This window comes from Condylostylus longicornis, unplaced genomic scaffold (genome assembly GCF_029603195.1).
Source record: "Condylostylus longicornis isolate FDR11 unplaced genomic scaffold, ASM2960319v2 ptg000049l, whole genome shotgun sequence".
Classification (NCBI taxonomy): domain Eukaryota; kingdom Metazoa; phylum Arthropoda; class Insecta; order Diptera; family Dolichopodidae; genus Condylostylus; species Condylostylus longicornis.
The window spans coordinates 5,481,674-5,553,762 of record NW_026578018.1 but is presented as its reverse complement, the minus strand read 5'-3'; positions in this window follow the sequence as shown (position 1 = coordinate 5,553,762).

The window sequence follows — 72,089 nt, the reverse complement described above, 5'->3', positions numbered from 1 at the left end:
ATTTCAGGCAATTTCTGGCAAAGTTTATTAAAATAAATCTTGTTTTTTAATTTGCTTAAATTTAAATTTTGAGGACTAGATAAGCTCGTTTTTAAGAATATTTTAATTTTCTAATAATTTTATGTAAGACATTAATTAAAATGTAAAAAAGATTGACAATAACTACAGCTTTCTGAAATATTCTTACTTAGTAAAAAGTTATGCATATTACGGCCATATCTGAGATTTAGGCAGATTCTTCAAGGGAACTGGGTGGTTCGGATAGGCCGTTTAATGATGTTCTGGTGATCACGGGGTACAGCAGAATGGCAAAATTTTGCTAATAAAATTTTACAACAATCAAATAAAATGAAATATCATAGTTTATCAATTTATTTTTAAGAATATAAATATGCAATACAGCAATTTATATTTGGCTAAACGACATAACTTTGACTACAGTTGTAATTATGCGAACATTAAACAAGTTTAATTTTAAATCTCATTAAATCTCATCTACGCATTTCATCCAATTCAAATTGTCTTAATTTACACTCCATCCTTGGCAAATCTTCTTTTAAATGTTGATGGTATTAATATACATTCCATTTGTTAAAATTAGTAGAGTAATAGAACTTATACATAAGAAAGAATTAAATTTCAAATTAAATAGAAGAAAAAACAAAAAATAATACCTGTGCTAAATTTAATTACGATACAAGTATGGAGAAAAACATAAAAAATCATTAAAAAATAAATAATCATTTTAAAAGATTTGTCTTGATTTGTCTTGAGTTGAAAGAGCTTCTTAGTTAATTTAATTTATAGTTTCTCTTTTATTTTACTAATTGCATACACGAAAAAACAAAAAAAAAAATTAAAATATTATAAAAAATAGGAAGACAATTAGGAAGAAATGGTTATAGAAAAAATGTTACAAAATTCTAAAATAATTTAAATATAAAAAAAAAATGAAGCAGTTAAAATAATCTACTATCATAGATCAATCATTAAGTCAGTTTTAGTTACTAGCTTAATAATTTTATATGTATGCATTCACATTGGTATGTATAAATAAAATAACACATTACATATGTATATGTAGAAGTCTAATTTACTCGTTTATTGCTCTTTTTTACTGAATACATAATATGCATATGCACATGCATAATATTTTATATACCTATATTTTTTTAACCGGCTTAACTATGGTATATTTTAAAATTATAACTAACAGGTTATGGATAGTTAGAAAAAAATTTTTTATTTATGTTCACTAAATATAAATACTTGTACCATACAAAGTGATTCAGCAACAAGTTAGAAGCCATATGAGATCGGGTAGAGAATAGAAAATGGATAAAATTTTTCTTCGGAACATTAGGTTAAATCGCAACCGTTTCCGAGAAATTTCCTAAAATTCCTGTAGATCGAAAACGGCTGCGAATTAACACTATATCCTAAACAAAAATTGTACTCATTTTCAACCCTCTACTCGATGGTATATGGATCCTAACTTTTTGCTGAACCACCCAGTAGATACATGTGCATACTTATATATTAAAAATATTAAAACATAAAATTTATAGATTTGAATAATATGAATAGAACAAGTTTTAATATGTGATGAATCTTTAAACCTAAAGTAAAATAGATTATATTTTTAAAATAGATTGTATATTCTATATTAGAATAGAAGTTTTGAAATGAAAACTATTAAAATAGTTAATGTTGGTGTTAAAATTATAGTTATTATAATCAATCAAAAAGTAAAATTTAGTACTTGTTAAAGTAAATTATTTTTGCGCTTGTTGAATATCTCATTATTCTATATACATTATGTCCAAGTATATATTAAAATGCTCTTGTTTTCCTGTTATTATTATAAATTATTTCCAATTTATTATGATTTATTTGTTATGCTCTCTTTTATTATTATAGATCAAAGTTTAAAATATTTTTTTAACATAAAATTGAATTGATTTGAAGAATTTGATATTATGTGAAGAAGTTTACAATTTGAAATCACTTTGGAATTTATATTTCAAGAGAATGCAATGGAGAAGAATGAAATTTTAAGGAGTAAGAGAACTATTTTTAAGGTGCTTTCTTCTTAAATTATGAGCTAATTATATAATATATTATGTTATATGAACAATATTTGACTTGACTATGTTCTTCTGCAATAATCCTTATAATTACTACATGTACATTTTTTATATTTTCATTTATGTATTATTATACATTTTTTCTAGTACATTCGTAAATTTAAAATAGAGCCTTTGATTAGTAGCAAATAAAATAACATTACAATTTAACAGATTTACTTCTAACTCATTCATGCTAAGTACATTAAGTACACTGGATGAGTGCGTGTCCCATCGAATTCTGAAGAATATTTTGATGACAGTATTTAAAATTAAAAATCATATGATGTTAAGTTTTTTAACAAATAGATTACTTGAGATATAGATTCTACTTTTAGAATAAAACATTGGGCATCTAATATATATTGCGGAAGTTTAAATTTTTATAACAATTGTTTTACAATATTATTATATAAAATTTTTTGTAAATTTTAGTAAATATCCTTAAGTACCTGTAATTATACACTTCCAATAGCTTTATTATTCTTATATTATGATTCTAGTTTTTATTTTAGAAATCCTGTTATATGAATACCCAATATTAATAGAAATAGGAAGTAAGTAAATCTCTTTGTGTTTCATTAATTGTATATGAAATATTTTGTTTATTATAATGCAAATTGTATTCCATATATATTATAACTATAACTTATTACTATAGTTAAAATCATAGTAAATATTTTAGAATGAAAGAAAATAACATAAAAATTTTTTTTGATAGATTTCTGATTAAAGAAAAGTGCATAATTTTTATTTTCTTTGTTTTACATACTAGGGTTTTCTCCCATATTTTTTAACTTTGATTTAAAAATGTATGTACATATTTCTAAATGTATGTTTTTCACTATCTTATATACATATATGTAAGTATACCAACCATTGTAATAGTTAATCTTGTTTTTGTCCATCTTAGATCAAAAAAAAAATTTTTTTCATAGTTTTCATTTTTTTTAGTTTATTTTTTTTTTTCTTTTACATATTTTATATTCGGCTTGATTTTTGGTTTTTATTCCATTTTCATTTTTCAATATGCATATTATAAGTTTTAATCTAGCTTTTACTATTTCGCATATATAAAATTTACATATACAACCAGGTGGTTGATATTCGTAGCGGGAGACATAAAAAACTTTTACTTAGAAAATCAGATAATAAAGTATAAATTCCAAAAATAAAGAAGAAAAAAAGAGAAAAAAAAAAGAAATTGCACTCTAAGTAATTTTTTTTGTGCCTATTTTATATACATACATCAATACTAATTCAGTGTTGAAAACCTCAATGTCGATACACATATAATTTGAACATGAGCACATGGAAAATATTCCAATAAAATAACAACAACAAAATAAATACCTTTTTACCGACCGAATTGTATACAATAAGATACGTGATGGCATCAAATTTCGGACATCGAGTTTTCAGTTGAAACGCACTTCTCCACACTTCTCCACTACTTTCAGTATTTAAGCAGTATGCTTAATGTCAGTCTCTCGGTAGGATGTCAGGCATTCGGGCTGTGTGTGTACGCGTGTATCTCAAGTTGGTTGAACCGATTTTAATGAAATTTTATAAATGACTTTATTTTAGTTATGTCACGAATTAACTGAAAGCTTATTAGTATCCTTGAAATTGAAAAGAAATTTTTTAAATTATGAAAATTTTCTTTAACACTTTCACTAAACTAGACAATAATCATTGCGGTCGGTTAGGTGCTGATCGCATCAGATTCTTTTTCATAACAAATCTCAGATTTATATATAAGTGTTTATGTATATATTTAGAGAACAAAGTCGCTAGCCAGAACTTTGAATAACAATAATATTTTTAAAATGCAAAACTTTTTCTTCCGTATTTCAATATATTATGTTTACATATGCATATATATTCTTATACATATTGTACAATTAAATGTATGTAATAAAGAAAATGTAAAAAAAGAATTAGTTTAAATTTGTATAAAAACTATATAAAACAGTAACAGGGAGCAAACACATCAAAACAATAACAGTAGCCAAATAATAAAATTTCAAAAAGAAATTTTTATTTTCTTGTTTTTTTTTATTTGTTATATAGGTATACGGAAATTTTCAATTCTCAGTGAACCAACAAAATACAAATATAGAAGTGCAAATGGAAAACACAAAAAAAAAAATAATAACAATGCAACACAAACATGATGTTATAAAAAGTATTTAAAGTATAACAAGAAAAAATTAGAAATTCCTTTCGGGAAATTTGTTGTACTTTTATAATCAAAATGTGCTATGAAAATAAAATAATATATGTATATAATAAAAAAATTCTATAATATTTAAAAAGTAAATGAATATCCGCTATACTTCTACTATAAAGGGCAAAAAAATAGACAAGAAATCAGAAAATCAAAATATGTGGTAACAAGACAGAATATTACAATATTACTAACATGTAAGTATTATGTTAGTTGCTATATACTCGTATACCATATTCATTTTATTATATTATATAGAATTTGCATTTCGACATTCGCGCGTATGCAAAAATACAAAAAAAATCTTCGATGTTTTTGTTTATTTGTTTTTATTTTAATTCTTCATTGAATAAGAAAATTGTTCTGTTTCTCTATATAATAAAAAAAATAAAAAATTGCTAAAATTACAGTCAAACCAAAATGTCGTCACTAACAATTTGCGTGTAGGAAATTTTTAAAACCAAAATTTTCAATTAAAAATATTGACTAATTTGGCGAAAAATTAAGTAGTAAGTAAGAATCAGAAAATAGACACCTTTTTTTTTTTAAAAACAGTAATTTGGAAATAGAAAGCTGGAGATCATTGAGAATACAATGTTTATCATCCGCCAATTTATTACTCGAAAATTGACGTAATTGTGGTATAACCAAGCGCAGTTCTTGCTTGTTCGGTACACGCTGTTGCCTAAAAGTTTTCTCCCCCACCTTCCGCTTTCAATGAATTTTGCACTTTCTGCATATAATAGAGAACACTTTGTAGACTAAGTAATGGAAAAATCGGAAATAATTTTTGATTTTTGAAATTTAGTTATTTTTCTTTAAAGCTTTCTCGACCTTGTTTTCCAGTGCTCATTTTTTCGCGTGTTAGCAGATTTGCTGCTGATTATAACACTTAAAATTTTATTTTTCTTAATTTTATGCTTTCATTTATAACATTTATTGTTACGATATTTTAGTTAAATTCGATTCACAGAATGTTTTATTAAAGTAAAATTAATAATCTGTTGTTCCTTTGGTCTTTCGTATAATTCAACAACTAGCACAATAAAAAAATTATTAGATAATTTTATTAACAATTGAATTTTAAATATCACGTCGAAATAATCATAATGATAAATTGCCGAATATCTACTGTAAATGCATATAATATATTTGAATATAAAATATAAGGTAAAAGTTTTAATATTAATTTTTTTTTTTGTTTTGTTTTTTAAATTGCAAGGGAATGTAGTTCAACAGTTTGGAGAAATCGTTGTACTTTTTCCTGTATTTCTGATTTATTTCTTTAATGCTTTCTTTATTTTTCTTTTCAAATAAATTTCCTAAGACCATTGTTTTTAAGTAATACCAAAAATATAGACAAAACAAAAGGAATCAGAATAGTGGCCTTAAAAAAATTTATGACTGGTGATTTCTGACATTAAACCAATTTCTTTTTTGTTATACTAAATCTACTGACATTTCCTTTTAGTGAAAACACACAAAGTGCATAGAGATGTATGTATCTATTTTATATTCTGATTATAGGACGCATTTGAAGAAAAAATAAGAAAAAATAAAGAAAAAAAAATTTTATTGAAAGAAAAATTTAAGTGATTTTCATTTTAAAAATAATAATTGAAATTTTCTTTTATTCAACTGAATGCACTTTTCATATTTTTACTTAAAAAATTCATATCTGTATTGCACTATAGAAATTATTTACGTGTGTATCTGGAATATTGATTTTATTTTTGTGATCATGTTAAAAATGCTTTTTATTTACTTATCAATTGAAAAATATTTTTCTAAAGTGCTTTCAAGGAATTTTGATTTAAATTATTGTATTATGATTTATAATAGATTTTGAAATGGAATTCGGAATATTAAAATAAATGCATTAGAAATTGATCAATATGGATATGATGAAAATTTGTAATGAATTAAAATGTATGTAATAATGTATGTAATTCGAAATAGTTTTAAGATATATGAGATTTCAGAATGTGGGCTAGGTAAATTTTATTATATGCTAATATTGATTGCAGTATACTCATTGATATATTATCTATATGTATGTACTGTATGCGGCGCAAATATAAATTTTTGAAATTCCTTAATAGATATTACAAGAAATTTTAAGTAATAATTTTTTTTTATCTATACAAATTTCGTTTTGAGCAAGAATAAATATACATATAATTAAATATGTAAATAATTTAGGATATTATTTAATATTAATATCTATAATATGTCTAATATTAAAATATAATATGAGTAGCTAAATAATGAGTTGTAAAAATTAAATTCGAACCCAATTACGTAATGACACTAATTAATAATAAAAATACGAACGTAACTGGATATTTCTCACTCTAATTCTGAATTTTGAAAACATAAACATTTTGTATACAATAAAAAAAATATGCTTATATATTATATACAATTTTTCTATTTTAGTAATTCGTACTTACTTATTATGTTATTCAGTGATTGCAAAAATTAATTGTTCCAGTATTTTAAAATATTATAATAGGGGACTCACCTGTAATAAAGAAATGAAAATATTTTAATATGCATAAAAATGAAAATTAAAAAGTAAATTTATGTAATTTTTTTCAAATTCATAAATTAATTTATTCAAAATGAAAAATTATGAGTTTTTCAAACTCTTATGTTCTTCTTATATTTTCTATAAAAATTTTCTATAGAAAAGCTGTAAAGTATAACTGTAAAAAATTCTAAACAAGTGCCTGCGAATTATCGGCAACATACACTGGACTAAACGGATAACAAATACGGAACTTTGGGAGATTACGAGTCAGGGGAGATTACGAAAAATCGCCAAAGAATTAGTAACAGCTTGAAAAACATTGTCAGACATAAAAACAATGGCGCAAAACAGAGTTCGATATAAAAGCTTTGTGGAAACTCTATGTTTTTACAGTAATTGCATTAATTTATTGTTCAAATTAAATTAGAAAGGATTCTTTAAAGTGTAAGTGAAATATTTCAGGTTTTTAATTCAAGTATTTTCAAATTAATTCCATAGAAATTGTTATGAATTGAGTGCAATACTATTTAAAACTAATTATACTTAGTTTTCTAGATTACAAAACAGATTAAGATAGTAGATATAAGAAGTAGAAAGTCGCAAAAATTCTTTTAAAAAAATTTGCGCTACTAAAAAATATTAAAAGAAAAAAACCAGTTAATTTTACAATTAGAAATGATGATTGAAGAGAAATCTAACAGTAAAATATAAAGAAATCTAAAAGAATTACACGTAAAAGAGAAAAAGTTAAAAAAAAAATATGCAACATTAGAAAGAATATGTATGGAATAATTATACGCGAAAAACTTATAATTTTTGCCTCTTATAACTCTTATAATAAAATCTAAAAGCAATAATCATCATGTCATTCTATCTAATTGGATCTAGTGTATCAATATAATATATATGTATATGAAAAAGTCTTCATAAACTAATCCATAAACTAAAAATAAGAAGATATAATAGAAAAACTAAACTTATACAGCTAGAAAATATGAAAAGAATATTATGTACATACAATGTATGTCCGAATATGTGTATAAAATTCTACATACCAAGTATAAATCGCGTCTATATAATAAAAGCATATTATACGTATAATATGATTATAGAATGAAAGCTAATCGACAACTAATCTAATAAGTATTAAAGAATTGAAAGAAACGGGAGAAGAAAAAAGCGCGATGCATTTTTTTTAATGGATTTTCTTTGAAAATGAGGAAAGGAACATCAATAATTCCTTATTTATGTAACATTTTTATAAATTTCTGCTTTCATTAAAAAATTTTTGCACTACCGCGTTTGGTTTTTCCTTCTATAAAGTACTTTTTTTAATGTAATGATATACTGAAAATAATTTTTCATTTATAATACTTATCAAATTTGTGAAATTTTTAAAAATTTAAATTTTATTTAATTTTTATTATGAAATATAATATTTAAAATGGTAAAAATAAAATTTTCTTCTGCAACCGTCGTTATCTGTCCTTATTTATGTCGTTATCTGTTGATAAAATATGTTACAGCTGCAGCTTTATACATACCGTACGCTGTTTGGATATATTAGATGTATGTTTTTTCCACATGTTTTAGTAGATGTAGCATTAAACATTTGCAATTAAAAATTATGTGGCGATTATAAATTCTCAGTTCTAGTAAAATAAATTTCAAAAATACTTTTCTATGGTAAATGGTTTAGAAATGCAATACTAACTGATTGAAATCAGAAAGAGAGGTATCAACTATGCTTTGTCTACGGGAGTCAACTTTTCCAATTGATTTGCTAGTAAAAAATTCCTTCTTATTAATTCAAAATTTATACTGCATAAAAGCATAATTCCTACATTTAAAATTTTTCATTTATCTTAAAATATCTTAGGATTGAATAGATCAAATGAAATTTTCCATCATTTAAAATTTTCTTCTTTAATATAATTTTCTTATTTTTTAATTGATTTAACTGTTATTTTCATTAAAATAAAAACTCTATATAATAGTTTGTGAGAATGAAACAAAAACAACATGAAATTAAGAAGAAACGCGAAGCATAAAATGTGGTGTTCTGTATAGTAAAAAAGTAATGAAGAAGTAAGTAACGTTCCTTCTTCATACAACAAAAAAAAAAATAACAATGAAAATTTAAGAGCAAAAGAAACATAAGACATAAAAACATTAAATTAACTAACATATTGTGTGTATCTTAGTTAAAAGTACACATAAATTGCAATATTTAATAACATCTCTTTTCATTTATGCCAAAATGATCATAATATATAAATGTTAACTGATACATACGTATATACATATATATATGTGTAATCGACCGTGACAGCAATATTGCTCTTTTTCCATATGGGTACATTCTCCTTTAAAATATTTGTAGTGAATTTTCTTACAGCATTATTACATTAACGCTAATAACAGCAATAAATGATTGTAAAATATGAATATGAGAAATGTGTATATGATGAATATCAACTGTATTTGCAGCAATAAGAATAAAAATAATGGAAAAGTTAACGTGATTTTGCTCTACTTTAAGATAGAAAATAGAAAATTTGCGATATTTACGTCAAATTTACGTCCATGGAAATTAATGGATTTTCTTTTTTAAAAATTAATCATATGCATATAGTTCTATGTTTTTATTTTTTGAATTATCATGAATAGAATCAATCATATTTTAATGGAATTTAATAAGTCTTTTTTCAATTCTTAAGTAGAAAATTTTAAACATCAGTTTTTTGTTTTGCCTCTTATATACATTCATAACTATCTACTCTGTCTAGGGCAGAATAGGAGCTGACATAGATTTATCCCAGTTTATAAATCTGCGTTATATACGATTTGTACCGACGAACAATCTGCTAGAGACACAGTAAAATATACTGGAGTTTCAGGATATATGACCAGGATGTTTATACAAAAATAATATGTATTTAAGTTTTAGGTTGAAAATTATCTAAATTTAAAATATTTATCATACTATTTCAAATGTTAATGCTATAATGTAAATTATAATTTATCCAAACTTTTATAAGCTTACATATGTTATATATGAGAGTCATAAACGAAGTGGAGTTTCGTTCAGTCTTACGAATACTGATTGCTAATATTTGCAATGGTTTGTAATTATTTTTTAAAGTATCTTACATAGTCATTAATAATAAAAATAAATGATACTTTTAGAAACATTTACAATTATATTCTTAATGGCATTACGCAAAAGAACTCAATTCCGTTTCAATTGACAGAGCATATTATACAGACTTACTTATATTATATAGGTACATACATATATGAAGACATATTTTTAATACCAGTTTTACAGTTTACTTTAAAAATATTTTTTAAAGAATTTCGCATATTTTCGGTTCCCCTTTCACTCTGTATATTGAAAATCTGCCGTTAAAAATCTGAAATGTGTAGTTGTCGTTAATTATATTTGTTATTTTTTACTTTCGCTTTGTTTAAAATTAAATTGTCATTTTATTCTTAATGGATTCATTCACAATTTTCATTTAAATTCACAATATGATTGAAAAAAAAATTTCATTATAAATTTGTGTGTAATTAAAAGAGAAAATAACAGATGAAAAATTTTCGGCAAATTTAACGTAGATCTAAGGCTGATCAAAATCTCCATATCTTTTTATATATATGCATTTTAAAAATATTCTTGAAACATAAATTGTACCCAACAAGAAATTTTCGCCCACATTTTGGGTCTAGCGACTTTATTTAGTTAAAAAAAGTTTTCCAAATTGTTAAGTATATGCTATAATTGAGGGTTTTCTATATGTGTCGAAAGTGGAGCAATGCATTTTAGGAATTGTGTTATACATATTGTACCATCTTGTATACATTTAGGAAAATATCTAAAATGATGTTAATCAAGTTTTATTACTGGCGTACAAATGACAAAATTCCTGTTAAGACAGTATTATATTTCATTGTATAATAGCCATACAAATATGTTTGTTTCGAGAAAGTATTCTACAAATACAAGTGCAAAATTCTTCAATTTTATAGATTTAATATAATGTTGTTAAAAATCTTATGTATAATTTCTGGGTCAATAGATTTGAAACTCTTAATTTAATAGTTAAAATACAAATTTAAGTACAAAATAATGCTATATAATTGTTAATAGATTACATATTTGCAAAAATAAAAAGGTTCCCTATATACATTAAATTAGTTACAGCAAATAGAATTATCGTTCAATATGAGAAAGAAAGCAAAAAAAACTGGGTAACAACAAATGTAGGACAATGAAACTGTTAAATAAAAAATTTATATTGTTAAAAAGTAAATTGAAAAAAAAACTGAGAAAAAGTGTAAAAAATTTTACTTTTACCCAAAATATAAACCCTATAATACTATGTATATGCATATACATAGTAATATAATGGTAATTGGCACATAAAATGATCATCGCAATTCGCAAATCAAAAAGAAAATATCAAATCGTTGAATAAATTTTAACTACATAAAATGTACACATGTGTATAAAATTTGCATTAAATTTGAGTTTCTACGATTTTTTCTCCTATATATTTTCTAAAATTTAATTTTAATGTTTTCACGGTTTTCAATTGTATTCGAAGACAGTAGATAATAGAGACAAACGATTTGAAAGCAAAAAAAAAAAGCAATAAATTTTCTGTCTATGGAAATCTTTATTCGATGGCGCGTTTTAAAGTGTAAATATGTTTACAAATATAGAAAATAAAAATTTGCTATTTTTTTTTGCTACACAACTAATCAAGGTCAATACAAAATCTTTAAAAATAAAGAAAAAAAAAAAAGAATCAAATTTTTTTTTTCCTTTATCAAAATTTCTTAATCAAAAACCCATAAAATTAATTCAAGTCGTGGTTAATTTTTAAAACTCTATATACCACTTTTTTTCACATTATTTAAGTTTTTCATTTTTTCTATATACAATTTCCATCTGACTATTTTTGCGCAGCTAAAACCAATACAATAGACCGCCCGAATTGACTTTTTATCATCACCTTTACAAAAAGTTTCTTTAAGCATTATTGCATTAAATTAACATTTTAAAATTTTATTCTTTAAAGGTTTTCGATAGAATCAAAGTCACGTCATTTAACTTGAATAAACAAATTAAGTTTAAAAAAGGACGATAAAAAAAAATATTTACTTTAATTTTTTTTTTTTATAGTATGTATGATATGTGTATTTATTAATAGGCTTCATTTAGTTATCATTAATTTTTGATTATATTTCAGTTTACAGGTTATATGAAACACGAAATTGCATATGGAAGCAGAAAAAATAAGTAAATACAGTGGATAAATATCGGTTATTGTTATAAAATATAGATTTCTGTATATATAAAAAAAATATACGTACATATAATATGTATTGTTGGTCAAATCAATGGTTTATAAAGTAGTACATTTCATTTTAAACAATTAAGCGAAATACTAACATGTTGTTTGAACATTACAGGCCCAACAATAAGAAATTATATCGTATCCAACACTCTTAAACAAAAATAAATTAAATAATTGTTTTGGCTGGTTCTTCGACATGAAACAGAGCAATCGATAAATTGCCTCCTGGTAAGTCACTCATGGAATGTACTTCTATTATTTTGAGAAACTGCCGGTCACTATACAGCAAAATCAAGAAAAATTTTGACATTAAAATGAAACTTTTTATGAATTTTTAGATTGCTCTTAAAATGGTACTTAAAGTTTTTTTTATCGCCAACGACAAAAAAGTGGTAGCGGTAGCGGGAGCCCATTTAATAACTTTTTTTTGTGGCTGTTGTTGACCGTTATGTGTCAGACCCTTTTGACTGACTAGGCAGTGAGAGTGTTGATTTATATATTGAATATATATTATTATAACAAGATACATATTGTATCTTGTTGCATACATTCAGGAAGAGTTTTAAAATTCAAAATAAAGTAAAAAAAACGCTAAATTAAATTAAATTTTACGATTTTGTAAAATTATAATTTGAGGAGGATAAGGGCTTAATTTAAAATTTTGTTCTAAAAAAATAAATTTAATTTATTCTATAATTTACATTATTATTCTATTTTTAAATTTGCTTGTAAAAATTTTGTTTTATTTTAGATTTTACTTTGACATACGGATGGTCAGAATAAAACTAATAATAACATTTTGTTCCGTGAATTTTTTGTGAATGTAATAAGATTATTTTAATAATATAAATAGAAATTTATATTATATATACTAGGCATATTTCACATTCACATTCACATATATTTATATACATATATGGCAGAGAGAATAAAGTTTGAGGTCTTATTTTAGAATTTAACTTGCACTGCAAAAATTATCTGATAACAGACTTAATTTTATTATTATAAAGTAACTTTCATTTTTTTTATGTTTTGCTATGTAAAACAAAAAATGAATAAATTGTGCGTCAGGACATAGAAAAACAGAAAAAAACAAGAAAAATTTGTTATTAACTAAAAAAAAATTCTTTACTTATTTTTTTATAATGACAATGGCCATATGGATTCTTTTGTTTAACTATAATATGTAAATCTTCTATTATATGCACCTATCTAAAAAGTGCGGCGGTTTAATTTCCTTTTTAGAAATTTTTCAATAAAACACAATGATAAAGAATTTATAGAAAGAAATAAAATTTGTTTTAACAAGCATTGAACCAACAATTTTCTTTTTTTTATATTTTATTTTAAATTCCTATTGTTTAGTTAGTAGAATTACCTATACATTTTTTTAAGTAAAAGTAAATTAAATGAATATTCAAAAAAAAAAGAATAAAAAAATTTTTTTAACAAAATGTTTTTAAATTAAAATAGAAATAATGAAATTATCCATTGAAAACTTAAGTAGCGTCATATAGATATTAAAATGTTTTGTCTGAAAATTTAAAGAATTTCCACTAACAGAAAGTGACTAATAGAATCATTATAATGGAAATTTAAAATATACATAGTAGCAAACTGAAAATGGAAAAGGTATTCATCGCACCTATGCAGTAAGTCGCAAGTGTTCATTCTAAAATTTTTAAGGTAATATTTTGTGTAAAATATTTACGTTATAAGAAAAGTTTCCATATATGTTGAAATTATACTATCTTAGTTTGGGTTGAGGCCAAAATTTTAGACGAAAATTACAATATCCCATATAGAAATTTTTGTATATTATTTTGTGTATCTGTTAGACAGAAATATTAAAGATTTTAAGCCATCTTATGGTATAAATTATAAATAACTACTTCTCTTAACAAAAAATATTTTACACACTTAAAAGAATCATTATACTTTAATTCTTTTAATTGGATATGTTAGTCAGTCAATAAACTTTGAGGTAAAGCAATTCAACTCAAAGCATGAGTTCAAAGGATGAAAACGTAATGGTATTTAGAAAATTTCAACCATGCTTATCCTGATGCCGATTATACATATGTGTACGCCTAAATGAGTAAATGAATACTAACCGATTATGTACGCCTAAGAATATGCCTAAATATTTTATTTTCAGCTTCTTTTTGTTTTTGTTATTATAGCATAAATTGTTATAGAAGAGTTTGCATATTTAAGTACACTTCTATAGTAAAAGACTATTACTAAGTAAAAAATATTGGCTACACAAAATATTCTAATGACTACAAAGTAAGTACCTAATTTTTGCTTTTTTTTTATGCATAAATGAAAGTTCATAATCGGAATACTTTAAATCTTTTTGCTTTTTTTCAACGGGTTTAAAGAATTTTTATTGTTTAATTACAAAGATGGTATATAAGATTAAAATTAAAATGATATTTTGTGTTTTTCTTCTATTTTGGTTTTAAATTTTTTGTTCTATGTTTTGCAACTACTTAAAAAAAAAGAATGTTTTTTTTAACTATTGGTAGTTATAATAAATTTGGAATATTTTAACGTAATCATTGATTTAAGTAAGCTAAGCGCAAGTTTAATAATGAATTTAAGAAATTTTAAAGTATGTTAAACTGTTTAAGCTAGTCTCTATGACTCGGTAAAGTGAAAGTAAGTAGTTAGTTAAGCAAATAAATTTTTAAATGAATATTTTTAAAAATCTTAATAAGTTATTGAATATTGTTATATTAATCATTTGAATTACATACAAAAAATGTAACAAACAGAAAATATTTGGATATCTATAATATTATTATCCTATTTCTTATCTAGTTTAAGACCAATTTTAATATTCGACATAGTTTTTTGAAATCCATTCAGGTGTGTTATATTTTTTGACAATATTTATAAAACTAAAGATCTTAATAGGAATTGAATGGTTTTCAGATAACTTTAAACTATTTAATTTCTATTAAAGCAATTTTAAATAAAATAATTTAATGCGAATTCTAGTTTCAAAAATTAAGTGTCCAATTTATTGCTAAAATGAAATATTTAACAACACTATAAAATTTTGTTGGAAAAATTAAAAACGAAAGATTTAAGTGAGAAACTTTAAACGCAATTTTGTATAAATATAAGCAGAGTTATGTTTGTTTAATGCAAATTCGTTTAACAAAATCCATAAATAAATTTACATAAAAAAAATTTATTAATTTGTAATGGCGCCAGCTGCCACGATTTGTTTTTTTTTCTCTTATTTTTGATGATTATTAAAAAGGCGTCCAGATACATATTTAATACGGGTGTATATATAAAATTAATACGTCAAACGTCAAAATGAAATTTGTGAAAAAAAAATGATAACATAAAATTAATGAAGACATTAAAAATAATTATAATTGTGTTAATGATATTTTCTGTTTATACGCAGTAGGCAAAAAAAGTATAAATTTTTAGGTGCGGAATATTTTGCTAAATTTAATTCCGTATTGAATGATTCTACATAATATGAAAATAAATATTTGATATATAATATTTTTTATTAAATAAATCATTCCTTTAGCATAATATTATGGTTAATTTTTGCTTTTTATACAATAAAACAAAATATAAAAATTATAAAGTCATTCTGTATCTGACTCAATGATTTTAATAGGTTATTATTTTTTAAGAGTTAAAAAAAAAATGAAAATCATTTTTCAAAACTATAGATAGAAATAAAATTTAGTTATATTTTATTTTTTGTACCATAGTTCGAAAAAAATTATTAAAAAAAGAGGAAAAGAGAACATCGAAAATTATTAGAATTGTGCGCTATGTATGTTCGCATACATATAATAAATAAATGTACATGTAAATTTAGAATAAAGACATTTTAATTGCAATTAAATGAAGCGCAAAAATTTATATAGAATAAGAAAGCAAACTTACAATATCAAACTTAATATAATATAAGAATATTTTAACTATCATGAAGGCCATGTTTTAAAATTAATTTCCAACTGAGCATTAAACTGATTTTCAACATTATTTGATCTTGTAATTTTTCTTTCTCTTTTACAAGTTTAAAATTTTTAATATTTTATTAGAAAAAATTTAAGGAAAAGATGAAAACATGTTGCTATTTTTATATTTTTCTATTTTTTGTTGTGAATTCTCACAGCAGGATATTAATTTTTTTTTTTCTATTTTTTTTTTGAAAGTTTGTTGTTTTTAATATTTAAGTTAATAAAACCAAAATATATATTTGTAAAATGTATATTAATATATTTATATACGAAAAAATTAAATGAAGTTTTTTTTTTATGATCTGATTAAAAATGTTAAATTTAAAACAAAAATAACAAACAATAAGAAAAAAGTGTAAATAAAGTTATATTGTGTGCAAAATAAAAATAAAATATAAAAACAAATTTTAGCATCACAAAATCCTGCAATTTAATTAACTTTCAAAATGATATTTTATTATGAGTGGGAATGTTATAACATTTAAAATATGTGTAGGTAAATAAGAATCTATTAAATTTAAAGATTATCATGTTATTAACCTGCGAATCGCAATAATTCATTTGAATAAAATTTAAGCAAATTTTAAATTTTTTTTTTGTAAACTAATAGAGAATTAAATGCCATAGAAGGAAGTAAAAACATTTAATACCAATTTTTAATTTAATATAGAGCTTAATTCAATAGAAAAGCAATTTCTTTACATAAAATTGATTTTTTATGGATGATTGCAAATTTATTGCATTTTGAAGATGTTTATTGAAAGAAAAATGAACTTTAGCAGTTGATTGTTTTGACAAAATGGATCAGAACAAACTATAATGCTAACAAAATGTAATAACATGCCATACACAAGTTAAACTAAGAAGTTAAATGGCTTCTAAATTCATGTGATATATTAAAATAGTATTTAGTTCTATATGGTCTCAAAGGGTTACTTATAAATTTTTTAAACGAATTTAACAAAATAATATTTTGAATATAAGTTTCTCACTTGAGTCTTTTGTTTTTTTACATAAATAATAAATAAAATACTGTGAAACTGATATTTTATAAAATATTTTGTGCAAAAATAAATTTATTATTTAAAAGAAAAATGCTACTTTTCAATAAATTTTAATTTCTTCTCAACATATTTTCCATGTGACTCTTTTTTGTTTTAAATTTTTAATTCCTTGTTCTTATCTAACAAGAAACACAAAAAATTGTTTTTTTTTTTTAGAAAACAAAATTGTCTAACATGCAATAAACCCACACTCTAACCAGATAACAACTACTATTATAAATCAATACATACATATTTATACTTATATTCATGAAATGTATAAAAAATATATAATAATTTTTTGAGCTTAAATTAAATTGTTTTATTCAAGAATAAGATTAAAATATATGTAAATCTACACATATACACAAAAAATAAAAATTAGAAGCATCAAACAATTTGTACCGCAATATCGTAAAATGAAGAAATAAGAAAAGAAGAAGCAAACACTGAGATTTGTAAGATCAACTTGTGCATAATATTCTAGAAAAATAAAATAAAAAAGCAACAAATGTTTGATCTTTAAAAAATGTTTATAACAAAGTACCTACATGATATAGATAGATATTTACTTCCTGGACGCCTTTAATTTTTATTTAAAAAAAAAATACTACGTGTAACCATATGTAAGCATATCCAGGGAAATTTATTATGTTTAAGTATGTATTTTATGTTGATTCAATATAGCTCCTTCTTATAATTCAAATAATACGAAGAGCACATTGTAAAAAGAATGGATGGATAATAAATAAGAAAAAAAGCATTTCGTGCACTTTTACGAAAATTCCAAAAATCACCACATGATATTATAAAAGTCAACTTATATTATATTATTTAAATTACAAACGCCAATAGAATCAAAATATATATGGAAGTGTATTTTACCCAAAAATGCACTATCTCTTCTTATATACATAGTATAAAAGAACATTTTACATGTCTGTACTACAAATCTGCACAAGAATTTAGAATTTGTTCTTACTTTTTTTCTATATTTTTACTTTTGCTTGAATTTTATTGAGCATCTTAAATTTTATACTTAAATAGAAAAAAAAAGTTCTCTATTTTTGACTCTTCTTTTACGATCACGATCACTACAATAAAAAACACACATTTCAAAGATCATCGAAAACAATTTCTAATTTTTTTTTTGTTTATAAGATTTATTATTTCTCAAGCGATTTTAATGATCTCTTCCACACGTCTTCTAACATTTTTTCAACCAACTTTCTTATACTTATTCTTGTATAATATGTTAAAGTACGTTTATATATCTATGATTGCTTCAGAACCTCTTCTGTAATATAATAAGAGAGTGCCATAATCAAATCAAATCTAATTTTTGTTTTACTTCTTTATATTACGAAACTGTTTAAAAAAAGGAAAAATACCAGCAAAATTTTTCTAACATTTTTCTTGTATACTACACATTAAAGATTTTAAAAAAGGAAACGTTTGTGTCAAAGTAAATTTCTATAATTTTCAAACTTTTGATATCTTAAATTCATATTATTAAATTAAGAAAATCAAGCAGAATAAAATGAAAACAAAAGAAAAAGAAAATTGATTCTATGAAAACGTATATATTTATCTCATCTTGATGTTGAAAGTTGAGTTGTCACATCAACTGAAAATAATGTTAACGATGACCACAAAGAAGCATGAAAAAAATAGAATTTTATGAGAAAACGGTAATAATTTATTTGGATTGGTCGTACATTTTTTTCTTTTCTCTTTTCCTATGAATATCCAAGGAAAAATATACAAGGTTATTTTAAATTTTATCTTATCTATACAGCATAAAATCATGTGGCAAAAATAAATAGGTTCGCCCTCATCATTTTCCTATCTTTAATATTATATTATAGATTAAGGACATAAAAGTTAGTTAGCATTAACTTTCCTTTAAAATTCAAAACGCCATAACACATAAATAAATTTAGGTCTCACAACACGTTTTATGAAATTAAGAATTATAAATAAAATTAAACATGAAATGATTATTAAATTGTACTTTTAATTTTAACATTACAATCAATTATTTATTTATTTAAAGAAAGACTTTAGCAGCAGTTAGATATATGTATGCAGGGTATGCGAGACCCAATGGAACAAAATACACTTAAAGAGATTTACTAGACGAACAAAAAACACCTAATGATATTTTACATTTTGCACCTTCCTTTTCGAATTATGGGGCCACAAATTTCGAATATGTGAAAACCGATTTTTGTATTTTTTTTATAGCTCGGAATTTAAAAAGTTTAAAAGGTGTTTTTTGTCCGTTTGAAGTTATTTTATCACCATATTTTTTATTTTCGTAACTCCATTGAGTGCCGTACACCCTGTATATATAGATACGATAGAGCTCTGATACATGCCAAAGTATTTTAATGTGAGTTTTTTTTTAATTTCTAGTTTACGACATTAGAAAATATTTCCACGACATTAAAAATATTTTTACGATATTAAAAAAAGGTTTACGATATTAGAGCTTATGTTTACGGTATTAGATTTTTTTTATTTTGGGATATGATTGTTTTTTATTTTGTTTTTATTAATTTAGTAAAGTGATAAACGAATATTGAAATTAATTTGACAATGTAAGCCCCCATTGTATATGCTATTAATAAAACGATAACAATTTTTTATTTAAAAAACATATGAAGATAAAATTACACGTAATAATTTTTCAAGTAAATATAATTATTGAATTATTGAGGTTTATTACATATTTGAGTGTAATTTAAAAATTTGAAAAGTTATCTCAGTTTTCATTGATTGCATATTATGATTTAATTATTTGTTTTGTAATAAAAATTTTCTAGCATATTCTGTATGAACGTAAGATATAAAATATTTGTTTTAATTCAATTATAAGAAAATATGATTGACTTTAATTTAAAATTAATATTTTATTATAATATGTAATTGATCATTAAACTGTAGGGTTTTTGCTAAAAATTGCCGAAAAATGTTGCATATTTCATTAATTGAAGTTACGTATGTAAATTTAATTCAATTTCAGTCTTGACCGAAATTTATGTATATTTTACCAATTTTATATACATTCCGGTGTAAGTATGTTAAATGCAATCATCAGTTAAGCAAAAATATTTTCAATTGATTGATGTCTAACAATATTTGTTGCAAAATTTCAAATATGAACCGGATTTTATAGTTATGTATTATAAAAAATATCTTATAATATGTAATTAGTAAGTTTAAATGTAATACTCGAAATACAAATTTATTACTATAATAAAAATTTTGTAACATTTTACACAAAAATGTCGTGACACTGTATTTTGTTCTCATTATGTATTCATAATGCAGAAATTTTGTATAACAAAATTGAAAATTCTTTAATAAAAACTATAAATACGATATTATTGTTTCATACAAGCAAATTTTTTTGTAAAAATATATTTTCAAAAAATATATTTAAAATAAAAATAAAAATTAATTAAGAATTTATTATTAATTTATTCAATTTAAAATTATTACTAGCACTATAATGCGCTAGTAGAGAACACAATAATTTATCATTAAAAATCAGAATGAATTTTTACATTTTATTGTTAAAATAATAATAAAAAAAAATAATACAATTTTTTTTCATTTTTACTATTAATGAATTTTAATCCTGAATAAAATGTTCATAGACCAATAAAATGATAGTTAAGTATTAAATAGAAAAAACTTACAAAAGAATAAAAAAAAAATAGCGTACATAAAATCGTGAAATATAATTTTTATTATTATTATTTTTTGTTGTGTATAATTTCTTTAGAAATCTTACATGTGTTACGTGCTTTAAAAATATATATTTTTCCTTTATATTTTTTTATTGTTACAGCAAATTATTTAAAAAAAATTATATGTTTTTTTTTCTATTTTTACTAAAAGGCTCTCAGGTCAAATACATAGTTACGTGTACGAAATGTGTACAAGCGCATATAATAGGGAATAGCGGAGGAGGGTAATAGAAATAATTCTTTTAAAAATAATGGTAACAAACTATCGCGGATCTTTTAACAATTTGAATATGAAACTACACACATATACATACAAAGTTATAATACATATATACAAGAAGTTTGAAAATTAGTTAAGTAAAATAAAAGAAATAGAAAAATTTTTGCGAAAATTTATTGAATCCCTTATTAAAAAATTGAAAAATTTAAAAAAAAAAAAAAACAGAGAAAATAGTTCTAAAGTTCAACTTGTTAATCGTGATTATCACTGAATTTCATAATGCTTTTTTTTGTTTTTTTTTTTTTTAATGCAGCAAATAACTTTTGTGTTCTTTCTTTTTATTTTCTTTCATACGTGATGACCATTTAATGAAGAAAGTGAGGGCGGTTTAAATTTTCATTATAAAGATTTAAAAAAAAAAAGGAAAAACTGGTAAAAAATAGAAAATTTATAAATTAGTTGGGAAATGGTGTTGTCGAGGATTAAATATTTTATAAAGGAATCAAAAATAGTACTCAAAAGCTTTTAAGTTTTTAATTTTACGAATTACCGACAGAGCTGTGTACTGACAATATTTTGATCCATAAAAATTTACTGCTTATATTTCTAATAGAATTTAATATCCCTGTATTAAAGAAGTACGAATAAATTATTCCCATAAAAATTTCTGAAATACAGAAATTTCACTAAATACAAGTAGAAGTTTCTTATATATTTCAACAGCAATAAGATATTTAACCAATTGAAGTATTTCAAAATTGAACCTAAAATTGACTGCATGATATCGATTAAAGCCAAATTTCGACTTTCTCCCATGCATCTGGTTATATAAAATATAAATTATAAAAGTCATTTAATGAGCAAACATTATAAATGGAGCGCTATTTTAACCCTACGGATTTAATTTTTATTTAGTAAAACTGAAATTGCGCATGGAAGGTAACATAAAATTTTATATCGTGTACGAAAAACGTTAAACTTGCAAAAAACTAGAATAAAATAAAAAATCGTGTTTACGTGTCATCAGTAATTATTGTAACAGCCTTTTTTTTTTCTATTTTAATTTTTCTAACTTAAAATACTGAAAACACGAAATAAAAATGAAAATTTTAAGATTTATCTACAATGTGTAGTTCGAAGTTAATTCGATAGCATTTCAACGTACAAGTACGTGCAACTTTTGTTTTATTGAATTACTTCTTTTTTTATTTTACTCATTAGAAATATTTAATTGAATAAAATGTAATATTGAAAAATATCAAATTTTATAAATCATTTGTTCCTCACATACTTTTTTGAAAATAAAATTTTATATACTCGTTTCCTATACTAAACATGCTATAAAATTTAAAATATATTAATTATATTATTTGCAACAAGAAAAAATTATTTAATTTAACTAAGTAGGTTATATTATGTTAGAGTACATTAGGTGTACATTTATTTTAATAAATAAGAGAATGAATTGGAATTTAATTCATATAATTGGTTAATTATTTTAAATACTAAATATAACTTAAGATGTAATTAGCATATACGTAAATATTTTAAATTAAATTTTTATATATTTAAAATTTATGAAATATGAGTCACTAGTTAAATATTTGAAAGTAATTTTTTACATAAGATTAACAAAAATAATCATGTATCTCGCTTTTTCATTTCACATTTTATTCAATTTCAAATGAAAATTTCCCTTTTTTCTAATTTACATTCCATTTTCTAATAATCATGTTTTCAATTGGATTGTTGCATTTTTCTTCAGTTTGAAGAAAACGTCTTACAAAATGAATAAATTTTGTATACATTTTAGAAAAAGAAACGAGATACGCAATATATAATGATTCTTTATTCTCACTTGAAGAGTAAAATAGCGAGATACACGACCAGGCTTTAAATATCGAAATATTTTAAGTTGTAAATTAAACTTTTAAATGTTGATGAAGTAATGAAAATCAAAGAAGTAAATGAAGGTTTCTGTTATATAAGGAAACAGAAAATTTATTATATATTCTATAGTAGGGCAATTTTATTATTTTAAAAATCGTATTATACAAATAAGGGAATTTAATAAGCCCATAGCCTAAAATTTATAACTTTTCATACTTATTTATGTTTTGTAAGAATTTAAGGTGTAGGTTGACGAGGATATCCAAGGATATACTTAGTCCAAGTAGGCCCGTTGTGATACCGCTGAATCTGCATATCACCACCCTCACGTGAACAAGGTCTAGTCCATTATGAACATTCGGCAGGGTCCGCAAAAAGAAATGATCGCACTTCCAAGGAATTCCCGCTGGGCATGAGCGTTTATTGAAAATGAAATCCTTCTTCTTTACAGAGATATTCACAAAATATTTGTGATCTAATTTATTGCAAATATTAACAACAAAAATTCTAAATCATAATGTTAATTTTGCTATTTAATTTAAATTAATATAAAATTAATTAAATTAGTTTTAATTATAATATTTTTAAATTTATAATTTAAAAGTATATAATTGTAATTAATTTTTCATTTGAAATATTCGTTTCTTGTGTTTAAATTGTGTGTTGAAAGGTTTGTGACTGTTATAATAATGATATTTTAATGTACGTATAGTTTATACAAATTTATAATTCGTATATGCAATATCAGCAGGTAGAAATTGCAATAAATTTTTCTTTAAAAATTTTGACATAATTATGACATAATTTCAACTTGTTCTTTCCCATAAATCTCTTCATATATTAGTAAATTCTTTCATAACACCATTATGGTAACAACTTTTTACATAATATGCTTTTTTTCTGTTGTGTTCATTAAAAAACCTTAATGGTTTATAAAGAATTTTTTTGATTTACATATTTTTTGTTTTTTTTGCTTTAAATAAAATATTTAACACCTTACCAATTTACTAAGAATCATTTGAGTCATAACGTTTGTATAATTTTTTTTGTTAAATAAAAATTGTTGAACTTCTTTTAGGTTCTTTAATAGACAACTTGTTTTTTCTTTTGTTATTTTTATTATTATTTTTTTTTTAGTATTTTAAATGAAGGCAACATAACAAATTAAGTAACAACTTGAACCGAGCACATTGAACATAAACAGAACATTTGGTTTTAAATTTTCCTATTTAATATTGCGCTGTTGCGCTATAAGTTCATAGTTTTACATATGTATATGCATATGAGCATATTTTATTTTACTCATAGTTTATAACGGTAAAATACTGTATGAGGTTTATATACATATACATATTTGATAACATTAACAATAATCGTTTTTGTTTTGCTTGCTCATATAAAGCAATTTTTACTTTATAGGTTATGTTGATTTGCTCACATAGGTTATAGTTTTCATTATTGCTTTGCGATTATATAAGATACATGATTTAGACACACTTATTAGCCATTATAATACGACGAAGTAGATTTACGTTATACAAGTATGCTTACATAATGAATACATATAAAAATATTGTCCTCACATTTAATATTATTATCCAAGTTCATTCATATTATTTATGTGGTTAAAGTTGATATTAATGTAACAATATTAATATTGAAGATTATCTACAGTTTTCCATTTAAAATATTACACATTATGATTGAAGCTATATGGTAGAAGAGGTATTCATGGTATGATTTACATGCTTAGTGTATATAAATCATTCAATTGTTAAAATTTGATCTTTCATTTGCCAAAACAATAATATATATACATATGTAGATGTATTTATAAATAGTTCTGAACAAATTTCAATAATTCAAATAAATTCATTTAGAGACCTAGATTACTGGAATTTGTTTTGGAATTTGGATAATAATTTACTTAGACAACTGTATAAATGGATGTCGATACAGTAGAATAAAATTGAAATTAAATGCTCTCGATATAAAGAGGTTAAAGTGGAAATCTATCGATAATAATGGTATTATATCATTTAAAAAAAATTGATTGGAGGAAAGTAATTTGGAAGCAATAAGAAATTTTTTTACTTATTTTTATTGAGAATCTTATATCTTTTTCCAAAACTTTCGTTGCAACTCTCGTATACCGGTTAAATTTATATCGTAATATTCTATTACATAATTTCATTTCATTCATATAAGGGTTTTATAAACAAGATCTATTATGGATCTATTTGAATAAAAAGTGTTATAAATATTTTATGGTATAGCACTAATGAGTGAAAAAATTCCATATTTGTAATGAACAGAAGAAAACGGCATAAATATAAATGTTACAACGTTGACACTTCATAGTTATACGTGAACATAAAAACATACTTCCATACATTATATATATATACCAAATTGATTTGGTATATATATATACCAAATCAAAATAATAAAACGTTTTTAATATTAAATTTTATAAAAATTGTTCACAACTTTTCTTAGATTAATCATATTTAATTTTAGTATAATTTTTTTTTATTAATCCCCTCCAGGCACCGCAGCATTACTTATTGAAGCCCTCCCATATCCCAATTAAACTACCCTGATTTTAATCTAATACCCGGAGATATTCATCAGGAGTTCGTTTTACCCAGTTTGTGCACGTGATATTACACCAGACAATAACCAGTGAAGAAACCAGTAATTGAGAGTATATAATTAAAACTAGAAACTAGTATATAATTAAGTTAATATTAATAAATTATATTAATTATTATTACAATGCATACTTTAAAAATATTTTTAAATATAATTGCAAACCACAAACTTTGAAAATATCAAATTTTCAACCGGAAAAATATTCTACACATTTCAATTTTTCCAATTGTATTAATTAATTCTTTAAGCATAAAATCTATTGAAACAGGAAATAAGTTTTGAATATATCTACGCAAAAATTTTCAATTGTACAGGAAAAATTTTAAAATTATTAAATTTCGTGGTATTCGTTTGGATTGCTTCAGTGCATAATTATTGTAAACCTCCAATTTGCTTACTACCCAATATTAATTTATGATATTTTCAAATTACAAATTATTTACACGAGACGCCATGGTTTTAATTCTATATGCATATATAAATTTTAGTGTCTAATTTATCAAATTTTTAATTTATTAAAAAATTAAAATAAAAATTGTATACGAGGGATTCAAATTTTGCTTAAATATTTAAATTATTCTATTTAAATTGTTGTGTATAAATTGTTGATTTTCACAAATTGAAAATATTTTTCAAATATTTTCAAATAATTTGATAATTTATTAGATTAACCTTTTACCATTTTTAATTTTGAATTTATTCTCTTTAAGATAACAATTTATATTTTTCACTATTTATTAATTTTAAAAGATTAATGCTCTAATCAGATTTTCATATTTCCCACGATTTTAATCAAGAAAAACCAAAATAATATCTTATAAGAAAATTTTATATTTTATTTATTGTTAGTGTATATTTTCTAGTTTCGTCTTTTATTATAAATTTCTTAAAATAACTTTTATTTATTGTTTCTGTGAAGATTTTATTTAATAATGGGTGATTTTATAAAACAATTCATGTTCAAATTTAATTTGATTCAGTCCATTTTCGCTTATATCAGTCACAGTATACACAATAACCAGTATTTACACGTTCAACAACATTTTTAGAAGTTGAAGGTCGAGAAAATTTAAAGCATATTCAAAAATAATAATCTGAAGAAATAAAATTAGACCCACATCGTGGAATTAATCGCTCACTGAACTTATTACTTTATTAATTTTCCATAACTAAAATTTTTTTAATTGTTAATAGTATTGAAGCGTTTTTCCGGTGTCAATCCCTCCATGACCAAATACAAAATCCAACCAAAGTAAATATGAATTATTAAACATCAAAAAATATAATAGTAAAAATACACCCATTATATAAATTTTCTAATAGAAACATTATCTAATGCAATATATCTTATGTATTTTCAAACACATTCTAAGGAAATATCGTATAATCTTTACATATATAGATTGTACCATTTTCTGCATAGTGAAGCTATTTATACATAAATATAATGTTTATATGTTCTAATGTAATAAAACATAATATATTGATATCTTCTCCAGATAAAATTTATCCACTCATATACGTACATATATAATTTTAATAAAGAAAAAAAAATTTTAAATTTATCTTCACACCTTTAATTGGACAATCAAAAGCCACCTCTTGAATGAGATTTTTATTTTATATGTTTATCATGTAATATATGTTTGTATGTAATATATACATACATACATGTATATGTAGAGAAAAATATTTTATCACGAGATATTCCATAATGATCATACAGGTTAATAAATTTTTTCTTATAAAATATCTAATAGTGAAAAAAATTCAATATATTATTTTTCTATTTTATAATTAATATCACCATGTCTCAAGTATTTACACAGTGTTTTCTAATATATGAAGATTTGTTTTTCGTTTCTGACATTAAAATATATTATTAAATGTTAAATAGTGTCTAAAATTACCAATATTATTAAAAACTATAGGATTCAAGTAAAAATTATAAAAAAAATTATTTTAAGTTTTCTGTTTCTTTCAGGATATTTATTGAGATTTTAATAAATTTGTAAAATTTTTGAAAATATTTTATATGAAAATTGGATATATAAAGAGTTTTTATTACCAACCCAATATTCTGCTTTGAAGATTAAGAGTAAATTAATTATAAGTTTTCACTCTTATTACGGTGCAATAGTAAAAATCTTCATAAAAAATTTGAAAAATTGGAACAATAATTTAAATGAAATTTTGTGGCTTATGAAAGGATTTAACCAAATAATAAGTGGGAAAGATGTTATACAAAATTAGTAAGATTATATTTTCGAATAAGGGCAATGCAATCGATTAGTGATTATACCTTTTCAATTAAGATTTCTAATAAGAATATATTGTTTCCAGAAAAAATTACGAATATTTTAAAAAATTATATCAGATGAAATTATAGCCCATGTTCTGAATTCAGTCCTCCTTCTATTCATATCGATTTACTATAACTTAGCAGCTAAAATGTAAGTATAATAAAATACAATTTATCATGAAATATTTGTTTAAATTTTTATTTTTACAGGGGTAAACATAAAAATTCAAACATATATCAAATATTTCTAATTTTTATTGAATGCACTTTTATTAACTCTAAAGTAACTTTGAAATCTGCAATAAAAGCAAAATTTTATTTCTCATGTGATCTTGCAATATTATCGATTTTTATTCTTTCTTCACTATATCTTAATATAGAGAAGAAAAAATACTTCGACTCTAATTTCTATTTTCGGTATTTTGTTAATGGTGCCAACATTCCAATTTCATAAATATGTCTAACCTATTTTTTTTAATTTATAGTAGAATTACATATATTTTAGTATTTTGTGGTCGAAAAAACCATGCAAACGCTTTCACATGGCAGGGATACTTCATTTTATTGGTAAAATGACAATCATATGGTCAATTTCGAAAATGAAAATGAAACTTTTCAAAAATTTGAAAAACAATACATCGAATTTTAAATTGGGTGAATTATAATTTCGATATTGATTTCATTTCATTCGAAAAACAGAATAAAATCCGAGCTTAGAATTTAATTCCAATAGCTACTTTTGAAAATAACTACAGCAATAATATTGAAATCAAATAAGTAATGTCTATCCTGTATAGTTTAGTAAATATAATTATTGCAATTATTTTTATAAAAAATTTATTGATATTATTTTATCAAAGATTCCGATAAAATAAAAACTAAAACAAAAAAGAGAAAAAAAAAATCATTTAAAATTAGCAACATTTAATATTTTTTTAGAAATTCTTTTAGGATTGGCATTTGAACTTTTAAAGTTATTTGAAATGCAATAAATTGCACCTATTGATAGTATATATATAATATATACAATAATAATATGGTATATAATTGTCGTAAAAGTGTTAAAATAAGGATCAGTTTATGTAAAATTTTCATTGAAATACGAGGATTTGACGCGAAAAAAAATTATTAATAACGCCTATTAGAAATGTAAAACTTTTACATATTTATAGTGTGAGGCTTGTTTTGTTTATAATTAATGGTGAATATTTGAGAATTTCAACTAAATACTGAGTATTCTCTTATACACTTCGCGGTTAATGACATATGTATATGTTCAATAATATTGTATTTCATGAAATTTTTAAAATATTATTTGATATTTCCTTATGCCATATTAATTTCCTTGTATATATTTTGTCACAATAGACATATATATAAAATTTTATATTTAGAATATAAATAGAATAGCTACATAAAAATTAAAAGTTTCCTATTTCCTCTATATAAATATATCTACATAAATATATGTAACAATACTAAATACAAAATGTGAATTTCTAAGCAATCGAATTAAATTGCAAATTCTTAAATCAATTTTCATGACATTTTTCTTTGTTTGTATATAATTTACGATATACAAACATTGTGTAGGATTGTAATACATCTACATATCTAACTACATCTATATATTATATCATTGATGTATAACTACATCTATAGATTATAATAAATATTTTTATATGACTATAGTCTAGTAATGGAATTAAAGAAAAAAAATGAGACAAATGAATTTCCCTCGTCCGTATAGTTTATAGTTAGAAAGCGTATCTATTAATTTCTTGTCTCTTATTATATTTTATAAAATATAATTTTGAAGGAATGAACTCTTCTATAATAAGATGTGAAGACATTTTTATGTTCTTCTATTATTTTTCTATGTTTCTTACTTATTTTTCAACATCTTTGATGAATTTATGTGTAATGAGAATACAAAGAACATTCATATATCTTATATATTATTATATGAACATATATATATATATATATATAAATAATTATAATATAACGGAATCATTATTCTGTGACTAATTTTTAATGTCATTAAATATCGAATAGAGAAAATACTATATAAAAAAAATATATAAATAAAAGTTAAATGAGTTCATTTGTGAGTGTTCACTACCGGTTCACGCAAAAATAATATATATAGTTTCTACCTACTATAACTACATATATAACGTGCAATAATATTGATGTTATAATAATATGTCACTATTATCAATATTACTTTTAAATGAATTTTCTTTCTTAAATTCTAAAATGCTTCAATATTTATTACGTGTGTACTGCAATATACCTACATATTATAGGAATGTATGTATGTACTTTTGAAATAATTTATAAGAGACTGATGTAATATAGATATGTGTCTGACAATGTAATATTAATGGTCTAATAGAGCGTCGTATAACCGTAAATTATATTTTGTTTTCTTTTTTTTTTTGATACGGAAGTATATTTTCAATTAATTTTATTTTAGAGTATTAGGTGGTGTAATTGAGAATTATATTTTAATTTATGTATGTTTATATGCAGGTTTGTACATAATTATTTGAATTTAATATTTAATATCTGCAGACATAATTATTAATATTGAAATTTTATTGGATAAAAATAATTATTGAAATTAATTTTAATTTTTAATTTAAATGCAAATGATTAAATAAACTGAAAATACAACCGTATTTATTTTTGACAAAAGTATATATGGGAAAAATATTCACTCAGCAGTAGCACTCTCCTAAATTTTAAAAAAAATATTCTCTGTTAAAATATATTCTCAAATTATTGTTTATAGACTAATAGCTATAAATATTCATTTATTAGCTTTTCCTCGAATTTCAAAATAAGCACTCTCTGCCAAATATATTCTCAAATATTTATTGCCATGCCATTACTCTGTCGTTGTTCTATTATCAAAAGGAATTTTTAAAATTTCGCTAAAATAAAGATAAAATTTTATTTATTGTAAATTTTTAATTTTATATTTTAAATTAAAAACCATTTTATATAGTTATACATTTGAGAAATCTGTTGTTTATTTTCGAATTCTAATGGTAAATTTCCTGTTTTATAGAAAGAACAAGCTAGAATGGGTTTGAATGGATTATATAGAGATTGATTCGAAAATGAAATATTTAACTATTTATAACGTTTACTGGTGTGATTAATTTGAGACTTAAACATTTTATTCATGACCAAAAATACATTTTGTATTCAATTATAGAGTAAAAATTTTCAAAAAGCTTAATGATTGTGTTGAAAAGAAAAAGAATTGACCTTGTATTCACAAATATTAAATATAATTTTTGAAATTAAGGTAGATGTTTTGTAATTAATTTCTCATGAAAAAGTCTTAAAATCTGGAATGTAATTTCCATTATTCTTACAATATTAATTAAATGGTTTTGAAATGAATAATAAATTATAATTAATACTAGTTTTAAATAATTTAATGATCCAAAATAGAAAATTATACATAATTTTAAATTGGTAATTAATTTTTGGTTTGAAAAAAAATCAATAGCTAATTTAAGCTCTAACATAGGTCAAAATTCTTCTGCTTTAATTGAAATTAGTCAATTTTAATTCTTTTACTTTATAATTTAAATTTCTAAATCTTTTACACTATATAAGTAATATAGATCGTGATTTCATTTTTTTGAAACTATCAATTACAGAATAAATTATTTCCACTTTAAAGAGTTTCAATTAGTTAATCGATAAGATTAAATATTAGATAATTTAGTTATAAGTACTTTTAGAGTTACACAAAGTTATACGAAATATTGCAATCATTCATAATAAGAAAAGAATTTTTTTAAAATCTTGCTTAAGTAATCAATTATTGTTAAAAATTCTTTAAAATTAATATTTTAAAAGCCACTTAAATATCATTATAAAATAGTTAAACTTTTAAGGAGTTTTAAAAATTCAAGTTGGCTGGCTTATTAAAAATATTTCCATGTTTTTTTTTTCTCAAATGGAATTTTATTTTGAAAAATTCTATCGAAATCTATACGGCACCATCTTACAAGAATTTACAAAATAATCAACTTTGCTACACATACATACATACATACGTACATACATATATAAATATGAAGAAAAGGAAAAGAGCAATTGAATAATGGCTGTAATGTAGTGAAAAATTTTTAAAACTCATTCTAAAACTCTAAAAAAAAAATTTTCTTTTTTGTTTCTTTTAATGGAAATGTATCATTTTAAGTGATTTTTATTTGTGAAATAAAGTATTAATCAATTTTCGCTATTAAAAATCAATTAAAATTATTTTTTTTTCAATTTCTTTTACATTTCATTTAATTCTTCTTTTATTCTCTGTTTCATTGAATTTCAAAATTTTAATAGACAATATTACAGACAGTTTTTTATAATATAAACAGTGAAGATTCAATAATTTAAGACAATTTTTTATATTTAATTTGAATAGTCCATGTTCGTACAAGAGCCGCACGGTACTCCGAAATGATTTTGTGGTACTCCTTTCTTGAAAGAATAACCATAAATAAATTATGGAATTAAAAATTAATGAATAAAAAATAATGAGGTAGGGCAGGTATTAAACAAAATAATGTTTTTAATTCGTTGTAGGTCACTATGTAGTACCAGATCTATGATTAATTCCGGAAACATCGAAAAATTGATGTCGACATCTGTTAAGTTTCGCCATAAATTTTCAAATTTATTGAAGTTCAGCTTTTCAAGTTCAAATATTCGGTTATATTAATAATATATCTTTTTAGTTGTTTTTTGTAAGAATTTTAATTTTGGCCTAATATTTCGCTCTAATTCAGGAATTACAGCGAAATCAGCGTTTTAAATAGCTTTAATTACCAAATCGTTACTGTATATATAATTTTCTAAATTTAAAATTTTTCTCATAGTTTCAATATGAAATCCAACTACAAATTTCGAAGTTAATCAAAAAAATTTAAAAGTAAAATGAAAAGAATACAAAGTAAAACTTTAAGAAAGAAAAAAAAATCTGCCGAATTTGATAGACCTTTTAATATTCCGATTAAAGAAACAAAAAATAACAGTTATATAATTTTAAAGGAATAAAAACGAAAAAAATAAAAATCAATATGAAACAATTTTTTTTTAATTGATTTCCTTATTATTGTATTTAAGTGACTTGTTCGCGGGATTAAACACTTTAAAAATATTATAAAAAAAAAAAATTAAGAAATCTAAATTATAAGCACAGCAACCTTATATTTACTCAACATAAACAATATACCAGAGTACCTTTAGAAACGCACACATAAATAAAAGTTTTACGCATCAGTAATCAAGATCAAGCATCAGTAACCGTAAATTGAAAGAAAAAAGGTGAATAAACTAATAAAGTAATAAAAAAAGCGTTTAAATAATAATTATTTTAAAAATCTATATATATATATAGAGTCGCGACAAAAATTATATAACTTGAATTTTTTTTTTAATTGAACATTAACATTAAAATTTAAAAATTATTTTTTCTTCTTCTTCTTCTTATAATCATTAAAATTATAAAGCATTTCCATTAAAAATATTTTATAAAATTTTCAAAATTATTTCCCTACCTATATAACAATTTCAATTATTTTATGATAATTTTTATAATTTAAGAAAAATAATGAGATTGAGCAGTGTTTTCGTGAAATTTAATGATATTGTAAAATTTATTAATATATGCGACATTAAAATTACATAATATACTAGAATTAATTAAAGAAATCTACCCTACATGTGGTAAGCTATCATAAGAAATTATTCCAATATAATGTGTGTATGTGTGTTTGAAGAGCTCATTGTATCTAACATATCTTTAGTGGGAAGATATTATATACGCAAATATAATATATAAAACACTATAATACATATAAAATATTTTATAAAGTTTAAACTCTTTGTAATGACCTTAATTGTAGCTTAAATTATCAAGTGAATGGAATAGTTACAAACTCAGTATTTCCCAGAAGCAACGTTAGTCAAAATTTCATATCTCCCTCCTTCCCCCATTATCGAATTCTTTTCGAATTTCAACTAGTTATTTTCCTGGAAAAATAAATAAATACAACTAAAACTCAAGCGATATAATTTATAAGAAAATGAGTAACGCGATATCTACCCCAGAGAAATGTAACTCTGGCAAAAATTAAATTTTTAAATTCCGTGGCAAAAGTATATGAAGTATATAGACATCACACGGGATCAATGTTTAATATTTAAAAATCATAGAAATGAAATTTAAAAAAAAAAAAGTCAATAATTTTATTATGGAAGTCTTCATCCATTTCTAAACACAAAATCTGTGTTAAAAAACTCCAAAAAGCTTTTTCTGTTCAAAAAAAATTATTTTGTCTATAATTTATTTGTTAGCAGCCCTTGGATTGATTGTGCCGCAAGCCATTTAAAAAAAATTGCAATTTCAATAATTTAATGGTCAAATACTTCCTGAAATCTCTCAAATTACCAAAATAGAAGATAAAATTGTCAATATATTAGAAACTTTCATTAATTCAAGTGAACTATCCGCTAATCAACTAATTCGTGGATTGCTGCAATAGTGCTCTAAATTAATTAATTAACAACAATTATTTTCCATTTAAAATCAATTAGTCATTTAACTTTACTTTTTGTCATTTTTAAATTGCATAGTGGTTCTTATTACAAATGAATTCCCGGAAAATTTTTTTATTTCATTTTTTTACTTTTTCTGACTGTGATTGATAATTTTTTTTAAATTCGGGTCATTTCAATAATAATTTCACCTTCTCGTCTTGAAATTGTATTTTTATATAAATATCTTGTAGAATTTTTAAAATCAGCTAACTAAAATGAAATTGAATATAAGTTTATCTATATATACAGATTATATTTATAAAATTTACGTTCAAATCATATGCATAATAATTAAAAAATTTTCTAATGTTATTAGCAAATTAACATTAATATGTTAAATTCAGAAATAATTAAAGAAATCTTATTTGAACTCTAAATAAGTTGTTTAACCTATTCTACTTTTTCAATCCAAGTTCATAATTTTAAAATTTAAAATATAAATGAAAAAAATTGGTTTACATTACTTGAACAAAATATTTGAATTAAATCGAAATTGTGTAAAATTTATCACATCGAATATAATTGAAATATATCAATTTTACGTAAACTTACAAGCGTTTAAAAAATATGATGTTTTCTCCCGAAATTTTTTGTAATAAGTTCAACAATAACTATTCATTGGGCATTCTTACCTGAAAAAAAGAAAAATTAATATTAAAAATTATTATAAAATAATGAATTAATTTGTGTAAAAATATAATAATTTCAACTAAACAATTATACGAACAGAAGTTTAAAAAAACTCTTTAACATGAGTTTGAAAACTTTCTAACATAAAAGTTTCAGAAATAAGAAATGTTATCCATGCAAATCTTATGCGATAAATAAGATTTTGATATTTGAATCTTAATAAATATGCCATGTAAATTTGGTTAGAAATATTCAAACTTATATAAAATTACGAATTTACTATATAAGATAGATAAACCGTATTAAAGTATTTAAGAACAGAAATTACTTGTTTCTTTTGATGAAGAGGAAAAAAATATTTTAAAACATTTGTATAGTAAACCGGAAAAATGAAATAACGTATATTAAATTTACATTTCAATCTTTAGATTAATTTTTCAATAATTTTGATTTTAAATAGTACTAAAAATATTAAAACGGAAAACATTTATATTATAAAAATTGTAATCCTATACAAAATTAGAGGAAATTAAAATCTATTTTAATAGTTTTTAATTTTAATACTGGAAGGAATTGTAATTAGATTTCATAATGTAAAAGAAGAGAAATTTTAATCTTTACAATATCCACTTAGATTATTTCAAATTCAGTACGTTTATATTGTAGAAAATAATTTATGTTGACATTGTCATATGTCGTCAATATTAGATGTTCTAATACACTGCATTTATTAAAAATTTCCATTAAATCTATGTGATTTTATTATATTTTCCCGTATGGATATATGAACAAAAAATTTAATTATTTATTGCAATTTGCATTGACCTTTTCCATTAAAGCTTTAAAAAATTAATTGTAATTTAGTTCTTTCAAGCGGGATATGTGTTGAGCCAAATTCAATCAGAAAGATATGCCTATATTTTCTGTTCATAATACCAAGTAGCTGATAATATGGCAACACTTACTATAATATCGAACTAAAAACGAAATAAATACAAGAATTAATTTAACAATTTTTAAGTTTAAAATTCAAAATACAATAAATTATTATTGAAAAATAAAAAAAAATTAATGTATTTAATGTTTTTGTCTCGTATTTTGAATGTAATCCGTATACTTTTAGCGTCAATCTTATAACAACTTCACAAAATTAATGAAATTTTCAATATAATTAACCTAGATAATAATTATTCTATTTTGTAATTTTAAAATTTATTAGTTTACTATGTCCGGAACTAAAAAAGAAAACTGTTTTTAAATTTGGAACACGAATAAATATTCTTAATAAATTAATCTTGTTAGACATGAAATTTAATGTTATTTCTATTTATGTTATTTATAAATACAAAATTCCACTATAATAATTAAAATCATAATATATTATTCTACAACATTACAGAAAATATGTATGTGAAAATGATAATGACCTATTGCGAGTGTAGCAATACAAACAGTTTTAAAACTATTTGTCAATTATTTTAAAATAATTTAAATTAATGCGTGTTTTATGGCATGAGTATGACATAAATTGATTGAGAAAATAATTTGCTAAATTATTTTGCCTCAATTTGAAAGAAAATTTTTAAATTTTAAAGGAAGTTTTTCTTTTTTAATGAATTAATTATCAATATAATTCTAGCACACATTTCATGACCTATTAAGCTCGATCTTTCAATTGTGGAAAATTTGACGATATTAATTAGTCGGAATGGAGCTAAATATGGGTCTTAAATTCCAGTTTTAAGCTGTATATTGCATTGATTAAAAATGTTATTATATCAAGCTTATTTTCTTTAAATAAAGCACAAGACAATTAATAAAGTATCAAAATTTTGAAGCTTTGCAAAACATTTTGTAAGCAGAATTAAAACGAAGAAAGACATTCATCTATTTAAAAATATGAGACTGGGCTATTTAAAAATAAGGTCTATTTATATTTCTGTAACAAATTCCAAAACATTTGTGTAAAGAAAAAGAAGCTTGAATTAATTTGCAAATTCGAGGTTTTTAGCGGTTTTCCAATTGCGTTTCAGAAAATTTCTATGTAACTATTAAATTATAGTTTTTAATTAGAAGGAATATTCCTCAAAATATCTTAAGGAGCGTTTCTTGGAATGCCTTCCATCGGTGTATCTAGATTTAGATTTGAAAAATTTAGGATATTAAACAAAAACTTATTATTTTTTTTATAATTAATTACAAAAATTTTCCCGATTTTATTCTTAGATACCTTAACAGGTTTCGACCTGTATTTTATTCTATATATTGTATTCAACATTTTCATTACAAATCCTTAATGATTTTAAAATTTTATTTTGCATCTGCAAAAGAATTTTTAATTTTTTTTCTCCATAACCAAATCCTTAAATTTATTTTATTTTTAATTTTTAATTTTTACTTTTTTTATTCTAAGTTTTTTTTATAAATTTTTCAAGCTCACCCACAAATTAATAGACATAAAACCAGCTAAGAAAATAATCGGAGACCATTTCTTTTCAAATTTGCTATTAGCAATCGGAAAACAACAAAACGTTTTCTTAATTCGTGCTTCTTCAAATCGAATATAATATAGAAGGGCATTTTTGGAGAAAAAAAAAAACATCAAAAAATTAAAGACAAATTCCAGGTGATAAACCGTGATGAAAACTTTGACTGATTTTAAAAGACAATAAAAATACAAAAATAAAAATGCAAAAGAAAACTAGAAAAAAAAATGAAAACTTTTAAAAGATGCAGACACAAAAATCGAAGACGAAAAAATGTGTCATAACCTCAATAAAATTTTTCATTTATATTTTTTTTATTTTCTAACACAAAAGACTCTTAAAAGTAGTTTTTTTTTTTTTCGTTTATTAACTTAGTCTTCATTGACTAACTATATAAATAAATATATTTAAAATTTAACTAACTTTAAACTACCATTAGAAATTTTTTTCTTAAACCATCATCTCTTCTCTATACCGAACACATAAATAATTCTTTTGTAAATTTTTCCTATATAATGTTGGAATTATTTTATTTATATTTTTCTTTTTTTTCTTATTTATTTTCCAATATCATCATGTCCGTTTGTTTTAAATCCTGAGAAAATATTATAAAATTTTCACATCATAAAATAAAAATTTAAAAAGTCACATCATACTTGAATAATCAATTCGATCAGAGTCAACGTTACAGTGAGAGAGGGAGACAGAGAGAGAAGGAGTGCATCAACAGTAAATTCAACTATTTATACTATAAGAGAAAATCAAATTTGAAAAAAATAAAGGAGAACTTTAATTTCACAGTGTCCTCAATGTAGGTGATATTCGTTTTATATTTTACAATATAATGGTATACAAGTATTAACCTAGTGTACAATATGGGTGGTTTGGTTGGTTATATTCAATATTAAAATATTATATGTACATCTATATATATATATATATATATATTATGGGATTTATCTATTGTTGTTTTTGACAAATAATTCATATAATTGCGCGATTAAATGAAATCACAATTCACTATTTCTTGATTTTTTTTTCCTCGTTCCTCTTATGTTTTATTCCTCTTTTGAAATTTGTTACACATTTTGATTTGTAATGTTTGATTTTCTTAATCTTGAAGTATAACAAAAAAAAAAAAAATTGTGATGAATCTTTGATTATTGGTAAATGGAACAAATAGCAACAAAAAAGAAATGCGATTTTGAAATGATGATTTATTTCAATATTGTTTATTCTTCTTCTTATTCTTCTTGCCTTTAAGGAAATATGTATGTACTCGTAATATACAAATTATACTCTGGTACGATTTAAACTTAATATACATAAATAAAATGTTAGTGAAAGAGTTTCACCAAGAGTGAGATGAGATGATTTCATTTTATGAATAATAAGTATAACAGCACTCTATACAATACATAGGGGGCTATTATAATCATTGTGCATTATGCAAAGTAAAACATCATTTTAAATTATAATTTTTAAATGAAAAACTGAATTAAATTTTATAAAAAAATTTCTAGTTGCAATATGGTAAGCATTGTTCAAGTACATTAAATGCATAATAAATTTTTTTTCCTATTGGAATCAAGAACTTTACAAGAAGAATTCAATTAAGACAGAGAGGAGAACCATTAAAATTATATTTCCCATGGATTTAATTCAAATTTTTTTTTAAATAATCAAAGTAAATTAGAATATTTATAATAGTATTAAAGTGATATTACAATTTCCTGTACAGACTGGCAGATCTATATGATATTATTGGCTGATTTTATAATAAATTTTAATAAGGGCTAGAAAATTCATTTACTACATTAATTTTAACTTAGAGTATTCGAAATACGAAAAGATTGAAATTTAAATTGTACAAAATCTACCAAGCAAAAATAAATTTATTCACTTGTATGCTGTTATTCAAAATTCGAAGATACCTTAATCATCACCATTATCCTTATTATATAATATTAATCTCATTAAAATGTAACATTTAAGAATCTTTTTTTTTTTTTGTAAGTTCTCTTCCATTTTTGGAGCTTCAAAACCAATATTTAAAATAAAATCCACGTTTTAAAGAACAAAAAAATTTCTCTCACGAATTATCCCTATTTATCCCATCCATATATCAATTTAACACAGACCGAAAAGAAAAAGACAAAATCAGAAAAAGAGTGAAAGAAAAAAAAATTGTCAATTTTGATCTAAATTCAAAAATTTCAATTAAAGATTAAAATCATTTACAATATCTTATATTGCAATCAATTGCAATTAAATTTTTGAATAAAATTTTATGGCACGGTAAAATTTCACCATTTCACGACACATTTTAATAATACATTTTTGATTTATGAATTGCAAATTCATATACATACATACATGTTTCACATATGTATATGCTATATTATTTTTTATGGTTATTTAATGACGCATCAAATGCTATTAAAATTTTGTAATAAAATATTTTAAAATCTTGTGCTTTCCACTTTGTATTTTTATCCAAGTATAAAAAATAATTTAAAATTTCACAAATAAAAAAAAAAAAATATATGGTGGCATACTGACATTTTTGATTTAAACAATTTGTAAAATTTTGAACTTTAACCGGACGCAAAAAATTTATTTGCTTCTTGAATTTAAAATAGGTAAAACGCACATAAATACGTACATTCATAAGATGTTTTATGTAAAATCAAGTATATATTAATGTCTAAGAAAACAGTAAAGAAAAAGAAAAATTTCTAGAAATTCAAATTTTAATTTAATGACTTTGTGTTTAATTTAGTAAGAAAATTTTATTTTTAAAGATAGTAATTTTGTATTCTAAATTTATATTGCTTAGAAATAATGTATAAAATTTGGAAAGGATGAAATGTACTACTGACCGTTGCTGTTGTACGGTTGTTGTTGTTGTTGTGTGACCCAACAAAATTTGTTTAAAAATAATTTTTGTATAAAATTTTCTATTAAATTGGCATTTTTTCTAATTTTTATCCAAACTGTCATCAATATTGAGAATCCTTAACTTAACCTAAAACGCACCTGAATTGTCATAAACTCCCAAAACTAGTCAAGCTTTCTAACCATTAGTTTTGCTGTATCGTGATTTTGTGTCTGCATTTCGTGTAGTATGAAACGGAAGTGACATTTATACATGCTGTTCCAAACATTTACTATGTTTCATGGTACAGTTTCTTATTTCCTCTCTTACCTGGGACACCCAGATCCCCATGAATTGCACACAATAACTTTTCTTTTTTCCGAAAATCTTAAATTTTTTGATTAATACGTGATTTTTAATTAAATCTGTATAGCACTTAAGTAAATAATAGGACATATAGGACATAAGTAACATAAGAAAATCACTCATTTTGAATTGAAAATTTTTTTTTTAAAAATTAAAGGGCGGAATATTTCAGAAGATTTAAACTTTAATGAAATTGTTCTGAATATTATTGGAATTCCTCTTAACTTACGAGAATTGTTCTAAATCAATTTGAAAGTCCATTATGTCTAGCCACCCATCATTATTTAAAAAAGAAAAATAAAAAAACAAAATTTAAACATCAAAGAAATCATCAATAATTGAAAAAAAAATTGGTTTTTTCTAAAGTGAATGATTGAAGGCTATCTGTCAATTAATCTGCCAGTTTTTTTTAAAAATAAAAAAAAGAATAAAAAAACATTTTAAGGTGTTAAGTGTAAAAATCGTGTTAGAGAAGGAGAGAGAGTGGGTGTCTATTGTATTTAATTAAATTTAAATTTTCATTTAATGTGATGGTCAATTAAGAACCTTTTAAGAATAGTTTTTTTTTTTTTTTATTTCCAAATGCTTATTAAGATGTCTTACATTAGACACGTATTTTTATGTGTTTACATACATCACAAGATTAATTTAAACATATATGTATGTAAACACAAATATACACTGTACATATATGTGAATCAGCGTTCATAGAATTGCCAGATTTATATGATTTTTCAGATTTTTCAATGGTATGGTATATGACCAGAATTCTTACCTAAAATGCCAGATTTTTTTAACTTTAAAAACTGAAGGAAAATGGGGCAAATCACTTTAAATTTTTTTATTAAAAGTATTTAAAAAATCAATATATTAAAAAATTTATTTAAAATGAATTAACACGTAGGCAGCGAGCTGAAGCTAGGTAATAATTACATATAACGTATTGTTGAGAATTCCGATAGACAGCGACCGTCTACTATGACTAACCGAATACTGATTTTGATATTTCCACATTGTTTTGTGAAGTAAAAACGATTTTATTATGGCTAATTTTTTTTCATGTTTCCAGATTTTTCAGATATTTTTAGTTGAAATTTTCAAGAATTTCTGTAAAATCAATATGGTAACGCTGTGTGTGATACATGTGTGATAGGGTATACGTATAGGTATGTACCCATTAATTATCAATTTAATTCTTTAAATTTTTTTTCCTTATAAGTATACAAATTTGAAAAAAACACAGTAGATTTTCTATGGAAAAATTTTTTAATTTGACGTGATAAATGATTTTTTTTCTAGTGTTTCTTTGAATGAAAATCAAAAGCTATTCAGAATTAAAATTTTAAAATAAAAATAAAATAGTTAATAACAATTATGTTACATATAGCGAATAAATTTAATAATAGCGGTGAAAATTTAGAAAATATTTACATTTTTTCTTCCTAAAGAGAAAAAAAAAACAGTGTACATTCACGCTTTTTCTTTCGGAATCTTTTGAAAGTGAAAATGTTGAATAAATAAAATTTATACAATAATCACCATCGTATAGAATTAAGAATTGATTAGTTATTTTTAATGATTACATTTTTATCTTCTTATAGATAAAGAGTAGAAGTAAATTAATAATTATGTTCGTATATTTTTGATTAGAGTTCAAAATAAGAGTGGTGTGAAATATTATTAAATTTATTAGATTTTCTTATATCAGATATACAGAATGTACCCGATCGTATATACAGAGTGTTGCAGATGGTATTCCTGAAGCAGGGTGATGAAATGACTTCAGACTTTGGGCCCTCGAGGTATAGGCCTTTAAAGTTGAAATATGGAAAAACGGTCCAATTTTTATATTTTTATTAATAACTCGAGATGTATGACTGATAAATCCAACTTTGCATAATCATTTTAAAAAGTAAGATATCACTAGGTGTTTTTTGTTCGTCTGAAGTCATTCTATCGCCTTGCTTCCGGAATACAATCAAGTTTCGGACATCCTGTATATATTGATGTATATAGAATATAGGTAGTATAAAAAACTGATGCCTTATTAAACAAATAGAAAGAATATTTAGAGCTTTCAAATAATTCAATTTTTTTTAATAATATTGGAAAGTTTATAGATAACCATGAATTTTAATTAATATGTGTCATAATCATGAATTTTAATTAATTTCTTATAGTAATACTATGGCAGACAAATTAATATTATTTACAAAAATTAATTGTAACGATTAGATGACCATATTTATGCATTTATTCTTTTGGCATCTTAAAATTACCTTAGTATAATATTTATAGTGTTAATAATCGAAAATTTAATAGGAGTAAATTAATATTTTTTGAAAATTTTTTGCAAGCATTTTTTCTGATTATATAAAATGAAATCAATTTATGAATTAAGCATATGTCACATTAAATTTTAAAAATCCCCTTATAGAATTTTAAATTTAGTTTAAAAAGTGCGAAATGTCAATCTCATCAAAGAAATTTTAAAGTTTTATAATTAAAAATTTCAATATAAATTTCTAAATTGGCATTACTACATTATAGAAGAAGGTTATGATTTTTTTTAACAATTTTTATTCAATTGTTTACATTCCAATCACTTCAATGCAAGCAAGAGCCATGCGGTACTAATTCAGTAGTTATAAAATTATTGTTCAAAGATAAATTCAAAATGTATACTATCGCCTGAAATTCCTTACATATTTCTTTCCTTTGATTTCATTAAAATATAATATATGTAATTCAAAGGCAAACTATAATTTAACCAACCAGAATTCAATCTTATAAAAAATTTATTCGCACACATAAAATCATGTATATAATAATTACACGATTAATCATCGCGTCCCACATACGTGCCTCTGATTTGTTTTATAACAAATATCTAAAAAAAAAAAAAATTTTTTTTTTTTTTTGCTAAGAGTATCGAATATTTTTAAATGTGAAAATTCAGAAAAAAAAAAAACGAAGAGAAAAATAAATAAAAGTGCCAGAAAAATTATTATTTAAGAGAAAGTTTGATTAGATTTTTTTTCTCCATTTTTTACAAATTACACCCGTATATATTCTTTTATGTCGCCTAAAGTTATCCTATAATCAATTGTAACTTTATTGTTCGTCTTGTCGTATTCTTAAATTTTTATCGAATAAAAATATAAAAAAAAAAAAATCTTTTTTAATGAAGATCACCCAAAAAAAAAAAAATAACCAATATGGCCTATACCAATAGAAGGTCAATAATATTGTACACTAAAATAATAAACAGACATACAAACATGTTTGTGAGATATAAGATATATTTTGATTATCTATCTTTTATATTGTTATTAAACAAGTGAAAGTTTTCATAGAAAGTATTAAAAAAATAATAATAATAAAAAAAAAAATTTTTTTTTTTTAAAAAGCTGTTGAACACTTCATCTTCTCTCCTAAATTTTTTTATATACATAACAATTTTTTATTTTATTATTATTATTAAAAATTACATGAACTTAGTCAATAATAATTTTCATTCAGAATTGAGGTCAAATTACATTAAATTGATATTTTTGTTAGAAGAAAAATGCAACTAAACCGTTGCTCAAAGGGTCTATATTTTCATTCTATTATATTATTATAACTATTATAAATATTAGGGGGAAAAAATTGAAAATATTATTGGATAATAATAAAAATAATTTTGAGTGAAAATTCCATACTCATATATATATATAAATGAGTGTGCTGTTTCTATTTTTTATAGATTAAAATTTTATGATTAAAGACTGATTGGACGGACAATTGATGTTATGGGAGGTCATAATAAAAATAAAAACAAAACAAAAAATTTTATAAACCTTAAGTGTTAAAAATAGCAATAATAATAGTGTGCGGTTTAATAGAAAAATAATAATAATTGTAATTATATATTGCTCGAACACCAACATAGACAAAAAAAAAAACAAAAATGAGAGATGAAATACTGGAATGAGTAGTAGTTTTAGATAGATAATGAGATTTTAATAATTATTTTAATAAAAAAAAAAAATCATTTTATGTGAAAATTGTGGGAATTTCTATATGAAGAATTTTTTAATATGTTAAAGTATTTTATAATTTTTTTTTATATTTATTTTAGTATATATGAAAGTATATAATAATTAAGTTGTTAGTTGGTATATTTGATATATTAAAGAATACGGAACTACTTTATGTGATCGTTATTCGGAATGCAATTTTATGATACTTTCTTCTGTATAAACAGAAATGCTGATTAGAGTAACAAGTACAATTTGGTGTGGTTTTGAACAGAATGCCTATTTGGAATGTTACTGGAAATGCTATTGAAAATTTTTAAATAGTTTTTATACCCTTAATTACAATTAATTAATTCTATTTTATTTTGAATCTCTTTATTTCATTCGCAAATACTAAGGTTGATTATGAATTAAGAATTCATCATATAATAAAATTAATCTCCAATTATTATTATAAATTATCTGCAATTTAGACTAAATTAATTAGTAAAACACATCACATATTTAATTTATATATTTTGAGTAAAATTCTTAAAAAAGCGTTAGCAATATGCATAGTAATAAGAATTTATTTAAGACGTATGACCTGTAATTTGAACATTTCTTCAAATCAAACTTATTTAGATTGATTTCATATTTTAAAATTTTTTTTTAATAATCGAACTTATCTTTTATTCCAAATTCTTTTATCTTTACTTCACTTAATTCTTTACTTCAACCTTAGCTCTATATTATTTAGAGATCTTTTCGAATTATGCAAAACTCAGATGTTATTAAATTTTACTCAGTTTAATTTTATGTTCTAAGTCCTATATAAATTTCGAAATTTTTGTATTATACATGTATACCATAATTTTCTTTTATGAATTCATTAATTATTTTCTTCATTTTTATGTTAATTAAAAAGATAAAATAAAATTTTATTCAATGCTATAAAATTAAATTTTTATAATTATTTTCTGAATTTTACTTTTGCTGCTTTTATCTTTAAGATTAGAATTAAGAACATTTTTTATTACCGTATATATATATATATATATATATATATATATATATATATATATATATTTATATTCCTTAATGTGTGTATATATTGCAAAATATTGCATTCATTAAATTTTAATTATAGTATTAAAAAATACTGTTTAATTTTTTTACCAAAAATGGAAAATTATTGTAAAATTTAAACAAATATTTATTATCATCTCATACATTAAAACAAAAGGAAGGGCTCGAAAATAAAATAGCACATTTTAACACATTTTGTTTAAATAAAGATTTTTCTAATTTATAAGTCATATTATAGCTGTGTACAAAAAAGGGAAACTAATTAAAAATAAATAAAATTTAATAAGGTCACAAATGAAAACCTATTTTTTATGCTATGTACATACATACATGAAAAGAAAACCAAAAAAAATGAAAAGAAAATTTCCAAGAATGGTAAATGAATGAAAAATCTTAAACCATACAAAGAATATTATACTATGTAGTACACTGGAAGAAAAAAAAAATAAATTAAAAAGAACGGATAAAGAAAATGAGCATAATACAGAAAAAGAAAAATTGTGTCACTAAAAAATCTTTTCAGTAAACCATGATGCCCATTACATCTTCCTATATATATATATACCTACATGTATGTAATAATGTTAGAATCACATTATTTTTTTTTTTGATGCAAACTTCACTATATTATGTATTAAGTGTTTTTAAATTGAAAACTTAAAGTTTTTTCATATTTTCCTGCTATTTTAAGTCATTTCACCATTTGAATTCATATTCACCATTTATAAATAATGGTATTTTATTGAGGAAATATAATTTAAAAAAAAAGAGAGAAAATAAAAATAATAGAATGTAAAGTATAATTTTAAAACAAATGGGATAAAAAAAAAACCACAATGAAACGAATATGAGCTGCTAGACCATAAACTACCTACCTACTTAATTAAAATGCATAAAAAAGAAAATGAAACGAATTGTTCTACATGGTTCTTTTGTTAGCAATCACTTCAGTTGGACGTCTTCAGTTTTGTTTTTTTTTTTCTGTTATAAGATATTAAAGATTATGACAAAGTTAATGATTTATGTAAAATTTTATGAATTATAAAGAAAAAAACAGAATCTATTTTTTAGTCGTTGAATTTCAATGTTTAGTTTTTTATATACATATACTGCACCTTATTGTAGATATTTCTGTATTTTGATACTTAAATGCATAGAAATTTAATTTTATAATACTATCATATTATTAATAATATTATGTTATTCTATTCTCTATAAATTAATTGAAAATAAATCTTAAAATTTTTTTTGAATTTCCGAAAATTCACCGATTTTAAAAAACTGTGTTAAATATTTTTTTAAATATTGGAAATACTAGAGTCACAAGAGCTAAATTATAAAAAAAACTTTATTACTTTAAAAAATTTATTTAAAATAATTAAAAAGTATCGCTTTGCACTCTAGAATAAGTGAGAAATAAGAGAATTTCCATAGCTACATCTATATTTTTGTAGAATATCTATTTAAAAATTGGCTATAATTTAATATATTTTTCGTTTTGTGAAATCTAATTGATGGAATTTAAAATTCGATAATTCGGTATAGTACATATTACCAGGAGTAAAGAACGCATTCTGTTTATGCAATTTTATGTCCTCGTATAATATGTGTTTGTTAATAATTTTATAACTTATAACACTGTAATTGAAATGTTTTGCAAAAAATTAGTTTATAGTCTTTCACAGTTTTTAATCCAAATAGCATTGAAGTATTTGAACATTTATTGAACTCATATTCACAAAAAAAAAAGTATTTATTGTAATTTTAAATATTAACATTAATACTTCAATTTTAATAAATTCTTGCATGCATTTATTTGCGGTAAATGTTTGCAATTTCAGTGCTTTCAATACAAATAAACACAATACATATTTTTATATATATGTATGTATATATAATGTATTTTGCGAGACTATATCGTTTTCTCCCAGAAAACTCGAGGTTATGTTTGCCAAATCTCTATTTCTTATTTAAAGCCAAATATTTTAAGTAATGAAAGAAACCAATTTTGAAATGTATGATTACGGTTTTGAAAATCACTAAATCAAAAATTTTTTGACTTAGCGCATTCTGATGAATAATATTCGGTTTTCTTTTTAAAAATTACTAGAAAAAATTAGAACCGAAGAAAAGCAACAAATAATAACAATAATTTAGTGATAATAGAAAATCAAAATATTTTTCAAATTATGTAGGTGCATATTATTATTATGTAAAACAATATACACAAACACATATACTCGTTTATTATAAACATTGTAACATTTTATAAACAACATTTCGATGCATATTATGCATTCTAAAAAGTTTTGAGAAGCGAAAATAAATCCGAAATTGATTTCCCTAAAAATGAGAAAAAGAAAACAGCACTTTAATCCAAACAGTTGACACCAAACTGAGAACATAAAAACTCACGTTTGTATGACAAAAATAGAAAAACATTTAGTTTTTTGTTCCATTCTTTTGTTTTTGATATTTTTGTGCACAAATATTTTTTTTCATCTTTGGATTCAATGTTCTTCGTTTCGTACATGCAACCATTCAAGAAATGATTTACTTGAATTTTTTTCTCAATTCTGATTTTTATTTTTGGTAATGGTGTCTGAGGAAAGCTTCAGTATTACTGACCTAAATTTTTATTTTACATCTGTAGTTTTTGGATTTTATGTTTTCTTTTTCTGTTTCTTTTTTGATTATTTTGGTTTTGGTTACTATATAGTTTCCTCCTCACAAATATTGAAAATCTTGGATTTTTGTTTTGAAACTTTATTTAAATTTTTTTTTAGTTTCTCGAAATTATTATTAGTAGATTTAAGTGTTGAATAGTTGTTAATTTTAATTTTTTTTTATTCTGTCAGGTTTTCTATTCCTCTGTCAATAATTCTAATTCAATAAAAAAATTTTTTTTTTATTTAAAAACTATTTATAATGCAATAAATTCATATTTATCAATGTCAATTGTAATGAAATTAAAAAAAAAAGAAAATTATTTGAATTCAGTATTTAGAGAAAAAAAATAGAAAAACATAAATTTTGCACGATTGCCTTCCGTTTTAATTTTTGGAAGTATAAACGTGCATATGAAAAACAAAAGACTTAAGTGAGAAACTTTAGATTTTTTTATTGAAAATGTGTTGCATTTTGTAAATTTTTATTACAAAAATTTAAAGGATATTTTGTTATTTTAAAGCATTGATTTACTATTTAAGTAATGTTATTGAAAATATGATGGTAAATTATAAAAACCCGATTTTAATTCTAATATATATAAAATTATTGGTATCATAAGAACGTAACAATAATATGTTGATAGAACAATAGAAGAAATTTTATCACGAATTAGGATAACTAATTTTATTACTCGTATATTCGGCCATGACAATTTATTATATCATCTTATTATTTTGAAAATATTTTTGAATTTGTGAAAATCATTAATTAGTCATGTTTATCGTGATTATTTCACTAATTTTATTAACTATGTTGCTCAACATGGAATTGTGTCCGAGTTACAATCTTGTGAATTTAGTTACAATCTTACAATATTAAAGATGAACGATGATGTTATTCTCAGAAAATTTTTTATATTAGTAAATTAGAATTGAAGTTTTTATTAATTAAATTTGAATTTAATTTGAGTAGTTTGGGACATTGTTGTTAAAGAATTTTAAAATTCCAAAGCAATCTTATACTGAAATCTGTGCGAAATTTAATTTTATGCAATTTAAAATTCTTACGGAGTTAAATCGTAACTAGAACAAATTAATCACGATTCTGATGCACAAATCCGGAAAATTCGGGAATATTTTCAGATTCCTATTAAAATTTTTCGTGTACAGTAAACAGGCCTTCGAAGGAAAAAAGTTAACTATGAGTTGGTAAAATGACTTATCTGCTATGGAAATTTTTTAATTTAATTAATGTCAGATCAAATGATTTATATTAACCTCAATAAAATTATAAATAATTAGTTGTTAATTTTAAATTTAAATTGAATTTTTATTTAAGATATTAATAAATGAGAGAAAACGTTTAAGTCTTATACTCCATAAGCATTAAAAAATTCAATTTTTTTTTTACATTTCTATTAATAGACATTTTCTCAAATGTTTTTTTTTTTTAATTTTCATTTTGTTTTATTCCAAATTCCTTTCTTTAATAATATCTCCATATATTACAAAGTTATTAGCATTCTTTTGTTGAAATTTTTTTTTTCATAAATGTTTATTCAGAAAGAAAAAATTTTAAATTATATGCAATCCACCTATATAAAATTTTTTTTTGTTTTTTTTTGGTTGTCTTATAAAAATAGTTTTATATTAGGTTTAAAATTGGATGCACATCAAATCGATAATGTTTAGATTATGCAAATAGGGAAAAAAAGAATATTTTTAGTTTTTGTTTTATAACCTTTATTTTACCGTCTTTTTTATTTCCTATCTTTTCATTCCCTATTATTTTCTTCTTTATTATTTGCATTTAATTATAATTTTCAATCTTTAATCATTTTCTATTTCAAATATGAAAAGATTTGATGTGATCTGGGTATAAGCGACAATAATTTTGTATTTTTTTGTTCAATAATTTCCTTTTTGAGTTGTTCAAGTTATTAAGGGCTTAAAATTGAAATTCTTAAATTTTTAATTTAGTGAAGGTTAAATTCATTGCCGAAACTCAATATTATCAGACCGATTGTAAAGAAATTCATATTAAAATTTTTGTTAAAAATCGATTCGAAATTGAATTTGAGTAGTGTAAAAAACTGACATAAAGAATTGACTGACCTATTAACAGACAATTGACAATTTTACAAAAAAAATTTTTTTTATTATTTTCCATATTGACATAGAAAACTGCATTTCCGTTGAAAGTTCAACATATATATAGGAAACTTGACACGAAAATTATACTTCCCTTACTTTATGCAATGGGGTCAACAAAGAAAGAAGTAAATGAAAAATAACATATGAAATTTACACTTAATGCTTATTCTCATATTTTTGTCTATTTGTCTGTTCTTTTCAAAAATTTTTACAAAGTTGTAAATAGAAATTTACATATTTTTATTAGTTATTGGGCACAAAGATTTATAGAAACAAATTCCACCTTATTTGATAGTGTTTTTTTATAAACGCGGTCTTTCTATATTTGTTCTCTTGTGCTTTAAAATTTACAAAATTTTGAATGTTGATGAAAGGCAATTATACATTAATTATCAAAACGCTTTTAAAGCAATGCACTTTTAAATTTATTTGATTTGATCTCATCTATATTGAATTTGAAAAACACAACCAAACGAAACCAAATTATTTGACAAGATAGAAATGAAAGTTATTTTTAGTTATTATGTAATGGTAATTGGTTTTTATTTAGATTTAGCTTTAGAAAACTGAGAAGTTATTAAAATTTTTATCTGATTTTATGAAGAATTTAAAATATTTAGTTTAAGCAAAAAAAAATAATTTTATAGAAATAAAAAATTTTCAATCAAAGATACCTTATTATTTTAAATTTGATGAAAAAAATTTTTCGAAATTAAATATTTTTTTCATTAATATTTTTCATTTTCATGAAGTAATTTCTTTTAAATTTGAAATAAATTCTAGAAATTTCTGGATTATTTTAAAATATTAAATAATTCTTTGATTAAATAATTTGATTAATTTTGATGAATGCAACCACATAAATAAGAAGGAATGCTTAAAATAATCTACATGAGGTCATAATATAAAAAATTACATAATTTTGTATACACATACATACATATATTGGAAATAAATGGCGAGAAAATTGGAAATTATTGTAATTGGAATGAAGAAAAATTGGAACGAAACTGTTGGAAGGAATTGGAATAAAAATATTAGCCCAGCTCAATAAAACTGGCAGGAATGAATTGAAATTACAAAGAGAATTGATGAAAACTATTTTCCATAATATTTCTGGAAATTTTGCTATTCCATACAAATAATTAATTAAATTTGTAGAATTATATTATTTTAAAAATTTTGCAATCATTCATGAAAATTTCGCTGATGATTTTTAATTTTATTTTAGGTGCAGTTAATAACATAAACTTAACCGGATATTAAAATTGGACAGGAAAGTTATTACTTAAATTCAATCAATTTGTTTCGAGAGTATTTTGGAAAGTGCTACACTAAAAAAGTTTTGAATTTTAACACATACATATAAGGTTAGTCTTTATTTTTCTAAATATTTTCAATCTTTACATTTTATACCATATTTTAAATACTTGAATTGAAATTCTTAAATATTTACTAATTTCAATTTTATGATTGGGTCAATATTGTCTACATTTATTTCAAAATCATTTTTTAATGAAGCAAGTTCTAACACATTATACGTTCTTCACTGGTTGGTACAAAATGTCGTACATCAATGTACTGATGTATGAGAGCAAAATTTTGCACTGCTACACAGTACTGGTTCTGATTTGTTCGGCGCCTAACTCGGTTTCCAAAAAGTGTGCCCCCACTCTTTCAGAGTTATGAATAATATGCATAAAACATTTTTTATTGTGCATATAATAAATCACTTCTTTTAACCTTATCAAGCTGAAATTTTTTGAAATGACATATGGAAAAAAATTGTTGTTTTTTTTTTTTTTTGAATTTTCAATGGCGTTCCGGTTTTTCATTTGTCATTCCATATGCTTACTTTGCATGTGCAACAACAACAATTTATATGTTAAAAATCATTCCTTCACTACTGCGTAATATTCTGACCCTCATAATCGTATTGTACTTAAAAAAATTTTTTCTTGAGCAAAATTTTAAAAATGACATTTTGAAAAATTTTATTTCTTTTTTTAAAAAATAATTCAAAATTTTTTTTGTTGTGTGTTCTTTGGCAATAATGTCAATTAGGGAATAATTTTTTTAAGTATTTTGGAATTACAAAGTAAAAAGCAATTATTGTCAACATTTTACAATTCTAAATCGAGAATTCCTTTCAGTCGTTCACTAATTGGAAGGAAATTATTTTGTTTCCTTTTCTTTTGCTTTAGGACTTTAATGAGTCCCTAATATTTATTTTAAATTAAATTAATTAAATCTAAAAATGGAATATTTTTTAATTCTAAAGATTTAAATATGATTTTATATATTACGAAAGCTATTCTTTAGATTCGAAAATGCAAAAATTTCTTGTGTGATCTAGAATTTAATTAAAGTTGTCCGGTTGATCACTATAATATTTTATAATAGTGAATTTTGCATATCGAATAATTTAAAAAACTAGTTGAAATTTTAATTATTTTATTGTACACTAAATAATTGTATTAAATGAGTTGAAATTCTTTGATTTAATCCCAGAAGTCACAATAATGTTGATATTATATTCGAAACAATAAACTCGAAGAATATTTTTATTTTATATGCCAAAGTTTATGTAGATTTTACATAGAATTTATTTTTAGATTTAAATTCTTGCACTATTATTAGGGTTTTTTTTTTTTGATTTTATATTATCTTTATTCTTTTTTTGATCTGGATTAACATTGATTGAATAGCATGTCCATTTTATCTTTTACATAAACATTTCTTGGTTTTGTTTATTTTGTTTTTTTCTGCTGCATCATCCTTCAACTGTTTTCATGTCACTATTTTTTCATAATTTTCATAGTCTTTTTTTTATTTTCTTGCTTTCCTTTTCTTAATATACACATCCCATTTATAATATTGAAACAGACATCTAGGGTACATATTTTAAAACTTAATAAAATTCAACGGATATACCAGAAAATTAAAAATAGAGTGAAACGGTAGCTTGGGCTTCAAATTGTAATGCATTTCTGCTTGTTTGGTTTTTTTTTTTCTTTATTAAGAAAAAAGTGAAAGAAAATGAAAAACTTCAATAATAGAATGGATATCAATCTTTAAATTGAGATTCAACTTAATCAAAAATAAAAATAAGAAAAAAAAAAATAAAATTGATCACTATACTCCAATTTTTTTTAGTTTTTAAAATAATTCTAAAATTATAATAGAGTCTAGTATAATAGTAGAGCAGTTCTTCTAAGCGGTGGCACATAACTTTGTTAGCTTATACCTATATGCAATTTAAAGTTATCAATTTATTTACCCGCCTATGATTCTTATATCTTGTATAAGTTAAAATAAAGAAAATAGAATGAATGATGCCATTGTATTTTTTCAGAAGAAGTTGGGGGCAAAAATAACAAAATTAAATGAAAAAGCAAAGAATTCTTTTGAAAAATCTTTTCTCTATATAGTTTTGTTTTGGATTTTTTCTTATTGTATTTGATTTTTCTTATTTTTTTAAAGAATTTTATATTAAAATATAAAGAATACTTAACTAAAATGTTAATAACAATCAAGAGTATACAAAAAAAAAACAGAAAGAACAGAAAAATAATAGTAAAAGTAAACATAAAATGCATTAATACTCTTTGATTGCTGTTAATAGTTTTTGAAGTTGTATATGATGGCACCATTGGGGATTCTTTATTAAACATTATTCGTCAATTTATTTCTCTCTCATAATATATAAATTGAAATACATAATATTAAATTCATATTACTATATATATACATATAAACATACACAAACACAAACATCTGTGTATTTTACGAGTAACTTGATTTGAAATTCAAAAATTTTGAACTTGAACATGTTATTGTGTTATAATTGTATATGATGTGCATTCTCATATAATAAGTTATACAGAAATGTCAGTATAGATTGATACATATTATTTATACTAACATTATGTCATATACATAAATCTGTACGAAAAAAAAAAACAGAAATCTAAAATCTATATTAATCCATTTAGTATTGTTGTTTTTCATTTATTCACAAAATCTTATGATATACTCAGCTATTATTATTATGTTTTATGTTAAATATGTATAATGCGATTTATACAAAACTTTAATATAATATTATGAAAGTATTTTTACACTTTTATATTCTTGGAATATGTCATAATGATTGAATGTATAATATTTAAAATAAGTTATTTTTATAGTTGATTATAATAAATTTTTTGATGCAATGAATTCATATACAAATAAAAGTTATTATATTTCGATATATGTATATAGTACAGTTGAATTTGGATATAAGAGATTTCAAAGAAATTACTAAATTCAATTCTAATCAACATTCAATTCTAATGTTGACTGTAATTATGGTATTGTTGGTAATTTTTTATATAGAATATATAGATTTTTCTCTTCAATCGTTTGATATATTTTTTGAGGAAATAATAGTATATTTTGAAGTATAATGGGAGCAAGAAATGAGTGTTCTAGTACTAGGATAAATATTCTATAAATAAAATTGTACATTACATTTAAATAATTATATTTATTAAGCTATGGTTTGTAAATTGTATTACAAAATTAGGTGTATATATTTTAGCTCCATTATATAAATTTATCAAATTTATAACATATAAATAACGAGATATAACGAACTATCGAATAAGGATTAGAGTTTTTTAACATCGCTAGATTTAATTATGCTAAAATTAAAGCTAAAAATTTTGAAAAATTAATTGTACTCACAGAGACTAGAGAGAAAATTAATTCTCTCATATGTTGTAGAATTTAAGTGAAGTACTTTTTATTTAAAAGTACTTCCACTATATATAAATGAAATTTTCCTCTTAGTGAGGTTCAACTGTATTCTATATTACATCAGAACTTACAAAGTTATATATATAAAAAAAAGCGTTCAACTTAATACACACCTTCAACTCAAATTACTTTTTTACTACTATTATTTTTTTTTCACTATTATTATTAAGTCTGGTATTTATTATAGTTTGTCATTTTTTTTTTTGAAACGATAGTTCCATAAATGTTTGTATATAACCAATTTAATAAAAAATTTAAGTAGAAATTATTGTTTTCCATTTTATTGTTATTAATTTAATGGATTTTTTAATTGATTTTAAAATGTTTTTAAAGATTATTCACACAAAATGTAAAAAAATGGAAGATCAACTTTTATAATCTAGATTCTTTATTATAAGTTTAATATATACATGTATATGTATATATCGAAACAATATAACTTCTATACAAAATTAAAAATTATTTAACAAATTTTACTTACTTTAGTTACTTTATATCGAAATGCAATTAATTTAATTGTTAGGTCCTCTATCAAATTTATCAAATTTTCAATATAAAATTGCATTTAAAGAAGGGTTTTTTCTTTTATAATATTACGAAACAATTTGTTGTAATTTCAATAATAATAAAAATTTTTAATTTATATTGATATTTATATGTCTTAAATGAAAAATAATTAATCTTTTAGAAATTTTTATAGCTCTGTTAAATAATATGCTCGTTGATCTATTAATATTCTCTTTAATTAAAACATAAGAAATTATTTTTAATACAGGAGCATTAAATAGCAATGTTGTTTTTTTATATTAATAAAATTAATTAAAAATCGTTACTATATACTGTAAATTTGTTATAATTGAAAAAATTGAATTAAGTTCTAGAGAGAATGCTTTACTTTGTTAATGCAACCAGACAATAAATTTGAGAAATAATATTTTCTTCTTATCTCATTAATAATTTTATTCTTCTTTCTTAAAGTGGATGTTTCAGGTTTTTACTATTTTTGCTATTAAAATTTGGTTCTATACTTTTGTAAACTGGCGCCTGATATCGGGTTAATATACATATATATATATATAGTTTTTTTAAATAAAATAGTTTTTTCAGTTAAAATTTATACAATTAATTAAGCGTATTAAAAACTATGTATATTTATGTTATAGTAACTTCATATTTTACAGTTACCCTTAAATTCAATATCAGTAAAATTTATATAAAAATTTGTTGTAAAACAATAATATTATTAAAAATAATTCAATTTATTTAAATAAATTTTCAAATTTTACAACTTTTTGTCGATATCTATAAAAAGATTTTAACGATATAATAAAATATATTGAGGAAAACCAATGTATCAAGTTTAATGTACATATGTATATTAAGTTGACCGAAAATTGTTGAACAATGCCACTGTAATCTTACTTCCCATTGTAGCCGTTATAATTAGGGTCTAAGAGCCTATATATATACTTCCAAGAATTTAAATTTAGTTGAGAAATTATTTTTTGAATTAAAAATTTTCCATAAAAGTATAGAAATGGTATTCTTATAATATGACTGGGAATATTTCATTAAGAAAATTTTTCCAAATTGAAAAATATTTTTTTTAAACTAGATTGCATAAGTATCGAAATTCATAATTAATGGCCCGTAATTCTAATTTCATTATAATAAATTCATAAATTAGGAATGGTAGTCCCGATAAATAACACACTGTATTGCTTAAAACAAAACCAAATACAAACACATACAATACGAAACCTAATATACTTTTAAGAAGATTTTTGATTTTTTTTACAGATCCAGGTCATTTCCTTTCGTTTAATTTAACAATTTTGCAAGTTTATAATTTAATTGGTAAATTCCATAACTTTAAGTTTTAAATAGCATTCCACTTTCGTAGAATATTGATTAATAAAATTTGAAATTTCAATTTATTTCTTAATATAAATTCGAATGTAAATAAATGCTTTTATTATACTTAATGCTATAGTATAGTGCTCTAAAACATATTCACTTATACCTATATTAAATTTTTATATTTCATTTATTTTTATTTAAATCATAATTTTTTATACCGGTTTTTAAGGTATAAAAATATAAATTTTTCTTAAGAATTCTTGTTCATGAATATTTTCATATTTTAATATAGTATAGTATTGATAAAATTAAAAAAAAAACATTTTTTTTCCTATATAATAATTTTTTACAACAGTAAAAAAAAAAACAAATTTTTTATTACAAAACTTTCTAATCTCATAAAATTTTATAAGAAAAAAACAGAATAAAATTAATCGTAAATCGTTTAATATTCAAGCCGAAGTATCTACTAGACAATTTAATATTTCTTGTATTAATTTCTGTGTGGCATAAAGAAGAAACTGTTTAAATTAAGCACAAAATCAAAATATTAAAATATATAAATTTTTTGTATTAAAATTTTAAAATTCCAGAAAATTTGATTTAATTTGGCTAAATTTTAAAGTTTGAGAAAATTTGATCTTGGAAAGACTAAAGAGAGGAAAGAATTTTTGCTTACAAAATTCTATTCGAATTTGAGAATTTTCAAACACCCAAATAAAATATATTAACGAACATTTTATCAATTCGATTTTATTCAGTCTCTGAGCTATTTTTACTCGAATCTAGTAATCCTGATGTATATAGTCAGTTTTTCCTTATTGACCCATAATATACACATTTTAAACAAAAAAATAAAACTAACTATACAGATCATATTTCAGAAATCTATATATAATATCAAAAAGGTGAATAACTTATTTACTTACTCTTTTTCACTTTAATAAGAAATTCATTTTGTACGTCTACATGCATAAATTATACAATATAATTTTTGCATTTAAATATAACAGATAATAATATTATAAATTTTATTATATATATACATATACTGTGTGTGTATGTACTATATATAAGATATTAAATATAATTTAACATTAGTAACCTATTTTAATCGTTGCGAATTCCAGTTTTACATTTTTTTTTTCCAATTTGTTTTGAAAATCATAGATAATATTATAGGAATAGGAAAAAAGAAATAGTTACTTTCAATATATATATGTATGTATGTACGTACTGTAAATTCAACATAACTGTCAATCAACTAGTGGTTGGTTGGTTGGTTTAACTTGGTTAATACTTGTTTAAAGTTAATTTTTCAGTTGAGTTGATTTATTGGTTAGTTTTTAATTTTTTTATATTTTTTTGCCTTTATTTTTGCAAAGAATTTTTTGTTAATAATATACATTCGGTTATATAGACAGAAGTTTAGTGAGTTACGAACAAAAATTTTCATTCATTCAAAAATATTTTTTGGTTTGGACTTGTATTGTATGGTAAAGAAAAGTTGAGGAAGAAATAACAGTTTTGAAGCTTAATATAGTTTTTCATTTTACGACATTATAGCCAAGGAGGTTATTGAAGTATTTTTAAAAACTTATAGAAAAATTTTTTGAATTATTGAAGAAAATTTTTCACATAAATTTTGTATAACAGTGTTGTGCACGATTTGGTCAGAAATTTTTTTTTCTTTTCTATTTCAAACTATGCACCTCCAATTGAAAAAAAAATTTCAAAATTTTTTTTTGAAGTTTTAGAATAATTCTAAAACTTCAATTCTAAAAATTCTAAAACTAATTCTAAAAATTTTAAAATAATTGTATATTTTTTGAAAATCATTGAAAGTTTTAGGACTATAACCGAAAAATTTCATTTATAAAAGTTCCTATTAAAAAAAAAAACAAGCTCAAATTTTGGAAATAAAATTTTTTTTTTAAATCAAAATTTTTAGAAACAGAACTCATAAATTTACTTCATTTAAATATTTATTTGTAATTTGAATTTTTTTTTTCAAATTCTCAAGATTTTCGAATAATGCAAAAATATTATTTTGAAATTTTACATTATTAATAAATTCAAATTAAATATACCATAATTTTCAATGATTTAATTAAGTAATATTAATTTACTCAACTTGGAAACTTGGAATAGAAAAAAGAGCTCCTATCTCCTAAACTGTAGTCTTTATATGATATTCTAAATATGCATGCTTTTCGTTTAGGTACCCTCTTAAAAATGCTGTAATAAATTTCCCAAAAAATTAATCATAAAACTCTATTGTATAAGTATATGCAAATTTATATAAATATACACAAGTATATAGGTATGTACACTCATATCAGTATAATAAAAACCGCAAGTCATATAATATTAAAAGTAAAAATTGTAAAAAAAAATTTTTTGCAATTTTTCTTTGTAAAACTTGAAAACACATTAAGATTGTCAAGAATATAGTGTATAATATGGAATTCCAGTTTAACCCTTTGCTAAACAAAAATTCCAAAACTAGAATAAAACGAATGGACATAAAAAAAATTCATAATTTTTTTTTTTGCAATATTTTATGATTTTATAAAACAGAAAAAATATTCCTCATAAGTCATAATTTACCTGCTTACATTAAGAATTTAATACAAAAGAAGGAAAAAAAAAATTAAATAAAATAATTTCTCACCTTTAAAATTTTTACTATAAATTTTTTTTTTTATGTTCTCGTTTTGCTTATTGTTTTTCTTGTGTAAGCTTTAATTGTTAATAGTTTTCTTTAGAACAGCAAACAGAAAAAAAAAATATTAAATAAATTCTTTCTTTTGTTTATGAATTTTTTTCTTCTTATATTTATTCTTTAATTGTTTTATCTTTATATTGTCACCGTTATTTTTTTCTAGTGTTAATAAAACGCGAGAGCCGTTAATTAAAATGAAAACATTTTTTTGTTTTGTTTTTTTTTTTATCAACTTTTTTTAATTCCAATACAGTTTTAGAAAAGAAAAAAAAATTGTTAACACATAAAAATAAAAAAAAACACATACACACTTAAATGAAAATATTTAACGGTATATAATTCAAAATATCAGGTGCAAAAATTCTTTGTATATTAAAAAAAATTTCTTTTATAGTACTGTTAAATAAGTAGATAGTAATTTCGAAATTTTCAGAAAATTTTCAGTAGATTTTTATAAGTGATGATTTTGTAGAACAAATTTTTTTTTAATTTTCTTGATTAATTACAAATAATGCAGAGCACACACAAAATTTTTTAATATTTTTTTTAAATTTCAAAATATTTTTGAATTTTCTATTTCAAAATATTTTTATTTTAATGAAAATTTTTAATTTATTTGTTTCTGAATTTTAATTTCTGGATTAAGAAAGCACAAAAATTTTTATATCCTTTATAATTGTGTTTAAATTAATTTTTCACAATTTCTTACACAAAACTTTTGAATCTTGGGACAATTTATATTCCTTTTTAAAATTTTCTATCAATTCTTTAAATTAAAAATATTTAAAATTTTTCAAATTTTCAATTTTATTGCACAGTATATAAATTGAATTATTTTTTTTAAACATTAATATCCTGTTTTTGAATTATTTTAAATTTTTAATCCTCCAAGAAATTTTATAAAAAATTTTGTTGTTATAATTGAAAATCCCTTTGTTATATTTATCATTAATAATATTTGATTTATTTAAAATAAACTGGAACACTGCAGGTATTCTCAGGATTCTCCAAATTTTTATGTCTCCAATTTTATAAAAAACCAAATAATTTAATTTTATAAATTTTTCTTTTTTTATTTCTTATTTTCTTTATTTATTTTCTTGAAGATTTGTTGAAAAAAAAATTGATGAGAACAAAAATTCAGAAAAAAAAAAACAATATTACTTTTAATGTTAGCACAACAATTGCATCATGGGCAATGACTTTGAACTCGAAAATGTTGTTCTTTTTATGCCTTCTGTTTGTTGTGTTGCTGCGGTATTTTGTTGTTATTATTTGTTATTGTTGTTGTTATTATCTACATTTCTGCTCTCTCCTTCAATTTCTTTACTTTTTCTTTAAATTTCAAAATTATTTGTGTCTGTTTTCTTTTAATTTTAATTTTTTTTTTATGTTTTCTTACGTTATTTTCGCGCAATCAACATAGAAAACATTTTATTTTTCGATATTTTATACTGAATACACTTTTTATGGTTATTTCATTAAATTTGTTTTTTTTGTATAACTGAGAGAAAACTCGATAAAAAGAAGAACAAAAATTTTTAAAAGTTTTTTCTTTTTTTTATATTTTATCACGAAGTTTTTACTATACTACTGTGGTATATTGGTAAGAATTATTACAATTTCTTGTGTAGCTATGAGTAAAGAAAAAAACACAAAAAAAAATATCAAAGAAAATGAAGCGAAAACGGAAAAGAAAAATGATCTTTTGCAGCTATGTAGGAATCGGTGAGAGTAGGTAGTAATCATAATTTTTGTTTTCTTGTTATTTTTTTATTTTGTTGGTTTACTTTGACTTTGAACTTGATATTGATGGTTAGAGATAGTATTGCAATATATTGTATAGTAGAAAGATATTGTACTTGTAAAATATTTGAGTACATTGATGAGAATGATACGATAGTATATTGATTATGATAATCAATTATTAATGATATTATTATTATTCTACTCATCTCATAAAAAATTTTCAAATGAATATAGAGATGAGTTGGAAGAGAGTTACTTTTCAATAATTATTAGTTATCTGTAAGTGTTATATATATAATGTTTGAATATTAAAAATACTGAAAGAAAATGAGAAAAATAAAATTGAGTACATTTTTATAGAAAAGAAATAGAGAAAATGTTGTTTGGAAAATTTTTGTGGTTTTGTAGTATTTTAGTAGGAGCAACATAAATGATTTGTCAATTAAAAATTTCAAATGTGATTAGTAATATTTTAATATACAAGGTAAATTTGGCATTTAAATTCGATTTTTAAAATTGTAATTTTAATATTACCAAATTATTTTTAAGTGTAAATTAAATAACACCAATTTTTTAATGAAAAATTCACTCGTAGAGTTTTAATTCGAAAATTCATAATACACAAATAAATAGGGTACAAATGAATTTCGTATTGAAGTAATAGTAAATATTGTATTAACCGTTCATGTGGTGAAAATGCTTTGATCAAATATAATCAAATATTTTTGTATGTGGTGAAATATAAAGAGAAAAAAAAATTAACGAAAACAAAATTGAATTGCATTTTCTCTCAGAGACCTCTTTAATAATTCACCATATTAACTGCATTCTTTTTTTTTATTCCTTTTGCTCTCATCAGTTTTTTAGCATTTTCAACAAATAAATCATATGAAGATTCACTTTTGTAAAATAATTGCGAAATTATTATGTTTCTCAAATATTCTCAATAGCAGTCATAATACTCATAAAATGTAATATACGAGTAGAATAAAGAAAAATTTTTTATCTACAATTTTCATCTTGAAATTTTCATGTATAAAGAGAAAGAGAAAATAAAAATTTAAAGCGTATAAGAATAATATTAATATGAGAGTAAAAAAAAAGAGAGAAAAAGTATTTTCCATTAGAATTGACGGCATTAAAATTACTAAAATTGAGATAGAAAAATCTTCTTTTGAATTTCTTATTTCCATTTTTAGTTTATGTTTATTTATGGAGTAGAACAGACATAAAATGCGTTATTTTTATTAATATGAAAAATAAAATTTGCTAAGTCTATTAAAAATTGGATTTAAATTAATTATGAATTTTTATTTCTACATATTAGTAATGACCAAGAGAAAGGTGTAGAAAGTTTTATAATATTTTCAATTTCTCAATTTTTTTAAAAGAATTGAAACTTAATTGAGCTTTTAAATCTGCTACAGTTTCGAAGTAAAGATTATATTCTACTTTACCGAATTTTCGTAAAATTCTATTTTCTATCCCGCATCCCATCGAATATGTTAGGAATAACTTTAATATTTTATTTATAATTAGATTATTTTTATATCAGGTTTAGACCGAGCACAAATTTTTTTTTATTCTAAAGAATTGTATCAGTAGAAGGCGTATCAAATAATATTCTCTTGATCTCTGGTTTACAGAAGAATTTGCTTCTCAGGTATACGGATGAATTTTCTTTTTGTGAACTTATTGTAAAATGGAACTTGTTCCAAACAATCACAGTAACTTTCATTTGAAATTTTAAATTTTTATATATAGAAATAAAATACTGAGATAAGATTCACCATCTTCATAAGAGGCAATACTGGGAAATTCAGATGGAAACCACATCAACTCGGTGAATTCAGGTATTCTTAAAAAACAGATTGTTGAAATATCAAGTACTCAAATTTTTTTTAATTGAAAAAATTACTTTAATCTAATCTTATTACGTACTCGTACTGGACATCTTTCACTAATTTCTCAGAATTGTATCTTATATTTTATTAATTTATTAAAGAGAAATTATAATTATTTTCTCACACGAAAATCGGTTGGAAAGTTAAAATCCCATCAATTATACGGTAGAAGTTTATATTAGACACAAAAAACCGTCAGATATTAATTAAGGAAAGTTGTTGATTTGATATTAATTAAAAAGCAATGAAAAATTGCTTTGTCCTTTTGTTTTTCATTTTTATTACAATACTTTTAATTAGATGACCAAGCAATTTAAAGAATTATAATGTTAATTGAATTGTAAAGAAAAAAATGAGTAATTATTCTTTTTTTTTTTGTTTCCATGCCAAATAATAAAAATATTAAAATTCAAACTAATTAATATTATAATTAACACTTTATCCTGCATTTTTATTTTTGCACCCAATCTTCTGTTTGAGTCATTTATAAACCATATTTTAAATTTGCATTATTAAATGAAGGTTTTTATTAAATTCATTATATAAGTAAATTCTTAAGTGTTTAATTGCGCTGTAAATTAAATAGAAATGTAATTATTTCATAAAAATATTATAAAATTATAAAAAAAAGTCAAGAAAAGTTACTAAAATTTGTGAGAAAAATCCTTTTTTTTTTTCAAATTTTCTGAACAAGTTGCTTAATTATAAGTCAGTGGAATCTGAAAATATATGAAATACTAAAATATTTTAATAATCACCTTTAATTTTTTACCTATCTCATATTTGTTCAGTATAATTTAGTACACTTTCTGACTAGCTGGCTAATAATTATGCTTATTATTTTGCATTTGCAATTAGATTTATAATCAGTGTATGTTTAAAAGAAAATATTGTCGATTTTCATATTTTTTTTTGTCAATTTTGAAATTTTGAAATTTTGGAAATTAGTATTTTGATTAGAATTAGCTTGAACATAAAATTAATTATGAATTATTGAAGGAAAATACTAATAAAAATGAAAGATTTAAGTGAGAAACTTTATTTTCTTTTTTTTTTGTATTTTTGATATTTTCTTTAATATTCTTATTTTAAATGAATAAAAAAATTAAATTAAAATTAAATCCAGTGATTTTCTTAAACAATAATAAATTTTAATAATATAAAATATCACTGTTATGAACACTAAAGGAAAATTTTTTAATATAATAGTTTAAGGAAATTAAATTTTTGACATGAAAACAATCATGTCAATCATATTCTTTTGTTCTCTGCGTATATATTTTTCTCATTAAATTAAATGTTAAGATAGAAGAAGGATCAGAGACTGGAATCAAAAAAACTTTGTATAATTAAATTTTGAAATCATTGATGTTTTGTGCAAAATTTCAAAATTTAACCTCGATATTTAATTTTAAACTCTCGCAAAACAATTTAATTCGATATTAAATTTTTATTTATAAAAAATAACTTTACTTTAAGTTCCTGCAATAAATATTAAAAAAATAATTAAAATTTTATATTACATTTTTTTAATAATCTAATGATGTCTATTACAATTATTAATATTAGCTCTTGGGCTTTGTGTTTTATGCAATACAATTAAAATAGGGTGTAGGTGAAAATTAGTGTTTTCTTTTAATAATATTTCCTTTCTATAGGAAATTTAATTTTTCTTCTAATTTTACATAAATTTTTGCATAGATTATTAATGCTTGTAATACTAATAAAACTAAAACTCTTTAAATAAATAAAATTATATTCAAGTTCAAATTCTGTTACGGGCTGTGTATACATAGAGAGAAGAATATTATAAATAATATTCGCTAATTTAACATAATGGTTTATTATCTATGAAATGGGTTTTTTTTATGATCATGTAAATTTCATTTTTACTTGATTATATTTCATGCATAAAATATTTTTATTCTAATGATTACATTTGATTCTTTTATGCCATACTGAACAGCTAAACACAACAAAATTTTTTTACAATTTTTAAATTTAACAAGGTATGAATGATGGTTATATAGTTTTATTTGATTGCTAGAATTGTTAAGTTTCATATTAACTAGTTTAAATGTAAACCTTTTATATCAATGGTCTTCTTAACGCTCTTCCAAATATTCCAGTGTATTTTGAATACTTGTTGAAAGGAAAAGTACTGTTTTACAAACCATTGTTTTAATTCAACTTTTTAAAAGAAAATTATGTGTGAATTTGATTTAATATAATATTCGAATTTCTGAGACGTTTTGATACTCTTTGTTAGAAATTTTGATTGATTATTGCAACTGTTGATGGTAATAGCGGTACTACATTAAATTGGTGAAAATCAAAATAAGAAGTTGCAGTCATAAAATATTTTAGAAGTATTGACTGGGTGTCAAAAAATTCTACTAGACTATTACTAGATATTAATAGACTTTTCCGAGATAATGTTAGTAAAATAAAATTCACTTTCATTCATCTATTTCGTTTATAGATGTCACAATAGTATTATGTAGAAATTTTTTAAAATTCATTACTTTTCGTGACTTATAAAGTATCGAAATTGCTGTCTTGCATTTAACGTAATTTGGTTATTTGGATTTTGAATAATTTTAAAATATAATTATTAATTTTACGGTATTTAATTGTATATTTCAATTATTTCAATTATCATAACAGTTATTAATCAATTCTAAATAAAAATATGTACATACACACATACCCCTCTTATAAAGTACAATGACCTAATGTAATTGAACTTTTTTATTAAAAAAAAAAAATAAAATAAAATAAATCAAATATAATAATAAAAATCGAAATTAAAAATATGAAAATTAAATTTAAATTTCAAAATGAAAATTAATAATAAAATATTATTCTTATGGTATAGTGGTATAATTTCGAATCGTTAACAAAAACCATTCAGAACAAAATATTAGAATATTAAAAAAAAATTATAAAACAAAAAAGAAATTGTAACTTTAAACTCACAAATAAATGAAGAAAATTATTGAAATAACAATGCTAAAAATCTTAATAAACATTTCATTTCTAACATTTTCATATTATATCGTAATCATAATCGTAATAATAACAACAACAACACGAATAATAATAATATATAATAAACATTTATTAAAATATATAATTCCAACTACAACAATAATAATAATAAGAATAATAATGTAAAGTTAAATTCATTTTTGACCTCAAGCTAATGTCACAGTTGAATGCTAACTGCATTAAAATTAATATTTAGATTATTATTATTATTATTACATATACAGAGTGGCCATTATATTCCCGCAATTGTGTATAGATTACGTCTAAAAGAACGAAAATAATGATGGGCATTTTCGAATTATTGGACCTCAAATAATTTTCACCAATTAGCAATAAACAATAGTTTATGAAATTTATAAAGAAAAGTGTTAAAGTTTTTAAATTTTATGTTACATATTGTTGAAATTTGAATTTTTCAGAAAAAAATAGCTTTAAGGTCCAATAACTTGATAAGCAGATCAGAAATATCGTAAAATCGGTCTACTTACTTTAGTAAATAGACATATCTGAAAAGTTGATCTTGAGATAAAAGAGTCTCTCTAAAAACAGTTTAGTTACGCACCCATAGCATGGAGAAACGTATTTCTGTCGAAACCTCCACATGAAAAATTTGGTGTCATCACTTGACCTCTCTTATTTAATGTACAATATTCGGTTGTTCTTTTGAGTCTGTTTCTATTACATTAGTCTACTTTGGTATTGCCATCAAATATAGGGATACCCTGTATATTTACATGATTTGCTTTAGTGACTACATACTTATTATTATTATTAATATTATGTCGTCTAACTGTTTTTATCATATTCTATTACATTTCTTAATATATTTATATGCAAATACATGAGTGTATTATATGTAGTGTATAGATGTATATATTATATTGCATATAAAAAAATTGATAGTTTGTGCACTAAATTATATGCGACCTCAAATATACAACTATATTAAGAAGAACTATATTATTCGTACACTATATATTTTGATGATCACAATATCTTATGATAATGTTACACAAGATTTCAGAAATAAACAAATGAAAATTATCATTAAAGTTTACATTGAGTTCATATAAATAAAATTAGGGGAGAAGATAATATTAAGAAAGCAAGAAATTGTTACTATAAATTATAACTGAAAACTGTTGGTTTGTTTAGAAATTTTAGCTATATTTAGGATATTTTTATAACATATGGGGTAATTCTTAGAGATATACGACAACATATACCAGTAGTTAGAGCATCTGAAATTGATAAAACTTTTGTTCTGGCTGTATGGGTGCCAATCATGAAGGGTTTCTGAGATACAGGGATTTTAACGAATTTGCACGAAATTTATTACTGTCCAAGTCCTTCTTCTTGTACCTTCCATTCTGAAAAATATAAGGGCTTCAAACAAACAGTTTCTGAAAAGGCTGGTAAAAGACTAAAAATCAGTCAATACTTTACATAATCTCGAATCCATTTCCTGAATTGCAATAAGTCCTTTTCTGAATTAATGTTTTAGTTATCCTAATTAACAGAAATTCCGAACATTTTTTGCCTAATATAAAAACAAATTATTATAATGTTTGTAAAGCAGTTATAAATGGATTATCAAACTCTGTTTCATAGTAATAAATCTCTTTTATTTGTTTATTTATACTTTGTAATTGTATATTAAATTTCCAATGAACATTATGTAGGTAACAATAATAAGCAAGAAATTATTTTCTAATGTTTCATGTATGTAGAGTACGATTATATTATTGTAATTTCTTTATGAAAATATTATACAGTTTATATTCTATTTTATCACAATTCTCGTATTATAAATTTAATTATAAGATTTAGAATTATATTAAAATATTATAAATTTTTCGTTTTTAACTCATTTTACAATTAAATTGTAAATGAAAAGCATAATTTTTAAGCGTAAATTTATAAGATTTATAATTTTATATTTCTCAATAGATGGCAGGCGGTTTAGTTTTGTTCTTTGTGACAAATGTACATAACTATGTTATGGAGGAATTTATTTCTTGAAAGAGTTATGAGTTGGGAATTATAAATTTTTAAAAATGAAAATTTTTTTTTTAAAATTTATAATTCGTAAAACTTAAAATTTTCGTAATTAATATTTTCTTTCCGTAAAATTTAGAGAGAAATGATTATTTTATATATTAGTTGTTATTTAATACCCTATAGTATTAAATAACAACTGTTTAACAATGAATTTGTTTTAAATATTTTTCTTTTCATATAAAATGAAGAATGGAAAAGAAAATGTAAATAACCGAAATTCCTCAACGCTAGCAAATACTCTATACCGTCTTTTCATGTATATATATATGTATATACATATATTTTTGTAAATTTCAATAAATATTTTCTTTTTTTCCATTTTATCAATATAGAAGCTTATATTTTGATGTAAGCTGGTCGTATATAATTTTCATTACGTTTCTATTTCGAAATATTTTTGCAATTTTGCAAATTTATTCTCTCAACTTTTATAGAGAAAGAAAATATAAAAAAAAAAATTTTCTTCTGCTCTAGTAAAATTAAAAAGAAAATAAAACAAAAATATTTTTTTTAATAAAAATAAAATATATATAGAAATACTAAAGAAAATTTCTTCATAGTTTTCCACTCATAAGTATATTGCATAATGAATAAACGAACAAATGAAAATAAATTAAAAATAAATATGAAAAATTTTTTTATTTTAATTTTCTAATGTTACAATTTTATTATAAAATAAATGAATAGATACATATTATAATATTATATTGTTATATAAATTAATTTACAGAAATGTGTGTGATTGTGTGTAATATTAAATTTATGATATTAGAGTTTATTGTAATTCAAATCACATATTATTTTAAGAAGGATTTTAAAAAATTCCGTTTAAAAATGAGCACATTTTTATTAATATTTAAGATTAAAAGTGACATTTTATTATTTTTTTCATCTTACTTCCCTCCTGAGAGGAGTATAGGAACTGGTGCGTGATATCGTAGATAACCAGGAACCTGTTTCTTGCGTTTTTGAGTTTTTACTAAGTAGGTGACCAGCCTTGTTTTTTTTTTATAAGACTTTGAATCTCTGAAGCCTCAGTTAAAGGACCAGGGCAATAACCACTGCGCCTTTGGTTAAAGGTAAATTTAATTATAATTCGTTAAATTTTTACATGATTGAAAAATTATTTAATCGATTAGTATAACATAAAAATGTCATCATTTTTGGTGGCATCTTTGGTCTGATACCTTTTGAGCAACTATTTAGAATTTGTATTTTTTTTTTTGTAAATTTTTCGAATTGGACAATTTTCTTTAGAATTTTTCATTTAGATTTTATTACTATTGAATATTAGTAATTTCGAGTAAATTTTATACAAAATTAAATCATATCATATGTGACAATATTGTCTAAGGGCTATGGCAGAAATGAAATTTTTAACTATTTTGAAACTATTTGATTGTTTATTCGTATTCTATAGGTTTATTTTCAAAACGTGCAACTGTATGATCACATCTAATTAAGTAATTAAACAATTTGTAATTTTTTATATTAAAGAACCACTCATTTTTGAGAGAATTATTGTAAAAACTAATTTCCATATTTCTAAAATTTTCCATTTTTTTTTTATATTCCACTGAATAAATTTTAACAAAAAACAATAGTTTACGCGAATCTTATGGATTAAGCAGATTTATATGAATCCTAGACGGTATGTACACAAATATCATTTGAGTGGTTATATATTTTCTAAAATATGAATTCCTCTTTCATTCCTATAAACTATCTCGTAATTATTGCTTGTTTTACTCTTACTATTTCTCATATTGGATATTTGCCGAGCTATTAAATATTGACATACGAACAATTTAAAGTTTAAACATCATAATTTTTTAATATTGAAATTTTTAAAATTTACTTTAATTTATATAAACAAAATTCTGAATGTATATTTACATATAAAGATGATTGCATGATCGCATTCATTAAAATTAATATTAATATTGTCATTGCATATAATAGAGAGAAATATCTATACATATATAATATTATGAATTAAATAAAAACTAATAACAATAAACTCTGTATAATAACAAAACATCTTATGTAATTCAACATTAAAGTCACATCTTCTTTAAACTGTAAAAACCTCTCCTATGAGTATTGCATATCTACTATACATTACTGTTAAAAATAATGATGATTATTTAAATAAATAAAAAATAAAATAAAATTAATGCCAACTTTTTAAACTAAATGATCACGAAAATTTTTTTGAGAAAATAAAAATCGTAACCCTTAAGTTTTTAATAACGTTACTAAGAACGAAAGATTTAATGTGTGTGCATTAAATGCATTATTAAAATGTTAGAAGAATAGTAATAAAACGGTAAAAAAAAATGCATACTTGAATTCCGTAATTTTTTTTTGCTACAATATTAAATATAATAAAATTTTAAGAAATAATAAAAATCATCATTAAAGGAAGACAAATATATAGGAAGATAACAGACAAATAAATGAATTTTCTTATTTCCACTTTCTCTCCCCAACCAGAACTTCTGCATAATATACAATTAATATCGTTTATATTTAAAATTTTTTGAATAAAATATTCAAATATTCAGAAATTAAGTAATTTTTTTTTATAATAATAATAATAGGTAAAGATTCTTTAAATATATTTTCTAAGTATAGTCATTTATTAGTTGGGCAATCTCTTAATTTAATTATGCAAGTCAATTTGATTTTGTTATGTTCGAAAATTCAAATTTTAAATTGCAAGTGATTGAAATTCAATTTTTGATTTGTTTGATCATTAATTTTTTTTACAATTCCTTCTTTCTCAAAAAAAACACAAATTTGTACATGGTGAAAATTTAGTTGGACATTTCTTTTTTGGTGGAATTTGCTGATTCTGATTACTTCCTGATTACGATAATTTACAAATTTTACTCACGATTATT